The sequence below is a fragment of the Lemur catta genome, chromosome 1 (genome assembly GCF_020740605.2).
Source record: "Lemur catta isolate mLemCat1 chromosome 1, mLemCat1.pri, whole genome shotgun sequence".
NCBI lineage: Eukaryota > Metazoa > Chordata > Mammalia > Primates > Lemuridae > Lemur > Lemur catta.
The window spans coordinates 24,210,885-24,282,973 of record NC_059128.1 but is presented as its reverse complement, the minus strand read 5'-3'; the positions used below and the strand labels follow the sequence as shown (position 1 = coordinate 24,282,973).

The 72,089-nt window shown below is 39.4% G+C and overlaps 1 protein-coding gene across 2 annotated transcripts; it reads left to right on the top strand.

Annotated features, from left to right (window-relative positions):
• Positions 1–11,534: 11,534 nt before the first annotated feature.
• On the top strand, positions 11,535–66,789 carry GPATCH2L (G-patch domain containing 2 like). 2 transcript variants are annotated; one of them, XM_045563284.1, is made up of 10 exons: positions 11,535–11,641; positions 13,851–14,522; positions 29,352–29,416; positions 33,967–34,143; positions 35,995–36,074; positions 38,827–38,894; positions 40,262–40,316; positions 42,278–42,363; positions 56,406–56,500; positions 62,068–66,789. In XM_045563284.1, exons 2-10 carry the CDS (start codon positions 13,861–13,863, stop codon positions 62,226–62,228), a joined length of 1,449 nt encoding a protein of 482 aa, XP_045419240.1. In that variant the 5' UTR covers positions 11,535–11,641; positions 13,851–13,860; the 3' UTR covers positions 62,229–66,789. The 2 variants fall into 2 exon arrangements, with proteins under 2 accessions (XP_045419240.1, XP_045419250.1); XM_045563294.1 differs by lacking the exon at positions 40,262–40,316 and adding an exon at positions 40,166–40,205.
• Positions 66,790–72,089: the final 5,300 nt, after the last annotated feature.

Genomic DNA, 72,089 nt, shown 5'->3' with positions numbered 1-72,089 from the left:
GCAGGGGCATAAACAAGTAAGGCAGGATGGGGGCAATAATCAGGAACTGGTGGGGATTGATGAATCAGGGAGTACAGACAATCACATAATTAAAATGCACACACTGAGCTGTGGCTCACACCTATAGTCCCAGCTCCTTGGGAGGCTGAGGTGGGAGGATAGCTTAGCCCAGGAGTTCAAGGCCAGCCTGGGCAACATAGTGAGATCCTATCTCCAAAAGTAATAATAATAATAATATACGCTGTTAGACAAACATATTGGGGCTAGAAAATTCAATCTGCAGATTACCAGTTTAGCATCAGGATGGGGTCTTTGTAGGAGACACAACTTTTGAGAAGTTTTCTCTCACTTGTTTTGCATTCTTCCCAACTCTAGCTGCTGGCTTTGGGGACTGTTTGGAAGTGAGTCCTGGGGAGACGGGCTGAGGAGGGGCAGGAAAGCCCATCTCCAAGGCCAGTGGCTCTCCCCCAGCCTAGTCCTTCCCAAATTCCCTCGGCCTCCAGATCCCTGCAACCCTCCCTCCCGCTTAGCTCAATAGCTCTTGAAAGTTCTCTAATCACCTCTCTGCTTCCTGCATTAATGAGCCTCTCATCTCACTGATGGCAATCAGAATATTTGCTTATGAAAGGGACACGGTTAATAACACGATTGCTCCCCTCCGCCTCCTTCCTTCCTCTCCTCCCCCCTCCCCTTCCCTCACCCTCCACACAATTCTCTCAATTAACGATAGGCAGAAATTAATTTTTTCCCTAGATCGAAACAATTGCAGGGAAGCGGATTGCCAGCGTGGCTGCAGATAGGGACGGCTCCCAGCAGAGCAGAGAGAAAGGAGCGAGATGGAGGAGATAGGCAGGCTCTATCTGCAGGCACAGGACAGAGTAATACAAATGTTATCCTTAGAAATGTACTTAAAGAGGATATGTTTATAATTCGGAGGGGATTTTCAGGGGCTGTCCTGCCCTCCCTCCCTCTCCAGGGCACTCCACTCCACTCCCTTCTGTACAGCAGAACCCAGAGTTTGTTGGGAAATTTGCTCCTGCTGCCTCAAAACGAGTAGAGCGGGCCTGCAGCGGGAGGGGACATCAGGTTGGGGGAGGCAGTCACAGCCATGGCCCAGGGGCCCAGGGCTTAGGCCACTGTTAATAGGGCTCACTCTGTGGCTAAGTGCCAAACACCAGCTGTCGGGTCTGACTTTCCAGGTGAGGGCCTGGCTTATCTGCCACCTTTCCCACCCCTTCTGCACCTGCCTGTGCCCTCGGCCTTCCTCCCACCCCATTCCACCATCCAGGTAGAGACAGGAACCTGAGTGGAAGCCAAAATCATCACATCCTACTGGCAAAGTGGGTTTCAGAACACAGACTCTGAACCCTGACAGACTAGGCTTGAATCCCAGCTCTGCTGCTTAACAGCTCTGTGATCATAGGGAAGTCAATTACCCTCTCCGTGTCTTGGTTTCCTCATCTATAAAACAGGGATAGGCTTTTTCAGGAAGAGGGTCTGTGAAACCCCATGTAGGGTTGTTAGGATGATTAAAGGAGTGAATATTAGTAAGTGCTTAGATAGTACTGGCAAGTGCAAGTGCTATTTAAATGATTGGTAAAGCAGTTTTGTTTTTTTAAAAAAAGCTTGTACTCATGTGGTTCTGTGGCAGTCAGGAATTTGTTGATTCATTCATTCAACAAACATTCACTGTGCACCAGTCCTATGGAGGATATAGACATTTTAAAGATTTGGTGTAATCTGAGTAATAAACAGCCCTAATGGAGGCAGAATTCACTGCAATCGTGGTGTGTGAAATGTGCTGTGGGATTTCAGAGGGAGGAAGAGGACAAATTCAGCCAGGACAATCAGGGTTGGCTTCACGGAGGAGGTGGCATCTGAGCTGAACTTGGAAGACTATGTTGAATTTTTATAGGTTGGCAAAGGTTGCTACCAGGTAGAGGGGCAGGAAGAGCGAGTGTGTCTAGCGATAATGCCAACAGGTCAAGGGGAAAGTCAGAGAACCGGGTGGGGGAGGGAGGATTAGAGCAGCCCCCGCTGTCATCTCCACCCTTCTGTGGTCACCCCACCCCCACTCGGTCCCCACGCTCCCCTTTTTTCTCAATATCCAAGAAAGATTAACTTCTCTCAGTGCGAGAGAGAAAGTTATCATTAGCCGAGAATTAAAAGAGTGATTAATGATGCACCCTCCTCCTCCTCTCCTCCCCCCCCCCCACCCCAGGCCTTATCTGGTGGCGGGGAGCCGTACAATGCGGCGGGCTGGGAGGGGGAAAGAGAAGGAGAGGGAGAAAATGGGAAACAATAAATACTAAGTGCGAGAAAAAAGGGAGCGCAGCGCTGTTCCCACTTGTTAGATTGAAGGCGCCTCTCCAGAGGGGGCAAGGCTCCAAATTGCTAATTAGCGCCTCTGAAAAGGCCTGGCTCTGATATGCGCGCCGCTGAAAGGCCGCCGTTAATGAAGCCGCGGCGAGCGCGCTTCCCTTTGACTGGCCTCCATCCCTCCTCCGGGCCCCGGGCCGGCCGGAACAATGAGGCGGGGGGCGCCGGCTCCCCCAGGCCTCGCCGGGACGGCCCGGGCAGCGCGCGCGGGGGGCGGCGCGGCGCCCGCGCAATGTGGAGGGGGAGATAAGGCCGGGAGCGGGGAGAGGCTCACTCCCAGGGGCCCAGGGAAAATTTGCAGTTATTATGAAGGAGATGAGACAGATTAAAAGCCCTTGTGTTCGCCGCTTTGCCCCTTTATTTAGTGGCTTCATCTACGAGATGAAAGAAGTTGGAAATGACTTTCTCTGCTTTGCTGCTGCAAGAAGCTTCATGGCACATTTCTTGACTTTATTCCTTCTTTTGTTTCTCTCTTCCTTGCCTTTAACCCCTGAAAGGCTTTGCTGTGCGGCCGCCGGCACTTGAGGCCAGGAAATAGGGACTGGCAGGGCCCCCCGTGACCACTGGCAGGGGCCTCCCATGACCGCTGGCAGCCAGACCTTGGAGGTCTTTGGCTGTCAACTCGAGGGCAATGGCTGAGCTAGGGAGGTGATGAACTTGTCCTCCCTGGAGGGCTCCACGAGAAGGCTGATGGTGGAGAGTCCAAGAAAGCCCTGGGCCTTTCCCCAGAGGGCAGTAGCTGCTGAGCTTGAGCACAGTCTCCACAGCCAAACACCTGGGTTCGAAGCCAAACTCTGCCACACCTTAGCTGGGACCTAGGCGAGATACTTCTGTGTGCCGCAGTTTCCTATCTGTAAATGGGATGATGGGTAGACCGATTGCATTACTGTCCTTGTTTTTTCATGCCTCCCTGCATCTACACCCTTCATTAGTGCCTTTCCAGACTGACTCTGGGCTTGGCCACATGACTTGCTTTAGCCAATGTGTCAGTTACAAGCTTGATTCAAACAGAGGCTTGAAAAAGTGCTGTGTGTTTCTGCCTCCTTTCAGAATCCTACAATGGTTATGAGAACATGCTAGGGCCGGTCTCTGGGCATGAGAACATGACTATGCCAGCCTGCTGGAGGCATATGGAGATGTGGAGAAGAGGTCAAGTTGTCCTACACAAGGACATTCTAGAACATTCCTCCTCCAGCTGACTGCATTTGCAGTCAGCTGGCATCTCCACACTATAGGTGCCTGCCACCATGCCTAGCTAATTTTTCTATTTTTAGTAGAGATGGGGCCTTCTGCTTGCTCAAGCTGGTTTTAAACTCCTGGCCCCAAGCAATCCTCCTGCCTTGGGAGTGCTAGGATTATAGGCATGAGCCACCATGCCCAGCCCAATGTTGCTATTTTGACCCTCTTCCCATGCATTACAAATGTTCTTATTGGCATCTAGAATGGTGAATCCTTTCCAGAAGATCTTCAATTTACTTTGCCCAGATCCATCAGAAGAATCACTGTCTATGGCAATCATAGACTTATGAAATGTATTCGTTAAATAATAAAACTTGAAAGTTGAAATTATTCCTTGATCCATGGACTACAAAATGGATGTTATGTTAGCAGGCATGTAAACAACATTAATCTTCTTGTACATCTCCATCAAAGCCCTTGGGTGACCAGGTGCATCATCAATGAGCATTAATATTTTTAAAGGAATCTTTTTTTTCTGAGCAATAGGTCTCAACAGTGGGCTTAAAATATTCAGTACACAATGCTGTAAACAGATGTTGTCTCACCCAGGCTTTGTTGTTCCATTTATAGAGCATGGCAGAGTTGATTTAGCCACAATTAAGAACCCTTAATTTTTAAGGTTGTAGGATTTGGGGAATTGTAAATGAGCATTGGCTTCAACTTAAAGTCACCAGCTGCATTAGACCCTAACCAGTCTGCCTGTCTTTTGAGGCTTTGAAGCCAGGTATTGACTTGACTTCTCAAGCTATGAAAGTCCTCAATGGCATCTTCTTCCAATATAAGGCTGTCGTGTCTACACTGAAAATTTGTTGTTTAGTGTAGCCACCTTCATCAGTTATCCTAGCTAGATCTTCTGGATAACTGCAGCTTCTATAACAGCATTTGCTACTTCACCTTGTACTTCTGTGTTCTGGAGATGGCTTCTTTCCCTAAACCTCATAAACAAACCTTGCTAGCTTCCAGCTTTTCTCTTGCAGCTTCCTCACTTCTCTCAGATTTCATAGAGTTGAACAGAGTTAGATACTTGCTCAGGATTAGGCTTTGGCTTAAGGAAATGTTGGGACTGGTTTGATCTTCTATCTGGACCACTCAAACTTTCTCCATATCAGCAATCAGGCTGTTTTGCTTTCTTATCATTTATTAATACATGTTCATTGCAGGAGAACTTTTAATTTCTTTCAAGAACTTTTCCTTTTCATTCATAAGTTGGCCGACTGTTTGATGCAAGTGGCCTAGCTTTTAGCCTGTCTGGGCTTTTGTCATGTCTTTCTCACCAAGGTTAAATCATTTCTAGGTTTTTTATTTAAAGTGAGAGACATGTGACTCTTCCTTTCACTTGAACACTTACAAGCCATTGTAGGGTTATTAATTGGCCTAATTGCAATATTGTTGTGTCTCTGGGAACAGGGAGGCCTGAGGAGAGGGAGAGAGACAGGGGAAAGGCCAGTTGGTGGAGCAGTCAGAACACACACAACATTTAGAAATTAAGTTCACTACCTTATATGGGCACAGTTCATGGTGTCCCCAAAACAATTACAATGGTAACGTCAAAGATCAGTGATCACAGATTACCCTGACAGATATAATAATAATGAAAAATTTGCAACACTGTGAGAATTACCAAAATGTGACACAGAGACACAAAGTGAGCACATGCTGTTGGAAAATGGTGCCAGTAGACTTGCTCCATGCAGAGTTGACACAAACCTTCAATACATAAGAGATACAATATCTGTGAAGCACAATCAATGAAGTGCAATAAATCAAGGCATGCCTGTAGATGGGAAGTGAGAAAAATATTTTAAGAGATAATAGCCCAAAGTTTTCCAAATTCAATGAAAACTGTAAACCCACAGATTCAAAAAGCTCAATGATTCCCAAGGACAAGAAACATGAGGAAAATGACATCATAATCAAATTGCTTAAAGCTAGTGATAAAAAGGAAATCTTAACAGGAGCAAGAGCATAAAGACACGTTATACAGATATGAAAAAAGTTAAGTAGGACAATAGTCTTTGTAATAATGGGAGCCAGAAGTCAGTGGAGTGACATCTTAAAAATACAGTCATAAGTCGCTTAATGATGAGGATACATTCTGAGAAATCTGGCATTAGGTGATTTTCTTGTTGTGTGAACATCACAGAGTGTATAGTCTACTACATACCTAAGCTATACGGGACAGCCTCTTGCTCCTAGGCTACAAACCTGTATGGCATGTTACCATACTGAATGCTGACGCAATTGTAACACAACAGTAAGTATTTGTATATCTGTGTCTAAATGATAAATAGGAAAGGTACAATAAAAATACAGTATTATAATCTTATGGGACCACTATTGTATATACAGTCCTTTGTTGACTGAAACATCATTATGTGATTGGACATGTGACTGTACTGAAAGAAAAACGTTGTCAATCTAGAATTCTATACCCAGCAAAGACATCTTTTAAAAATGAAGATGGGTCAGGTGTGGTGGCTCACGCCTGTAATCCTAGCACTCTGGAAAGCTGAGGCAGGAGGATCATTTGAGGTCAGGAGTTTGAGACCAGCCTGAGCAAGAGTGAGACCCTGCCTCTACAAAAAATAGAAAAATTAGCCGGGCATGATGGCACATGCCTGTAGTCCCAGGTACTCAGGAGGCTGAGGCAGGAGGATCACTTGAACCCAGGAATTTGAAGTTGCTGTGAGCCATCATGATACCACTGCATTCTAGCCAGGGTGACAGAGTGAGACTCTGTCTCAAAAAAAAAAAAAAAAGTGAAGACAATATAAAGACTTTCAGGGGAACCAAAGCTGAAAGAATCATCACAAACACATAAGAACTACAAGAAATGTTAAAGAAAATATTTCAGGTGGGGAGAAAATTATACCACACGGAGATCTGGAGCTACACAACAGAATGAAAAATCCAAAAATGGATTTGTGAAACTATACAAAATCTTTTTCTTTTTTAAAAAAAATCTCTTAAAGTAATAATAGACTGTTTGAAAACAATAAAATGTATTATAGGATTTCTGTCATATATAAAAGTAAAGTGTGTGATAACTGATGGGACTTAGGACATGCAACCCCAAAATATAGCACCTTTGTCACAGAGGAAAGAGCAAAGGCAGACCACAGAAACTAGAAATTATTCCTCTCACCTTTTCTCCTCTAAAATGCGCCATAAAATTCAGCTGATCTTTCCTTGAAAATAGGTCATAAGGCTGGGCATGGTGGCTCACAACTGTAATCCCAGCACTTTGGGAGGTGGAGGCAGCATAATTGCTTGAGGCCAGGAGTTTGAGACCAGCCTGGGCAACATAACAAGACCCCATCTCTAACAAACAAAAAAAAGAAAAATTAGTTGGGTATTGTGGCATGTGCCTGTAGTCCCAGCTACTTGGGAGGCTGAGGTGGGAGGATCTTTTGAGCCCAGTTTGAGGCTACAGTGAGCTCTGATCACACCACCGCATTCCAGCTTGGACAACAGAACAAGTCCCTATCTCTTAAAAAACAAACAAACAAACAAAAAAACGGAATGAAAATGCGGCATAAGACCCTCAACAAAAAATCCTTGCTAAGTTCCCTCCAGTTTATTACCATTAGGTCATACACTTTTGCCCTCCCATCACACTTCTGCATTACTATCCATAAAAATACAGATATCCATGTGTTCTGGGATCTTCATTTATGAATGCTCCTGTGTTATGTAAAATTTATTTTAAATAAATTTGTATGCTTTTCTCTAGTTAATCTGTCTTCTATTATAGGTTCCTTAACCATGAACTTTGCAATGGGTGAGAAATCTTTTCTTCCCTACACAACAATAGTACAAAGGTTGGGAGAGAGGAAATGGTAGTATACTATGGGAAGCTTTTATACTAGGCATGAAGAGGTATGTTATTACTCAAAGGCAGACTAAGTTAAGTTAAAAATGTATATTATAAACCCTACAGAAACCACTAAAAATATAAAATAGAACCTAGTAAGCTAATAAAAGATATAAATAAAATCATAAAAATGATTAATCCATAAGAAGGAAAAAAGAGATGGAAAGGAACAAAGAACACATGGGACAAATAGAAAATAAATACCATCATGGTAGATTTAAACTGAACTATTATGGACTGAGTTGTATCCCATTAAAATTAATATATTGGAGTCCTAATACCCAGTATCTCAGAATGTGACTGTATTTGGAAATAGAGTCTTTGAAGAGGTCATTAAGTTAAAATGAAGTCATTAGGATGGGCCCTAATCCAACATGACTAGTCACAGGAAATTTAGACATAGATACCCACAGAGGGAAGATCATGTGAAGACACAAGCCAAGGAGACAGGCCTCAGAAGAAACCAAACTTGCTAACACCTTGATCTCAGACTTCTAGTCTGCAGAATGATGGGAAAATAAATTTCTGTTGTTTAAACTACCCAATCTGTGGTATGTTGTATGGTAACCTAAGCAAACTAATATATTCACCATATTCATACTGAATGTAAATATTTTAAACAACCCTGGTCCCCACCACCACTGCCACCAGCCCAGCCAGACCATAGGTGACTTGTCTCTTTTTTTTTTTTTTCCCTGAGACAGAGTCTTGCTCTGTCACTGTGGCTAGAATGCCCTGGTGTCAGCCTAGCTCACAGCAACCTCAAACACCTGGGCTCAAGCAATCCTCTTGCCTTAGCCTCCCACGTGTCTGGGACTATAGGGGAGTGCCAACACGTCCAGCTAATTTTTTGCTAGTTTTAAAAGAGGTGGGGTCTTGCTCTTGCTCAGGCTGGTCTCAAACTCCTGAGCTCAAGCAATCCTCCCACTTCCACCTCCCATAGTGCTAGGATTACAGGTGTGAGCCACCACACCCAGCCGAGACAAGTGCTTCTAATTTCCTGATCCAGCTTTTAGTAAACAAATATTTATTTAAGTTTTAATCAACAATAGCTATTGAGCACCTACTGTGTGCAAAGCACTGTGCTAGACATTGATTGGGATACAATGAACAGGACAAAGTCTTCAGGGCAAGGGAGCAGGCTTCGTTTTTGTTCACACATTTATATATATATTGTGTGTGTGTGTATATATACAAATTATGCAAGTATATACACACATAAAACAGTATTATATATGTATAACTGTGTATATTATATATATACAGATATATATGTGCATGCATGTGTGTGTATACTTGTAGGTGCTTGGTAAACGTTTTGTTGAATGAGTGATTTAGTTGGGGAGACTAACTCTCCCAGAATTGGCTCTAATTCAGGCTGAATGAAGAAAGAGCTGCAATAAAGATACTGGAAAGTGCTGAGAGAGCGCCAAAGGAGTAGGCAAACAAGGGGAAGTCTTTTCTGACTCCTTACTGAGGTCACATTGGCATTAAGCCTTTAAATCACCCCGAATCCCAGGGGTGTGTAACAACCAGCAAGTGGCATGGTGTGCTCAAGCATGATGCAGGAGGTAGTGGAAGATGGATGAAGTGACAGGATCCAAATTGTGTTTAGGAACGTCACTCTGGTGCCCATGTAGAGAATGACTTTTTTGGTTGGACAGACTGCGAGTGAAAAGACCAGTAAGGCAGCTGCTACCTCATCAGAAGAGTGGTTGCCTGTGCAGATGAGGCCAATGGCATAGTGAAAACAAAAGAGAGAGGATGGATGCAAGACTACTGCAGCAGTGCAATCCATGAGACTTAGTATTTAACTAGATAAGGGGGTATAAGGAAGAAGCAGGAACTAAAAATGGTTTTGAAGCTTCTTACCTGGGTGACTGCATGGTGGTGGTGACATTTCCCAATCATGGAACTGTAAAGGGGCAGAATTTGATAGAACTATGGAAGAAATTAAGCTTTATTTTGACATCTTAAATTGGAGATGCTGGTAGAATAAAGAAGTGGAGATATCTAGCAGAAAGCTGAAAATCTAAGCTGGATTTCAAGAAATTTGGGAGCTTTTAGTGCTAATGCAGGCAACTGACACCATGGGAACAGATATGATTTGTGGGAGAGAATTTTCACTTACGTAGAAAAGAGGGATGATGGTTGTGGATACCTGTTGAATATTTCCATATTTCTGTCCTGTGGGAATCACAAATTCAGCATGCCCAAAACGGAAGTAATCATCTTCCAACCAAACCTGTTTCTCTTCTTAACTTCTCTAGCTGTGCAGATGGCACTGACCATTTTCTCTTAGTCACACTGGCTCAAAACCTCAGCCACCTTTGTCTCCTCCCTTGACTCTTTACACAACAAGTTGTACCTATAGAAAATTCTGAAACTCCACAAAAACAACAGGTAAGAGATATAGTCATTTATAATGAAACTATTTTGGATGTCGTGTAGTCTATCATTTTGGTCACATTCCTATGCAAGCATTGACTTAATTTCCTTTATATATGAATCATCCTCTACATTTTTAGAGTAACCTTTTTATTGATGTATAGCAGTCATGCAGAAATATACACAATCATAAATCGATGACTTTTCGTGTCATTAAATATTCTTTCAAAACATCAGTTTAAAAAGGTTGCAAGGTATTCCATCCATAGACGTACCATAATTTAGTTAACTAGCCCTTGGAGGATTTCTGGCTTTTTTCCTAGTTTCATCTCTCTCTCAGAAATGCTGCAGAGATGCATTTACCTGTATTTAGCATTTTTGTGCCAATTTCCAATTTTTCCTTAGAATAAAATTCTTAGGGGCAGAATTTCTGGGTCAAAAGGTATGTGCATTTTAAATAAACTTTTAATTTTAGAATACTTTTAGGTTTAGAGACAAATTCTGAACATACTACAATTTCTGTTTAGTCCATACCCAGTGTCTTCTATTGCTCACATCTTATGCTAGTATAGCACACTTGGCACAATCAACCAATATTGATACATCATTAACTGAAGTTCATACTTTATCCAGATTTCTTTAGTTTTTATCTAAAGTCCTTTTTTTCTTCCAGTATCCCACCACATTACATATAGTTTTCACATCTCTTTAGGCTCCTCCTGGCTGTGACAGTTTTCTTAGACTTTCCTAGTCTGTGAAGACCTTAATTTTGAGAAATATTGGCACATATTCCGCAGAACGTCCCCCGATTGGGGTTTGTTTGATTTTTTTCTTACAGTTAGACTGGGGCTACCCATTTGAAAGGAAAGTACCATAAATGCCATTCGCATCATGTACCAAGTCCACATACCACCGACACGATTTATCACTGTTGATGTTAACCTTGATCACCTGGCTGAAGTAGTGTTTGCCAGGTTTCTCCACTATAAAGTTACTCATTTTTCTCCCCTTTTCACATTGTAGTCTTTGGAGGGAAGTCATTGTGCACGGCCTACACTTGGGAGTTATGCTCCAGGGTGGAGATTTTACGTAAATTATTTGGGATTCTTCTGTGGGAGATTTATTTCTTCTCCATTTATTAATTTATTCAATCACTTATTTATGAGTATGGGCTCACGAATATTTCTTTTATATTCTGAATTATATTCCAATACTACTTTACTTGTCTTATTGCTCAAGACATGTGTATTTTTAATGTTCTGAGTAACTCAATTTAAAACTGCCCCTCCCAAAGGTTGTACCAACTCGTGTGGTACAAGATGTCATTAAGATCCATTTCCTCTCAACTTCACACACCCTTTATAAAAGTAGGTCAGAAAGCAAGGGTGAAGCTGACGCCCCTCCCCAGGGCCCAATTTCTTGATGCCAACAAGGAAGAGGAGGTCGGCATGCGGGGTCTTCTCCCCCAGGGTCACCTCAGCCTCAGAGGGTCCCCTCACCCCGCCCACCCGCATTCGCTGAGCTTCCTAGCGCATTGCACCATCGCCAGGCTCCTCCGTGGCCCCGCCCATGGCGGGCGGAAGTGGGAGCGGCCGCGGGGCGGAAGCGATGGGGCGGGGGCGGGCCCTCTGCGCAGTCAGCCCCACCCCCTTCACCGCCCCACCCCTCCGGCCCAGACCGGAAATGAGGTCAGAGAGGGAAACCCTGGCGGGGAGCCTCAGCCCCAAAAGCGGCGGCCGTCGGAGGTGGCTGCGGCAGCTGGTGAGGGGGAGGAGTGGGTTGAGAGGGTTGGGTTCCAGGGGGCCAGTGCCAGAGGAGATTGGGGCTCCGGGCCGCGGATGAGCAGCTAAGGGTGTGTTGGGGCCGCGGCAGCCGACGGCAGCGGCGAGGGTGGTCGGGCCTTGTTTTTCAGGGCCCGTGTCCCCATCCCGGGGGATGAGGGCCGGGCAGTCTCTGGGGCGACAGCCCCCTCCTCTTCTTTCTGCTTCTCTTTGGCTAGAGGCAGCGTGAGGGCTTGTTGTCCTGAGCCATGATCACTTTAGCCCTGGGGGCCGCGCTGGGGAGTGGTGGAGAGTCCTTTGAAACATGGTTTTTCTCACGTATGTGGCCATGTTGTGACTGCTGATCACCGAGGGAGCTCAGTCGCCAAGACTTGCTTTTTGGCAGTTTCTGCCCTAGAAAGGCTGACCCCTGCCCCTGGTGAGCCCAGATGCGAAGTTGCCGCCTGCCTCCACCATCTCCTACTCCTTCCCCTCCTCAACCCTGAGCCTGCCTCTCGCTGCCCACCAGCTATCCGTTCCTTCCTGTGCGTGACTCGACAGCCTTACCCCTACCCGGGTGCGTGCCTGGACCCGGAGTCCTTCAGGAGTGCGCACCCGAAACTGGGGTTCTTCTGTCATCTACTGTTTGAGTTACAGCCTTTGAGGCAGGAAAGGATTCCGTACAGGCGTTCGATTACAAGTTGTTTGGTAACTTCATTCCACTTTAAAGTTTGTGCTGTTCTGCCTGAGTTTTTAAAGCAGTAGTTCTTTATTAAGGAAGTAGATTTAGACATGCTCTTCCCGCTTCTTTATCTGTTTTGGTCTTAAGGACAGTTGTCTTCTAGACCTCAGTCATGGTGTTTTAAATCACTTCTCATTGCTTAAAGGGAACTTATGTGCCTTTTGACACTTTGAGAAGTTTTGTTTAGGTGGCAGTTTTGGAAGTAGGTGTCACCGTTGCTTCCACAGATGTGGCAGATAAGCCAGAAGAATTTTCCTGCCTTTGAGTTCATTGGCATAGGCACAGCATGAAAATAGGTTTTAGAAAGCCCTCTGCAAAATGAAAACTGCATGAGCGGAAATGTGGTCTGAGAATGGCGCCACATAGAGTTTTAAACTCTAATTATGGTCTTGAAATACTTAGGGTTTAACAAGGGCAAGGGAAGAAGTGCTAATTTAATTAGGTGTTGCACAAATTATATTAGACATTTCCTTTTAAAGGAGAATTTTGAAAATTACTCCTACTACTCTCATCCCTTGGAAAATTGGCCTCTGAAGTGACCCCTGAAGTGTGATGGTTTGATGAACATGAGTAGAAAAATAGGAAATTTTGGAAAGCAGTTGGCTGGAAATCTTAGAGACTCTACCCCATCTCTGGCATTTCTGCTGCTGTGATATCCTATTTTTCTGTGATTTGTGGCGCTAAAGCACATAATTAGGATGATCACTTTAAGGATGGGAGAGGAGCTTAAAGGTTGTTAATTATTCACAAATGTATGCTATACTCTATAAGGCTCTATACCTGGTAGCTTCCAGTTAGTAGTTGGTACCAGAATGGGTGCAAACTTAGTCTTTTTTTTTCATTCTGAGTACAAACCTGGGTCATTATAAATTCCTGAATGGCTAAGCTTGTAAGCGGTCTTCCTTAAAGTGTGTCACTAAGTTCTGTTCTCTGCTGCAGGCATTGTCAGCAGTGTCCCCAGACCAAAGAACAGTTTTTCATCCATTCTCAATACCTTAGTGAGACTGAGTCCTACCCTGTGTTTCCCCAACTCTTCTGTGATTTTGAAGTTGTATGTTTTTTTGCTCCTGTCTGATGAGACGTTCTCTAATCTTTTTGAATCTCATCATTAGGGTAATTTAGTGACAAGGCTAATTGTGGAAAAGAGAGAAGGATCTAGTCCCCTGAGTTCGCTTGTTTTTGCTAATATCCCAGTTGTCATCTGCTGAGTGAGTTTTTGTGCTTAAGAACATGTTGACTCTAGACATTTAACAAAGGCCAAACACCTATTTTTAGTGGCTTAAGGGAGCATAGATGGTAGGAACAGAGTCTAAGTGTAGTCAAATGAAAGGTGACTTTATTTTCTATAGACAGGCAAGACTCTGGAGTACCATGATCTATTTAATAAAGTTATTCTAAAACCACAGATCCTATTCAGGCTTTCTTTTTCTTTTCTTTTCTTTTTTTTCCCCAAACTTCCTTTTGGCAGATGTGGCCTCATGGATGAGCTGGTACATGACTTAGCCTCAGCCTTGGAGCAGACATCTGAGCAGAATAAGCTTGGTGAGCTGTGGGAGGAGATGGCTCTGAGCCCTCGGCAACAGAGGCGGCAGCTTCGGAAACGCCGAGGCCGGAAGCGTCGTTCTGACTTCACTCACCTGGCAGAGCATACCTGCTGCTACAGTGAGGCCTCTGAATCAAGTCTGGATGAGGCCACTAAGGACTGTCGAGAAGTGGCTCTGGTCACCAATTTTAGTGACTCGGATGACACAATGGTAGCCAAACGGCACCCAGCTCTCAATGCTATTGTTAAGAGTAAGCAACATTCTTGGCATGAATCTGACTCCTTTACTGAAAATGCACCTTGTCGGCCACTTAGGCGCCGGAGGAAGGTGAAGCGAGTGACATCAGAGGTGGCTGCCAGCCTTCAGCAGAAGCTGAAGGTATCAGATTGGAGCTATGAGAGAGGCTGCAGGTTCAAGTCTGCTAAGAAGCAGCGTCTGTCCCGCTGGAAGGAGAATACTCCCTGGACCTCATCAGGCCATGGGTTGTGTGAATCAGCAGAAAATAGGACTTTCCTAAGCAAAACGGGAAGGAAAGAAAGGATGGAGTGTGAAGCAGATGAACAAAAACAGGGCTCTGATGAGAACATGTCAGAATGGTGAGATCTCCCTTACTAAGTCAAAGATTTTCATGGTTATTTTACCCAAAGTGCAAATGCAGTCTTCTGCTTTCTTTCATCAGCCACTCTAGTATTGACTCTGTAGCTTTTCTTTAATCAATCGTTAGTTTTTTAAATACTAGCTTTTTAAAATACTGTCATGAATCTATTCCCTCTTCAAGAAGGTTAGTTGTAATAGAAACACATTTGTTTTTAAAAGCAAGAGTTTGATTTTGAAAAACCGTTTGCTGCTGTTTATGCCATGTAGTTCATACATAGATATTGTTCTTTAGAATGAGGGTCTTAGCAGAGGCTGGTGTATATATATGTGGAGTTTGTAAATGTTACTGGTAAGTTGTCTGTCTCCATTAAGAATCATGGCTTTAGATATTTTTTGACGGTAATTCTGTTCTCTGCTATTTGCAGTTTGACTATATTGAGTTTGTTTTTTATGGCTGACATTTAAGTTGTCCGAACACATGTTGGGCTTTGAAACTAACATACTGAGTCCCATTAGTCTTATACCAAATGTGATTGACCAAGAAAATTTATCTCTAATAAGTACATGTTTAAAATGTCAGTGTTTTACCTCTTAGATAGTCCTAGGAACATTGATGACCCCCAGCTTGATACTTTAATGTTATTAATATTAATCTATGATACATGTTTCTTCATGAGGATGCTATTGGTGTTTTGGACGGGCTAATTCTTTGTGATGCATTGCAGGATATTTAGCATCTCTGCACTGTTCCACCCTCTTTTCCCTGTATCAACCCAAATGCCTCCAACGGTGCTTTCTAGGTGGGTTGAGTACTCCCTGTTGAAAATCATTGTATTCTATTATTGCTAATATTAGTTAGCATTTATTAAGTAAGCACTGTGTGCCAAGCCAAGCACTATACTACAAAGGCTTAACACATATTAATATATAATGTTCACAATTCCACTGTAGGTACCACTGTTTGTATTTGATAGAAGAGGAAACTGAGGTTATGAGAGGTTAGATAATTTGCCTAAGGTCACCCAGTGCCAACATTGGGAATCAAAGCTGATTCCAGAGCTCATTCTTAACCATCATGTTTTGCTGCCCTTTGAGTTTGCCTTTTCCATGACCCTTTTGTGGCTCAACTTAACTTTCACAACTGAAGAACATGTGACCTTTTTGAAGTTTGTCTTAAAAACAAAGGCATAAATCTAGGAACTCTGAAGTGAGGCTGTGTCAGTAACAGGAAAAGCTGTTTAGGTCTGTATGCCTGTACCTTTCATGGATAGTTTTTAATCCAGCTTTTCAGCTTTTTCTTATTAACTTTATATTTGCCATTGTGCTCAACAAGGTAGGCTCCTAATTTGGCTTTCCTGATTTTTCTTTAATACCTAATTTCTTCGAAGGCCTATTTACCCAATTTATCTGTTTATTTTTGGATTATAAAGGTATTTTTTCCTCATCATACTATTTTTAATCAAGAAATGTTTACTCAACCTGTAGGCTTTCACACTATTAAAACCCTCTGTTGAGGCATTCACGTTTGTTTTAATACTGAGCATAAATACCAAATAGAAATCTTACCATTGAGAGTGGTGATTTTAAAAATAGCTTTTTGGGATGATAGCTTGTATGTGTTTCTTCCCCAGAATTTCTTGTTAAACTATGACATAATTGTGTGTGTGGGAAATTGATAACACTATTCTAAGATAACAGCGTGAGTGTGGCTCCAAATGCAGAGCCTGTCATCTAGCAGTGATGTGCTTCAGTCTTTCCTGGTCTTTCTTACACCAAACACATCTATTGCACGTAGGGTCAGGTTGTGATAATATAAATTCTAGTTATCTGAGAGTCTGGTTAAATTGAAGTAGACAGGAATTCTTATGAAATTCTTACTTTTTTCAAATTGAGCAGACCTCATTCCCCCATTTGGGCTATTGCCCTGGCACATCCTTTCACAGTTCTTTCAGTAATGAGGATGCCCACAGGCCCTGCAGTTTAAAGGAATAATGGGTGGAGTAGTAGCACACATGGAATGAGAAAAATTCTTCCTTAAAATCTTCTAATTATTTAGGAGTCCAAAATTTGCCTTGACTTGTCTCGATACATCTATAGTTACAAACAAAAGTGCTTCGTACTTTTTCCCCCCAAATCCATTTTATGTGGAAAGAGGGTGATTCTTACTTAGTCTTTGACTGCATATTGTATTCAGCCTCTCCTCAACAATAAAGTGGAACAAAAATCTTTTAATTTTCAAGCTGCTCTTGATTATTAAGCATACTTTATACACAAGGTTAGCATTAGAGTATAAGTATATAGTAGTTTATGATTTGGATACTATGCTGTCTTGGTCAGTTATTCTGTTAATATTTTCCTACTTTTTTTCTGAATTAAGAGAAATACTTTCCAGAGTCCTCCGGGTTATTCTTTTATAAACCTGCTTGGATGTGCCATTATTTATTCATATACAGATCAAAGTGTAGAACTTCACTTTTTATCAGTGGTGTTGAGGGTTGGCAGAGTAATGATCTACCATGCACAATTTTTAAGATGAAGTTGATCATTAAGCTTAGCTTAGCCTAGTCAATGGATAGAGTTTTTTAAAAAACATGTATTAGATGTTTAAGATTTGAAAATGTATGTCTCAATCAGCGTTATTTCTAGTTTCCTTAAGTTCACTTTTGCTAACTAAACATGGAGTAGTTTTAAGCTTCACCAGTATTTGTTTGCTTTTCTCATTCTGATCTTTCTTCAGTGCTATACCAACCAATCCCTTACAAGTTTTGAGGAACTGAAAGTGGTTATGATATAATAGTTTTTTTATGCCTGCATAAAGATCAAACTATTATTCTAATATTTTTCTGTGTATGTGTGTTTGTGAATATTCTGATATAGAACAACTCTTGTAAAATTACTTTCTACTGATCTTTATTCAAATTGTTTATAGCATTGGCATGGTCTTAGCTCATTGCAGCCTCAAACTCCTGGGCTCAAGTGATCCTCCTACCTCAGTCTCCCAAGTGGCTGGGACTATAGGCACGTGCCACCACACCCAGCTAATTTATAGCAGCTCTAAATAGCTATTAGCTCTTATGTGATCATAGCTTAATTTTGCTCTGTCTTCACTAATATATCATTTGTTTGTTCCCCTTAAATATCGTTTAGCTTTTTTTTTCTTTTGTAAGTGAATTGGTTGATGATGGCCTGAAGTCACATTCAGGAGCCTTCCTAAGGTGATGTATTAGAGGCTGATCTCACAGGAAAGAAAATATTCCCTTCTCTTGGAAGGCAAGTGACAGAGATAGAGTGCTAAACCTCCCCCCTCCTTCTCTAGCCCAAGCTGACCTTCTGCGGCCCCTTGGTACCTCTTGTTTTCTTATTTTTATAGAAAATCAATATCCCTTCTGACACAAACAATAGCTCAGAAACAAGAATAAATGGGAGAAAGCTGAGATCTCTGTCCATCACCTCTCACTTTAACTCCCCCAAACTCTTTAATTATGAGCGTGCTTTGCTCCAGGTGTGTGTGACAGTGAAATTGCTAAATGAGGACCATTTTAACCAAAGATTGGGTGATCAATAACACTCTATAGCAGTAGCTTGTTGGATCAATAGCATTCATTATTTCATGGTTAAGGTAAGTAGCCTCCTTTGCAAGTGGAGGTCATTAATCAGAGGTTACTGAAGCTATGGAAAGGGATATATTTGGAAGAGTGGGAATGTTCTGTTTTCTATTTTGTACATGAGAATGCTGACCAGGAGTATACTTATTATTGTTGCAACTGGTAGTATTGCATTTGAGAGTATTGAATAGCTAGCTAGCATAGTATGCTTATATAGATTTATTTAAAGTTCTACTAGTATATCTTTCGGAACAATTAAAAAGGACAGCTTGGAAGTAGGATATGATGTTGTATTTGAAGTTCTATCTCTTGAAAGAAATATCTGTCTCTTAAAAGAGTCTACCTCTTGAAAGAAATGTTAGGATTATTCTGTGTAGCTCCAAAGAAGGAACTAGGACTCAGGGATAGAAAGTACAGAGCATTAAATGTTGCCTCAGTATAAAATACATTTTAAAAGTTAGAACTCCGTGAAAATGAAGTGAATTTTTTCACCAGGTAATGAGTTCTAGGTCACTGGAGGGTTTCAAGCTTGGGCTTCATGAGCACTTACTGAGTTACTGTGGAGTTGAGAAGGTCCCTTGCAACACTGAGATTCTCTGATTCTTTTTAGTCACAACCTGCCTCCCACCATTGTAACTTATTTTAAAAGACGTCTGACAAGCAGCCTCCACTGCGCACTGGAATAGTTATGCAAACATAAAACATTGCAGACTCATATCACCAGAAACTTACATTTGGCCTATTGCCAAGATTTCTTGACAGCATAAAGCTGATGGAACTGCATTGAAAAATGCAATTGCAGGTCCATAATAACAGTGCTGAGCCTGCCCGGGAGGTAGATGGCAAGACCCTGCATCCTTTCTCTGTAGTCAGTTCTTGGTTCAAAAGTGCATGATCTGATTCATTCAGAAAATTGAACAGCTGCAGTTTGAGGTAGATTGTTGTTTCATCCTTTGCTTCCCAATCAGTATCTTTCAGTTTCTATTTGGAGGCTGTAATTCCTGGAATATACTTGGATAGGGCAGCTTAGTATTTTCTCTGTGTGCATCTGTGTTTGGGGTAGGAGGCAGTCACAAGGTATTGAATCCTGGAAAGTGCAGTCTCTAAGAATAAAGATTTCTGTTGACATGGGCAGAAAAGAAAAAAGCCCTCTTTGTAGTATTTTATCCACCTCCATTTACTGCAGATTCCTGGAATGGGGCCAGAATCAGGCAGTGAGGGTTAGGAGAAATCTTAGTCCAGCATAGCTGTGTGAGTTAAAAGCCTACCAGTTACACTGAGAATTAGGCTAGGGGCCCTGCATAGCCTCTTGGCCAGTTATAGATCTGGGAAGAGCATGTTAACCATGACCACAGTAATAGAGAATGCGACCAGGGGAATCTATGCATCCTTTCTGTTGGCAAATACCAAAAAAAGGCCTTTGAACAAATTCTGCAGAATAAGGGAAAGGGAGCATCATTCTGAAAGTTCAGAGGAAGAACAAATCTTTGAAGATGATTGCCAGTGGGAGCCAGAACATTTTAGAAAATCTTCATCAGGCTACAAGAAGATATAATACTTTTGAAATAGGAGCAGTGTAAGTCACAAGAGAGAAAGGTGGCTATTTGAAAACCCAATAGTTTGGGAGGAAGAATTATAGGGAAATTTAAAATGTATTTGGAATATTAAAATGAAAGACCATTCACTCTGCAGGAAACTGCGTTGATGATGTGGAAAACTTTAGAAGTCCTCCTAAAATGCAGAGGGAGGAGAGAAAATCAGATTTGGAGGACAGAGGATAGAGGCCCAGTCTGTATATAAATATTTTCAAGGAAGAAACCAAAGCATTGGAGAAGAATAATTTAAAAGATACAGCTGCAGGGAAAAAAATGTTCCTGGGTTGAAAAAATTAAAGATTAAAGGGAAAAACTTATGAAAAGAGACCTACCTAGACATATCCTGGTAATGTTTTTGCATTCCTCCTTGATGATGGAGCTGGTATAAAGAAAAATCTTAAAAGGGATGAAAATAAGACTGACATTCATCCCTACAGTACTAAAGGTGAGGGGCTACATTCTCCTATGGAGTTTTGAGGGGAAAAAGGTTGCTGTCTCACCCTACCCTGAATTTTATATGTAGTAAAGACATATTTCATATGGAAAGGCAGCAGAAAGACATTCTCAGGTATGCAAGTCTTAGAATATGTGCTCTTTAAAAATTTACTTTGAAAAGACATTTTATCTACCTGAAGATGAATCACTATTAACACTAAGAACATGTAAGTCTTAAAAGAATGGGTGGACTTCTCTAAGGCATAGCCCTCAGCTCAATGGCAGAGTCCTGAAGAAAGTCATCCCTTTGCAAAGTATACCTGATTGTATTAGTCACGTTAATGAGCCTGTCAAACTGGAGAGATTGCTCTGCCTTCTTTCATGGCACCATCTGAATGAAACTGGAAAACAAACCCTTTCATTATATGTTCTCATTACTTATAGGAATAATTTCAGAATTGAGATATTTCTCTGAATAACCTCTCCCTCAGTCATGTTTACTACTGGATTGAGAAGTCTGACTACATATGGTTATAAATGTACCACCTCTACCCAGGAAAAAGATAGAAAAAAAATAGTAAGCGCTAAGGTGTCTTTGGGCAGTGGATCTAGGAGTAACTTTTTCCCTGTTTTTCTGAATTCTAAAACAATTTTTGATTTTTGTTATAATAAATAAATGCATTATTATTTAATGAAAAAATAAAGAACGCTTAGTTTTTAGAGTGATGACATAAGCCTTAAACTTTATCCTGTTTGTTTATTTAAAATATATATTAATTAGATGCAAAAGATGCCTCTTACTAAGTTACTTGGTTAATAAGATTTTAAATGGGGGAGAAGCAAACCTAGCTGGTAACTTATTAATACCAATTTTTGATTATAGGTGATAAACTAATTCTGTACCTCCTTATGGTAATTGAGACAGTTATAAACTGCTCTTTCAATTCTAAATTTACAGTCTTCTGTGGTTAGGAATATGAAAGAATTAGCAAACTCTCAGGTCAGAAGGCAAGCTATGCTTTTGTCCTCCCAATTGTGGGAATTCAGAGAGATTTGTCTTGTTAAAACTAGAAGCTACCATTTAGGATTCAGAAGAAGGAAATTATTTTCACAAAGGGTTAATAAAGATTCTGTATTATCTATTGCTGAAGAAAAAAATTGCCCTAAAACTTAGTAGCTGTGAACAACAAACATTTATTGTCTTATAGTCCCTGAGATTGGGAATCTGAGAGTGCCTTAGTTGGGTGGTTCTAGGTCAGTCTTCCCATGAGTTATATATAGTCAGACTGTTGGCAGGGGCTGCAGTTCTCACAAGGCTTGATGGGGGCTGAAGGATCTGCTTTCAAGCTCACTCATCTGGCTGTGGGCAGATCTCATTTCTTCATAAAGCTGTGGAACTGAGTTGCAGTTCCTTCTCGTGTGGGCCCCTCTGCAGGGCTGTCAACATCCTCAAGACATGGTAATTGGAAGCCCCTTCAGCGACTAATCTAAGAGAGGTGGGGAGAGAGAAAGAGAACCCAAGATGGAAGCTACAGTCTTTTATAACCTAATCTCAGAAGTGACATCCCATTACTTTTGCAGTATGCAGTTGGTTACACAGACCCAGGTATAGCGTGAGAAGGGCTATACCAGGTGTGAAATAAAAGGAGGCTGGGTCACTTGGGAGTCATCTTGGAGTCTGGTTACCACAGATGGCTACTGACCTGAAATATTTTCCTAACTTAGTGTGTTTGCTAAAGTCAGGAATAGTATTCTCAGACTATGGTATTTCCCAGAACTTACTAGGAGAATGTCTTTACTTTGATTTCAAAGGAAGGGCATTCAGAAACCATAAGGGCAAGTGAGGTGTGAGTTCCTGATAATAAATTTTGGTGTTTGTTTGTTTGTTTTTTTTGTTTTTTTTTAAAGACAGAGTCTTGCTCTGTTGCTCCGGCTAGAGTGTAGTGGTGTCATCATAGCTCACTGCAACCTCAAACTCCTGGGCTAGAGTGACCCTCCTGCCTCAGCCTCCCAAGTAGCTGGGACTACATGCACACACCATGATGCCCAGCTAATTTTTCTAGTTTTTGTACAGGCGGAGTCTCGCTGTTGCTCAGGCTGGTCTTGAGCTCTTGGCTACAAATGATCCTCCCGCCTCAGCCTCCCAAAGTGCTAGAATTACAGGCATGAGCCACCACGCCCAGTCAAATTTTGGTGTATCTTATGTAAGTATGCTGAAAATGGATGTTTTTTTAAATTTAAGATACATCATTAAGGGGGAAAGCTTCTTTCCAAATTGAGTTTATGAACACTTTTCTTAGGGTTCAGCATATATGATGTAGCTGATAAGGGGTAGTAGTCAAAGCACAGCTAGAGTTTCAACTGTGTCTGAAAGCTTGAAGTAGCAAAAAGCAAAGGAATACTCCTTCCCTAGTTCAATTAATCTGTTTGCATTTTCAGGAGAATGAAAATGAGAAGTCCTGAAATTCAGTTGTCTTATGAATGGAGAGACATGGGATTGACCTGTAGTAAATGAGATGACTCTATCTGCGCCATCCATGTTTTAGTGGCCATTCAGTGAGTGCATAGGCTTCAGACATAACACAGCACTGGCTCTGATGCTTACTTGCTGTGTGATGTTGTCTAATTGCTTAACCTCTCTCAGCCCCTTTCTCTCATCTATAACATGAGGTTGATGTATTTACCTTGTAGAGTTTGGGGGTAGAAGAAACATAATACTGAATATATAAAAGCGCTTCGTATATTACTGGGCCTATAGTAGAACTCAATAAATGATATTATTGGTATAATTACTAGTAGTCTTCTATATTAATTTTCCTAATAAACTCAGTTTAAGTACCAAACCCCTTCCTGAGACACTTGTAGATCTTGGCTGAGAGCAGTATCTCCCTCTCTCTTTTGGATGAAACCTACTGCAAGAAAAATACTAGATTTCATAGGCCACATTTTGTTTTTCCATTTAAAGTGAAAATAGGTTTGCATCCCATAGAGTTTAGATTGCTGTTTTAATGAGAAGAACGATGTCAGTGAAGAAATTAACTACTGTTAACCTCGAAAATAATATTTAGATAGATACGAGAATCAGCACCCTAGAAGTAGCTTTCTAATCTTTCATCCTTTGCATTTGTATGTTGCTTTAGAGTTCACAAAGGGTTCATGTGCCACGTACTATCACAACCTCAGAGCAATCTATCCACATTTTACGTGTAGAGAAGTAGGACTAGAGAGGTGAATGACATGCCGCAAAGGCCATATAAGGGCAAGCAACAGAGGTGAGTCTAGAACTAGTTCATTCCATATATGTAACATTTACTGAACGTCTGTTATTTGCCAGGCGCTATGCTAGGCATTGGGGACATTGAGATGAAGAGATATTTCCTTTCCCTGCCTGGATCATTCTCTTCCATGGTTGCAAGATTTTCTCTCTGGGTTAGGCAGGGAAGGGTGAACTGTAAAACTCTTGAGTAGTGTCAGTTCTGCCGGTTTCCCTGAAGGTGCCACTACCTTCTGATGGTTCCTGGATCTGGAGGCCTTAGACTGTTCGAGGCCCTGGTCCAGCCCTAGCGAGGAAGTGGTATTATTGCTTCTTTGGGCTGTTAACCTCTGCTTTCAAAGGTTGACTCTATCCAGCTAACGTACACAGGCTCCCCTCCTCCTCTGTAGTGGTTTCCTTAAACAGGATACCCTGCCTCTTCCAGCCCTCCACTTTGTTCATCACTCTAGATCACGGTTCTCAACGTAGGCACAACTGGCATTTTGGGCCATAAGATTCTCTGGTCTGGAGCTGTCCAGTGCATTGTAGGATGTTCAGCAACATTGCTGGCCTCTACTCACTGAATGCCAGTAGTTCACCAACTCCCCCTCCCACCCTTCAAGTCATGACTACCACAAATGTTTATGGATATTGCCAAAGGACCCCAGGGGGAGAGCGGTACAAAATTGCCTCCAATTGAGAACCACAGTTCTGGATTTTTGTGGTACTAAGATTGGGTTTTTACTTCATTGGCTTTGCTTTTCCCACTAGGTATGAGTTTCAAATTTAGAGAATTTAATGAAACCAAAACACTGATCTCTTCTATGGAATAAAAATACTATAGTTTTAAAACAAAGTTTTTCCTAATTTAGAAATGATACCCTTTAATTGCTCCATAAAAGGGCAGACAGTTCAATTTTAGAACTTAAGAAAGAAGAGCAGTCAAGATAAAAGCATTTTCAAGTTAGTACCAAAGTGTACAATGTTCAGCTAATGGTGCTTGTCCTGGAATTATTTCAGTGGACAAGTTATCAATAGTGTTTTATTAGGCTTGATTCCTATGACAATATACTTACTTGAAAGTGGATGCCATTTCCAATCATCTGGTCTACTGAGAATGCCTCTGATTACATAGACACCCTGGTGGGAAGGTTAGATGGGTAGATGTGTGATAAAACAAAGAAAGCAAAATGTTACTTGCAAAATCTAAGTGATAGGTGTGGGTGCTAACTGTAACTTCTTTCAGCTTTTTTGTGTGTTTGAAAATACAATAAATATTAAGAAAAGTCTTTGAAACTGCTGGTTAAGTTGACTTTCTTTACACTTCTATTGAATGTGGCTCAGTTGCTTTTCTAAGGATATTATAATAATTAGGTAATACAATTAGTGGTCCAAAATTCGACCTTTAATTTTATGTCTTATTTAAAATGGTAGTTTTGCTGCTAAATAAAGTGTGGGACCTTTTTTTAGCAAAAGGCAATGTAGAGAAGTGGGATGCATTGTTACTATTTTTACTCTCCTGTGAATATTTTTGAGATGTTTTCTGTCTTCTAAAATGGGTTGATGTCCTCAGTGTCATAAGGTTAAATTCTAGGCTTGTACCACCTCTTGTTAACTGCAGAAAGTTCTCCATTGAAAAATATTCTCTCTACCTCTTCACACCTGTCTCCCACAGTCTAGACTAATAGTTGTTTATAAAATGCTTGCATTTAAATTATGATTGACATGTTTGTTTTAGTGCTAGTTATAGCACAGTGTCTAGTATATGATTAATACTTAATAAATGTTTGCCAAATGAATGAATGAAGGTTTAGGAGAAATAGGGGGAAGAAATGCTCTGCTTCGTTTTTCTGTTAGAGACTTTTTATTCTCCCAATTTGGAATTGGATTTTTTTTTTTAATGATGTATAAGTTATTTGTAAGGTTAATGTATTTCTACTCTTCCAAAATATTTTAGAAAAATCCTAGTAAGATCTCATAAATCATATGAGAATAGGGAGTATAGAGCAACTCCTGAGGCAAAGACAGGAGACATTGATGTTTCTAGGAGTTCCAGCCATTTTAGGAAAAGACAAGATTTCATTACCTGCTGTCTTTCTGGGCTTTGTCTCGTTACTTTTGTCTGAAATTGATAAAGGCTGGGTTTCTGTCTTCCTGACTAAGCTTCAGAGGACCACAAGTGGAGTGGACACTATAGAAGTAGGATCACAATTTTTTCTTATAAAAATGAGGAGCAGAGCTTCCCCCCCCCCCCCCCCCCCCCGTTGCCTAGTAAAAAGGCTCATAGCAAAAAAGTTATAAACAAATCTGAAGGTTTTGGAATAAAAAAAATATATAGGAGCCTCTGATATCTTTTGACTTTCAGACTTGTTTGACTCTACAAAGATGCTAAACGAAAATTGTCTTTATTGAAAGATAGAAGTTTATTTTTAATAGAATATTAAATTGAATTAGCTAAATTAACATTTTATAGTTGATTAAATAATTATTAGAATCCGACTGATCTGATTTTTTAATTTTACATAATCTCTGAGTCAGAAGTGAGTGAGGGCTGTGGGACTCGAAGTTTGGCCTGTAACTTGGAAGGGAAAGTACTTGCTTCTACTTTATAGCTAAGTTAGCACTACATTTTTGCAAGCTGTGTCATAGTGTTTATGTGCAAGCATGCCATGATGCTCCCAGTTTTTTCATCCTCAGAAAATGTTGCTAACAATTTTTTACATATGGTTACATTTTCACAATGCAAGTTATTCTGAGAACATGAATAGAATTAGCAAATGCTATCAGTTGATACATTCCTTTCCAGGTATGGGTGGAATGATGATACTTTTATGTAATAAGTATTCTCTAGACATAATTTTTTTTTATGAAGAAAACACATATCTCCCTTTATCATAGTCTTAAAATCCTGGTGATATTTCTATGACATCTATTACCATTACTCCAATTAACTATATATAGGAAACTCTTTTAGACCAGTTTCATACAAGCCTTTTCAAGAACACTGATTCTCCTGAAATGCTGTTGGCAACAGCAGAAAACGTACAGTGCCAGATGCCAATGTGTTTCTTGATCCAGCAGGTATTTTCTGAGCTTGCCCCTTTTATTTAGAATATGAGGAGAAAATGATACAATAAGGGATCAAGGAAGCACTGTATCTCATAGAGCTTACAGGTAGCTGGAAAAGAATTGATAGCCTTTGTGATAAAGCAAATGTTTTAAATTTTAATTGGAACTATTCAAAGAGAGTGAATCGTAGACATTGCGGAGTAGACTTTGTAAGACCTGTAGAGTGGGAATCAACAAACTTTCTCTGTAAAGAGCCAAGTAGTAGATATTTAGGGCTTTGTATGCTATACATTCTCTATCGGAACTACTCAGCTTTGCAGTTGTGGTGCAGAAGGAGCCAGAGGAGATAGGTAAATGAATTATTGTGGGTGTGTTCTAATGAAATGTTACTGAAATTTAAATGTCATATTTCCATGTGTCACAAAATGTTTGTCTTTTTATCTTTTCCCCCAGTGATTTAAAACTATAAAAACTATTCCTAGTTCCTGGATCATACAAAAATAAGTGATGGGCCATCGCTTGCTGACCCTTAAATTTCAGTAGTGATTCTGCTAATCAATAAAGTGTATAACATGATGGTTGAATAGAATCTGTCCCATGGCCTACTGTGCTTTGTAGCTCTCCCTCATATCAAGAAAACTTTAAAAATATAAAATTTGCTTTATCCTTGAGGCTAGATGAGAAGAATAAAGTAGTGATATGAGAGACTGTGTAGTAGGCCTCAATGGAGTCAGACCACTAATGTTCTTCAGAAATGGCTAAAAATAGAAAAACAACACTGTTAGGTTTAGCAGGCACAGTTCCTTAAACTCAGGAAGAGTGAAGTACTCAGTGAGGATGTTTTCTGGATTTAACTGCAGAGCTCTTCAAAGATTCTAAATCTATCGGAATCTAGCAGTATAGTTTTGTGAGACATTTCTTACAGTGATCCCAGAGAAAGTTTTCACTTATAAGTACATAAAAAATAAAATGAAAGAACCTATAAAGAAATAGGTTATATTTTATTGGCTCTTTCTGAAACAGATCTCTTGCATCTGTTACTCGGAGACAAGCTTAAGTGAGGAAGACATTGCTACTTAATTTAACCAACATTTTTAGGATTTAGTGTTGGCAAGATATTTGGAAATGTTGCAAAATACAAAATATTTTCAGATTTTTGATCCAGGAGTGTAGACTGGGATTTTGCCAAGCCTATTTCTTCTGTAGCATGGTGAAAATGCTTCTTTCTTGCTTTAGTTTGTTTCATCTTCTAGAGCAGGTAAAAAAAGGAAATGACTACCTCGGAAGGAAATACTCCCAATCGAGGATATAGCTAATATTATAAAGGCTCGAGAAGTTTTTCTTAAACCAGGTAAATCAAATTTGGAAGAAAAGCAGCATCAGAAGAAGCAGAATCAATTATGAGCAATAGCTCAGAAAATGAAGCTAATTGGACAGAATTCCATGGGACAAAATTTTATTTCATGGAGTTTGTTTTTATATTTTTATTTTTAAGTTTAGTTCCTTTTTGTAAAATGAATTTGGTATATTTGCTTGATATGAAGGAAGACACATTTAGAAAATATAACTTTTGCCATATTGGTTATTGTTTTTTTATTCATGGATTTTTGTTTGTTGCAATTGTCACTGTTTGATGAAAACAACCTTGATGTTGATGTTGATGTTGGCAATTTCCAGAATATATTATAAATCATCAAACTTGCATGATATTAGTAAAATTGTTGGCTATTTAAGGTTGTTTCTGTTGCCCGTCTGAACTTGCTCTGAAAGGGATCAGAGTATGCCACCCCAAAATTATGTTACATTGGCATTAGGATTATTTTCAGCTAAAGGCAACTGATACTCAACAGATGTGAGAAGAGTTCTACCTTTTAGGCTTTATCTGCCTAAGGTAAGGCATGGGTTGAACTTTGCGAAAGGTTGTCGCCCTCAAACCAGGGAGAGAAGAGCTACTGTTCTTATTGAAGACAGCTACCACCAAGATGAGTATGTCTAAGTAGACTCATATCATTAACAAAAACTATTATAACCATTTAATTGGGCTTTTTCTAGAATTAAAGTTAATTTCCTTATAGTGATAACACAGAAAGGACTTATGGTAGCTCAGGCACCCCTTCTGATTGGTTGCAATGAATCTCCTGTTTTTTAGAAAGTGGCCCATTTTAAAGATAAATTATGTGAGGTGCAGCGGTACACCTGTAGTCTCAGCTTCTTAGGAGGCTGAGGTGGGAGGATCCTTTGAGTTCAGGCTGCAGTGAGCTATGAGTGTCTACTGGACTCCAGCCTGGGCAACATAGAGACCCCATCTGCAAAATATTACATGGCACCTAGCTCCAGAAAATCCATTCTGGTTTATTTCAAACAATGGCCTCCCATAAACATTGTTTAACATTAAAACTATTTTTTTCCTGTATTCAGAGGATAAATAAGCCCCTGAGGCTAACTTTAATTCTAACCAAACTATTTTTTTGTGCACCCCAATGTATGTGAATAATAAAAGTTATGTACTTCCCCCCTCCAAAAAAGCTTTGTTGGTAAATTTGTGTTGCTTAATATTCTAAACCAGGTTGAAATTACTTTGATGAGCCTTAATAAATACTTTTTTAATCCTAAACAAAGTGACTGTAGATGTTTTAAAAGTACTTTGAAATATAAGTAAAAATTTTAGAATTCTCCTCTTATATTTCTATTATTTTGGGGGAAAATAAATGTTATAGCTTCCCTATGAAATTTACATATCTGATTGGCTAACAGCTGGAGTAAAATTAGGGAAGCTTGGGATCTTTCCATTTGAAAACCAAAATAAGAATGTACAGTTCTTTGTTTTTGACTGGCGCTGACGAGTTCTCTTGTGTTTTCCTCTTTTTTCAGTGAAACCAGCAGTGTGTGTAGCAGCAGTGACACTGGGCTCTTTACCAATGATGAAGGACGACAAGGTAATCTTGATCCCAGCTTTGGGATATTGGTTCAGTGTTTATGGGAAGATGCTAATGATTATAGGCCTGGCTCATTGAGAATATGATGGTTGTCTATGGCAGTGGTTCTCAAACTTTAGGGCATATAGAGCCACCTGGGGAACTGTTAAAACTGCAAATCCCTGAGCTTCTAGAAATCAAACAGATCTAGAATTAGCCCCTGGAATCTGCATTTTTCACGAACACCTGAAGTGATTCCTATACAGGTATTTCGGACATTGAGAATCACTGGTCCAGGGGGTTAGACTGTTGAGCCTGGGACTTTGGGAAGTTCCTTTTTATTAGAACCAAGAAATATCCCCATGTGTTATTCTCTTTTTTTGGATGTTAGGACATTCTTATTTTCCCACTTAGAATCTAGTTATTTTTCTAACCTTATTTATAAGTGATTATAGTGTTCCAGGTGAATATATTATATAAAACATCTTTTTTCGCAAGTTAAAACTCCTGAAGTTTAATATAGAACTCTGTGAATAAGGCTGGTGTGTGTCAATTACCAGTTCTTTATTTTTATTACCTAAACACTAATTTAAAACTTTGCCTTGGTGTAAGGGCATTTTACAGAATTCTTGATCTAGACTTGTGTAGGGCCACACTACTTGTACACCAATAAGAAATTTCATGTAGCCTTTTGGGATTGTAGATTTCTTAATTTAAATAAGGCATTTGTAGATCTCTAAAATCCAATAATTTTTCTAGATCTAAAATCCAATAGTTTTTCTCCACGGCCAAGTGACTAAAGGACAGAGGCATAGTGGCTACATGTCTGATCCAGGTAGGCTCCCCAGTAACTGAAGGTATCCTGGGACTGTGAGACCCAGCATCCAAGTCCTGATTTTGGAGAAGGACTATGGGCCAGGTGTCTCTCTCGTCCATGCCTCAGAGTTGTAGGCATGGAGGCAGTTTTAGCCCCATGGAGTTGTTGAGCTTCCTATCATAATGGCGGTTGTTGTGAGTACATTTCTATCTTTAAGACTCTGAGGGACTTAGGTGTCATTAGAGACTATGTGTGTGTACAGGTAGGCTCTAGCTAGGGTCTTGATTTTATCATCTCATACCGGGAAAGTCTAGTTGCCTTTCCAGGAGTGAGTTGGTATAATATACTGTTCAGAATTAGTAATATTTGCTCTTTTTCTTTGTTTTTACTACAGTGCTAGGAAGTATCAGAATGCACCTCTTAAATTTAGGTTATAACGCATAATCATATAGAGGTGTGAAGAAGTGTGGACCTATTACAACAGATTAAGTTTTTGGGTCTTTGGAAAGCTTTCTCACTAATAAGGATTCCTCGGTTTATCATGAAAGCTTATAGAATATTCTGTAGCCCCAGCTCTCCTTTCTTTCTCTGTCTCAACTTCACACATTCTGGTGACATTTAGAGGCGTAGAGTTCTCAACACAAAGCTGTGTTATTTCCTGCTTGTTTGCTTTGTTCATGCTGGTCTCTCTCCCTGAAATCTCCTCCTCCTTTTTCCTTGAATGACTGGTCATCCACCAAGACACAGTTCTCCTTTTGCCCTTCCAGGGCATATTTATGGACTATATCAGTGGGTTTTCTTGCCCTCAATTTCTTGTTGGTGTTGGCTAATAGGAATCATCAGTAGATGATTGGAGGGAGAGAGGTGTGGGGGATTGGATATATTACTCAAGTTTTTATTGTGATAATGCTGTTTAACATCAGCCAAATTTCAGTGGTTTACCACATTTATTTCTTGCCATGGGCCTGTGGGTTGCCTGTGGTTCATCTGATCTTGCCTGGACTCAGCCGATCTCCAGGTTTCGAGTTAGGTTTACATCTACTCAGTGTACCTTATTTTGGGACCTAGGCTAAGGGAACAGCAGCTGTATGTAGCATAGACATCTCATGGCAAAGGACATAAATTCCAAGTGACCAAGCCAGATCATGTGTGCGTATTTAAAGCCTTTGTTTGAATTATATCTGCTAATGGTCTGCTACCTTAAGCAAGTCATATGACCAACTCCACTGTCAATAGGATGGGGAAGTGTGCCCTGCCTAAAGAGGAAGGCACTGTGGAATCCAATGGCAAAGGGTGTTCATGAATCACTTTATTGTAGAGTGGTAGTGAGGACTTGGAAACGATTATAGCTTTCCCTAGCTTCCTTTCTGTTGGATTGCTGGTTGGCAGTGGTTGGGTTCCTCTGCAGAAGGCCACTACTCCTGTTTGGCAATAACCATGATTCTTTCTCTGGGCTCTGATAACTTTCCCTTGTCAATCTTTTACCAACCCTGGACCAATTCAGGTCTAGGGTTGGTAAAGACCTCCTGCTATGCTGGCTTCTGGGTACTTGACCATTCCTTATCAATTTCCTTGTTGGTACTTTCTACACCTTTATAAATAGTCACTTCATTAATGTCTCCTCAGTGATCCCCTTTAAATGTGCCTTGTCTTTCCCAAACATATTCTGACTGGCAGCCCTTCCTCTTTCTTTGTGCTTTAGAGCTCCTTGTACTTACTGCTTTTTACTGCTTACCCTGTTATGTTATCATTTGTAGGTGTGTGTCTTTTTCATTGAAGTTTTTCAAAGGCAGGAATTGTTTTATTATTTGCAACCACAGTACCTAACACATTGTTGGCTTATAGTGAACTCCTAATAAATAGTTATTGAGAACCCCAGTTAAGGGGAAACACTTTCCTTTTTCTCTCCCAAACAAAATCGTACATAGAATCTCAAATTATAAAACAACTAAGCCTATTTTGGTTAAAGCAAGATTCTAGAGGAGCTGGAGGTCAAGAGCCTGGTGCATTCAGCCTCTTCCTTATTCTCTGGCAGCACTCTTTTAAGGAGCTCCTGCATCAGGCATCCTAGTGAATCCAGGTTGAAGACTACTGGTCTAGATGATCTCACAAGGTTCCTTCCGGTTCAGTGAGTCCCTTTTTGTATTATTAAAAATCTTGAGTGAATGCTTGAGAACCAAAAGATTTCCATTATATTCTGTCATTTGTCATCAGAAAACATGATCCAACTTAATATACTATTTTTATAAATGGCCCAAGGAATGCTTATGGATAAGAAAAGAATTAACATATTGAAAGTGCAGAGAAAGTAATCATTGTACACTGACGCCTGTCTTTAATTCATCTGTGTACTTGGTTTGGTGAGATGCTTTTAGAATAGTGGTTCTCAAAATGTGGTCCCCAGACCAGCTTAACATCGCTAGGGAACTTGTTAGAAATACAAATTTTTGATCTTATCCAGACTAGAATCAGAAACTTTGGGAGTAGAGCTCAGCAGTCTATGTCTTAACAAGCCCTCCTGGTGCTTCTGATGCATGCTAAAGGTTGAGAACCACTGTTTTAGAAAGACATCTGTTTGTGATGTGTTTTTGTAAGGGAACACTTTGAGTAATTTCTTTAGTGGTAATATCTGCTGCTGTTCACCAGAATGCAGGTTTCATTGCCCCTCTTGGAGATTTCCACAGTGATTTAAGAGTTACAATTCTGGGTGTTAGTGGTCCATTAATCTGATACTTCATATGTGATGGGCATGTTCTGAGCAGCTTTGCTGGGATCCAGTGTACATTAAGAATGAATGCCTTGTGAACTCTTTAGATGTTCTTGTAATAATTTCCTTTATCTTTGCTATTTCAAAAGGGTGATGGGATGGCAGACATGGATTTATCTATCTTATTCTTTGTTGTCAGGGTAAAACTCTAGTGGAAACTGAGATGCTATCGTAGCCAATAGAAGTTTGAACTAAGAGTCTGAGTATGTGGGTCTAGTTGCCATTAATGAACAATATGGCCTTGGGCAAATGGTGTAACTTCTTGAAAAGCCTTAGAGAAGTAAATTATTTATTTCTGTGGTTAGTTTTTTCCTGGTAGCTTGGATTGCTAATAACAAGATGATTTTCTGTCCCATTAATGAGATACCAAGGAAAAAAAGAAGTATGGGCATGCATTCTTTATTCACCTATTATGAGAAATGCAGATGTATTAGTAGCAAAAAATCACTCAGGACAGTCAGTTTTGAATTGAAAAACATTTATGGGCTTTGAACCCCCAAGTTTATTTGTACCACTGAGGATGGGCCTGTGGGGAGAAAGTTTATTCTTGTAGTAAAGATCTCAGGCTTGGAGTTAGTCAGGCTTTGGGTTCAAATCCTGGCTTCATCATTTACTAAATTGAACTTGACTTCTCTGGGCTTTCGTTGCCTCATTTGTAAGTTGGAGTTAGTGTAGGGATTGGAAGAGATAACATTTACAGATTTTTAGCATGGATCCTGGTAGGTTTAAGGGCTTAGTAAGTGGTAGCTTTATTAGTTTTTACTATTAGAGCAGTTCGGTCTAACACAGTATGACATATTTGTAAAACTAGGTTGCTATCCTAGTTTTCGTCATAATTTGGATTAAGAAGAAGGACCGGAATAATTTTTTTGTACTTTGATTTATTTAAAAGTATAATGGAAACTATAGTCCTGGGAGTCATCCTCCCATTTGACTTATCTTAGGTGTGTTAAAATCCCAGCTTATGATACGATCTCTTTACTTTAGGAGATGATGAGCAGAGTGACTGGTTCTATGAAGGAGAATGTGTCCCAGGATTCACTGTCCCTAATCTTCTGCCCAAGTGGGCTCCTGATCATTGCTCTGAGGTAGAAAGAATGGATTCTGGACTGGATAAACTCTCAGATTCCACATTCCTTTTACCATCTCGGCCAGCTCAAAGAGGTGAGTTCTGAGAAGACGAAGAACTTCATGCTTTTTTGGTTCTCTTAGGGTAGAAGAATCATCCGATAGCAAACATATTCATGCTTCTAAGCATATATTAATTATCTGAATTTTGGAGCTAGTCCAGGAATTTTCTAGAAGATTAAAGAATGAGTCTTAAGGCTTGAGGTTTTTTCCATTCCTACCTGAATCAGTCCATGGAGACTCTGGGGACATATATTTAGCAGGACATTCAGCTTGCCATTGCCATTTGTGCCAGACTGGGAAGCCTAGCATCATGTCACAGCTGTTTATCCTGATGTGAAACTGATAGATTATTGAGTGCTCCATGGAAATCTGAAGTATTGGATCTTGGAAAAGAACAGATTTCAGTAAGAACATTCACATACAAGGTATAATGGCATTTTAAAAATCGATGATTTAAAAATAATTTCTTTAAATAATTTTTATTTATTTATTTATTTGAGAGAGAGAGAGTGTGTGTGAGAGAGATTCACTCTGTGACCCCAGGTAGAGTGCAGTGGCATCATCATAGTTCACTGCAACCTGAAACTCCTAAGTTCAAGTGATCATCCTGCCTCAGCCTCCTGAGTAGCTGGGACAGTTGGTGCACGCCACCAGGCCAGGCTGATTTTTTCTATTTTTGGTAGAGATGGAGTCTCGCTCTTGCTCAGTCTGATCTTAAACTCCTGACCTCAAGCGACCCTCCCACCTCTGCCTCCCAGAGTGCTAGGATTACAGGCATGAGCCACCACGCTGGCCTAAATGATTTTATTTTAATGACCGTATTATTACAGACAAATATTTGTCCTTTCCCTTTGCTTTTCCTTCAATTATGATGTAGCAAAGTGGGTAGAAAGAGCCTCGGACAGGGAGAAGGAAATAGGATGCTAATACTCCCTGACACTGACAACCTAGCTCTGTGGCTGTGACGAAGTCACTTCATTTCCTTGGGATGTCAGGGTCATCACTTAAGATACATGACATTGAACAAAATTGCTTCAGAGGTTTCTTTTAGCTCTATAAATTTATGATTCTAGAATTCCCAGTAACTAATAATCAACCATTTAATCAGTTATTAAGTATTGTCAAGCATCTCTTGGTGATCAGAATTACACTAGGAGCTGAAACTCTTATGTAAGGTTTTGTTACGGTGAATTTGAGTGGTTGAAAGGCCTTCTCAAAGCAGTTGGTTCTCAGTAAAGACTACTGGCTGGCTGAGGCACATTGTTTCATCGACCATTTCAATGAATATTTCTAAAAGTTCTTTATGGACCCCTTAAAATATACACAAGTAAGAATAGCAAGAGTAAACTTAAAATGACCTATAATCCCACATCCAGAGATGATATCATTAATAATATTTTGGTGTGGATTCTTCCATTTGTTCTTTCTATGTGTAGAACATACACAGTAGTTAGAAAAATGGGATTATATTAATATTATGCATGCTATTTTTCCCATTATTTCGTGGATTAGAATGTTTGTGAGATAAACTAGCATTTAATTTAAAGTTAGAAATTGTTAATACTACTTTACATTTATGTGGTATTTTCAGTGTATAAAGTTCCTTCCACATGTATTTCATTGTGTCTTCAAAACAGCCCTGTCAGGTAGGACTGAGTGAGTATTCCTCCTTTATAGATGAGAATGCCTAGGTCAAAGGTAAATGGCATGCCTAAGATCATGCTATTAGTAACAAAGATGTGGGAATAATAAATCCTTGGCAAACAGTCTTGTGATACTAGTTTAAAGTTAGTAAGATCGTGGGAGTAAGGCCTTCAGTGTACCAGAAACATGGTTGCTTGTGTATTTTCTGCATTCAGTAACTGAGGCTTTTATTCTATCTAGGGTACCATGCTCGCTTGAATCGTCTGCCTGGAGCGGCAGCTCGATGCCTCAGAAAGGGGCGAAGAAGGCTGGTTGGGAAGGTGATAGCTCTCATGGTTTACTAGGCTCAGCAGGAAGATAATATCCCTGTGGAATCTGTGTGTGCTATTAACAATCAAAGGTGCTATAGAACTCCCTGGAGTTAATGAAGCCAACTGGGATGTTTTGGGAGTTTACAAGAATGAACATTATGTAGGATATGAGTGGATGCACACATAAAAAATGAAACTTAATTCATTCAGAAGTTCTGACAAAGCAAACACTGTCATAACAGTGACTATAAACCTACAGGCCTGATCTCTGTCTCTTCTGCAACTTTTGATTAATTCTGTATTATTATCGTATAAGTTAAAATATTCTTGGCTTCTCTATGACTCCTCCTGAATTCATGAATGCATCTTTGTTCTTTCCTAACTTTGGTCTTTCATCCTAGAAATCATTTAAAAAAAAACAAAACCCAAAACTGGAAAAAAGAATCTGTTATCGAATTTCAGCAGCCCCTCTCTCACCATGAGGGAGGACTGTCCACTGCCTACTGTTTATTTAGTTCTTCCTTTGCCAGGGACTGTGCTAGACACTCAACTCATTTAATCCTTCAACCTTGTAAAAAAGTTATATTCCCCTTCAGCAGATGAGGAAAACTTAGTTTCAAAGAAGTTAAGTAATGTCTGATGTTACCCAGATGGGAGTGGCAGAATAGAGATTTGAACCCTTTTTAAATTTTTATGTATTTTGTTATTTTGTTTTATTTTTTACTCTATCTTTAAGATTGAGAACTAGGGTAATACAGGGGCTCATACCTGACCAGAGAAGATGGTGGTGGGCAAAGAGTAAGGAAGGGAGAGACATTGAGAGTATTAACTCAACAAGCATTTAGAATGCCTACTATGTGGCAGGCTCTATGCCAAGCCAGGTATATAGTGGTCAGAGCCATGGTCTGGCTACCCTTAAGGAGCTGCTATTTCATAGTCTAATCAGGGAACTGTTTTCTGAAGTTTTAGGCATGCAAAAGAAAAAAGGCTGTTTATTTCCAGATGAACTCAGATTCTTAGTTCTTTTTAAATTCAAATTCAGATCTCTAATTAGAAAAACATTTGGTCATTGGAAGACTAATATCTTGTTCCTTTTAAATCACTCATTTTACAGACAATAGAGTGCTTGCTTTTGCTGTTCTGGGAGCCTGTTCTTAACAGAACAACGATCAGGATAGGAGTACATGGGTAGAGGGAGGCAGGGGGTTGGGAGTGGGGAACAGAGAGATGGTTTTCTTTTTTTCTCTTTATTGGTTAGGCTTGACAGATAATGTTCTCCCTGCCACCTACCTTACATTCTTTCAGTTCTTATAAAATAAGAAGTACTCCTTGTAAGTCAGTTCATCTTGAAGGCTCCCTTTAGCTTGCCTAGAAGGGAACTGGGGCCTATTGGACATGCAGCTAATGATTTCAAATGAGTGGGATAATATTTACTTGTTTAATTCATCTTCATCACCTTAAAGGGATATTTATCATTTCTAGCAGAGGTCACTGCTCTGCCCCCCAGCTTCCCCCTCCCCCATCTCTCTTCTCTTTTTCTAAATTGTAATCATAAATAATGAGTTTCATTCACAGCTCCCTGCCAGCGAGCTGCTAATTACGCAAAGTACTGCTTGTAATTTACACAGTAATAAACTGTAAATTTAAACATTACGGCACTTTAAGTTAATAATTTTTCTGCTGTAACAAATAGCTCATTTTTCACCCATCTTTTCCCTTGGCCCCCCTACCATGTCTGTGTCTGTGACCAGAAGCCATAGCTGTAAGGGAGGCAGAATATGAAGAATGCAGCATGTGAAACCTTTTCATTTAGCTCCACTCCCACCCAGAATCTGACCTCAAATTAATTTTCCTATAGCCAGTTGTTCTGCTAAAACATGTAGCCTAATGTTTAGGCTAATCCATACACATAGGCAAATACAGGTAACACCATTTGTCTATACACAAATGTGTTTGAGGAACAGCCTTAGCGTTCTTAACCTTCATGCCCATGACTTGTGTTCTCTCATTTTAACACTGTAACTCTTAGCTGTATACATGTTGGTGTGCCTTCCCAGGTACTGTGATAGATATGCATTGTAAATATACTCGAGCTAAGTGAAGGGTTGAGTGCCTTCTGCTCTTGTCCAATTTTTTGGAGATGGTGGGTTTCTGAATTGCTTGTGGTGTTATGGGTAAGCTTTCACATTGCAATCTCAAGAACCCTAAATTTAAGAGTCAGTATATACAAACTTCTATTTTTACTTCAAGAGATGACATTTAAGGGACAAAATACAGAGCGACAACTTTTGAAGTCACAAAAGTCCTTTGACTTGTATATATTTAGTCAGCAGATACTTAGGTTTTATCAGAGAGGACTCGAGAAATGTCCCAGGATGAAGATTGTTTGGGCTATAATCACATAACTGTAGGGAGCTGGGTATGCTGACTTGTTAAAAATTGGCCACTGTTGGATTTTTTTTTTAAAACTATTTTTACTCTTATATACTTCAATAACTCCAGGAGGTAACAAACAAACAGCGTTTATAATTTTTTAGATCACTAGAGAAAAATAAGTGTAGGATAACATGAAATACTTTTAAGATAGATTCCTGTAAAAAGAAATACAATTGTTATTGCATTTTAAGATTCCCATTTGCCATGTGCCTTTGAGGTTGCCTTGGCTGGCATAGTTAGGGGAAGTGTGAGCTTGAGGACAGAATGTACTTTATATACTTGTTTCTGTGGTTGGCTGATACTCTTGTCTTTCTTGTATTTTTAGGAGACCAGCATAAGTGCTTTAGGTACTGAGAGGATAAGCCATATCATCAGCGACCCTCGGCAGAAAGAGTAAGTGCTTATATATTTACTGGCTGTCCTAGCTTGTTCCTTGGAGAAGGAGGCAGAGGGGAGTTTTATGAAGCAACCTAGAAATCAGGCTTCAGAGCTGAAAAAGGAGACCTTAAAGATTTGTGCTTTGTAACAATTAACATGGCCAACCCCCTAAGCCCATGACAGTGATTTTCTTTTCCTTTCTAGACTGGTTTTATTTTTTTGCTTTTTATATCTGTAGGTACTGTATTAGTAGCCTCCACTAAGGATGTTTTATATATATATATATATTTTTTTTTTTTTTTTTTTCCCGAGACAGAGTCTTGCTCTGTTGCCCGGGCTAGAGTGAGTGCCATGGCGTCAGCCTAGCTCACAGCAACCTCAAACTCCTGGGCTTAAGCGATTTCTCCTGCCTCAGCCTCCCGAGTAGCTGGGACTACAGGCATGCACCACCCATGCCCAGCTAATTTTTTTTTTCTATATATATTTTTAGCTGTCCATATAATTTCTTTCTATTTTTAGTAGAGATGGGGTCTCGCTTTTGCTCAGGCTGGTCTCGAACTCCTGACCTCGAGCAATCCTCCCGCCTCCGCCTCCCAGAGTGCTAGGATTACAGGCATGAGCCACCGTGCCCGGCCAGGGTGTTATATTTTAAATTCATTTTTTCTGTCTCTTGTTTTTGTTCAAAATGGGTGATTGCCTCTATTCTCCTGTATTCTCTTGTAATTTTTAGACCTCTTTATAGAGAAGTATCTTTTTGTCCTAATTACCGTGGTAAATGCAATGGAAAGCCTGTGTATGGCTACAGAGAATCATTCTGCCCCTTTTTGTGGCAGCCTCGTCCCCTAACGTGGTTGGTCTTTCATGTATCCTGTACACTTCATGGTCAGTACCCACTTACCATCCTATACGTATTCAGCCTGGTCGAATTTCTAATTTACAAAATAGGCGAGATGTGCGTGTGGTTTATTGCCTTCATTGAGTTGGGGGTCCTGTTGTCACTGTACAGCTGAAAGTGCATTGGTGTCACACTGGTTTATTTGGGTTTATTTCCAGCCTGTCCAGTCTTTTACATTCTGTTATGCGGTTTTTTCCTTTGAAGAGTTATTTCTCAGCAAAATAGTTCACATTTAATATCTTTCTCCATTTCTTTTCCCTTCGCATCTTTTTCCCATTTCCTTCTTTGTCTTCACTTCATTATTCCAACATCTTTTTATCTTCTCCTTCCATCTGTAATTTTCCTACCACTTCTTTTATTTTCTTTCCTGTTGTTCTCTCCCTCTCTTTAGTTTCTGGTTACCATCAGCTGGGAAAAGAGAACGGAATCAGGTAAGATCGCTTTTCTTTGTCATCTTTATTTTATCATTTGATTTCCTTTTCTTTAGAAAGAATAAAGCGTTGGCTTCTGATTTTCCTCACATTTCTGCTTGTGCGCATGAGGTAAGGTTCCCTCTTCCCTGTGTTATTCTGATTTCCTTCAAGAACTGTTTTCCAAGAATATTCGATACTCGTTCTTTTTTTAGGTTCTCCTGTGATCATCAATTTCTTACAACACATATCTATAGAATTATGTTTTCATTTTAGTTTTGAACTGTGCTGTAAGAAAGCAGCATGAATCTCATCTGCTTATGCTTTAGTTCACCATCAGAATTCTGTGCTGAGAAGTACTGCACTGAAGCCTAAACATCTGAAGCAGAGGAAGATAGAGCTACTTTTGGTGACGTGGGGTCAAGGCCTCTGAGCCTTGCCCTCTTAGTCTTTTTTCAGCTACCCCCTGAGGGGGCCCTTGGCATATTTAGGCCTTTGGGTAGGAGTCACAGTTTAAAAATACAGTGGCTACTGATATGTTCCTTTACGTTTGAAGCTTTTTGATTTTTTTTTTTTTGAGAATTGCTTTATTTTGGTGATTAGTTGTATAGTAGATGAAGATGATAGGTAAAAATTCTCAGGCTTCCTGTTGCTCAGTGTTTTGGTTTGTTTTTTGACTACTTGTTAGCTTATTGAGTTGATACACATTTGGACTTGAAACCTTCATTGTAATTTTGTCATTTCAAAATGAACTACAGCAGTGGAAGACATAAGTCATATATGTGTATGAGATGATTTTAGGTGGCATGTAGACACACAGTCTTTAAGTTGTGCATTATAATGTGTATTAGAAAATGTAGTCATTATGTAAAACTTGTTATTTCATGGAAACGTAGGACAAGGCTGAGTAAAAATAATTGATATAAAGAAAAATACTAAGTAAACAGTAGTGCAGATGATAAGGAAAGATAAGGAAAGGAAAGGATGATAAGGAAAAAGTCATGCAGGTGATATGTGAGAGACTGCAGTTTGGGGAATTCTAACCTAGGATACTAATCATGTTTGCATCACAGGATCTAAAGGCAGAAGGGGACTTGTGGTGATCACCTGGTCCAGATCTGTTCTTTTACAGATGATGAACTAGAAGTCCGTAAGATTCATACCCAAAATCCTGCAGCTGGTAGGTAGGACTGAGACTAGAACCTCTATAGATAGTTGCTTAACTTATGTTCTTTTTAAGTACTTTTGAAGTTACCATTCAAAGTTCTTCCAGTGTTTGTCTTCCAGTCTTCGTATATCAGAATGTATTACATTCTAAATTTTTGAGAGAGGACTATTTATTGTGGAAAAAGTCCAAAGAAAGCTAGCAAACTTGAAGTGAGATGCTTTTATATATAGTATTTCATTTGATCTTCACAACCATGCTTTGAAGTTCATAGATGTTTTATAGATGAGAAACTGAAATTAATTTATAACCTGAAAGCAATATTTCATTTAGCCCTCACAATAACCCTTTTAAATAGGTAAAACACTTAGTGATATATCCATTTTACAGATGAGGATAGTAGAGCTCAGAGATTATGACATTTTTTACACATAGCAACTCAGTGGTAGATTGGGACTAAAAGTTAAGATATTCTAATTCTTAGTCTAGTTCTTTTCCACTATACTGTGCTGCGGGTTTGTGCTTAACCCATTGTTCTTGGAAACATTTGCCAGGATAAGGAAATGAACAGGTAATTTCATGCTAATCTTCTTGGGAACAAGGACTGATCCACAGTTGATAATCAGTAGGTGTACATTCCTGTTGTGTCACTTGGAAAGTATTGTCTTTTGCCCTGTAAGCGATTATTGTGTATCTGAAGTTTTTGAAACATTGCTGTTTAATAAGGACCTGTCTTTTTGAGCTGTGCTAGGCCAGGTGTGGCTCATTCACAGGCACACTGTTAAACACATGCAACTTTATTGAATGGTGTCTGTTTTGTATGGCAAAGGAATTGGGCAATCAAGGGGGAAAAGTAAAATAGATTACCCTCTAGGATTAAGTCCGTTTCATACAAGCCGTACTGAAATAATCTTATTTATTCCTGCAGTTTAATCCCCTCTCTCCTCTCTACTCCCTGGATGTTCTTGCGGATGCTTCTCACCGGAGATGCTCACCAGCACACTGCTCTGCCAGGTAATTACCTTCTATGGCTGCTATGGACAGTGCCATATTCCTTTTTATATCACTTCACATTATAAAGTACGTTTGTGTGTAGTGTCCAGTTTGATCCTTATAACAATCTTTTGAGGTAAATAGACATTTTACAGATGTAGAAACTGAGGCAGAGTGGTGACATATCTTTCCTGTGATCACATGGCTTGTATGTGATTAAATCTCAACTTTGACCTAAGTCTTCTGGCTCATATTTCGTATTATTTCTGCTGCTAAAAGCCCCATCTTCAAAGAACATTGTCAATGTTCCTTGCCATGACATGCAAAAAACCCTGCACAATCTCATTTCTCCCTACATGTCCAGCTTCTTTTCGTATCGTTTTCCCCCTCTCTGAGGGAGAGATCCAGCTGTACCAGGGAGCTCCCTTTTGTTCTTCAAAAATAGCAGTTCTTTCCTGCCTTGGATGCTGTGCACTTGTTCCTGTTGCCTGGAAAACTGTCTTTGAGCTGCTGCTTGTCTCAACTCAGGTGCCACCTCCTTAGAGAGGAACACTCAGACCATCCTATCCAAAGGGGCCACCTCCAGCACTTTATGCTCATTATCTGTTTCCTTTATGAGGACTCTTGTCACAGTCTTATTAGCTTATTTTGGGTGGATTGTAGGGTTTTTTTTCTTCCCACTTTTTTCATAGTCTCTCTTACTAGAATGTAAGCATCAGACTACAAGGACCTTGTCTTGTTGCCTGATAAATCCCCGTCACCTGCCAATGGTTGGCACTTGCTAGGTATTCAGTATATATTTGTCAAATGAATGACTCCTATGCCTCTCAATATAAATTCTCTTAAGTTAGGTGACATGGGAAATAAATATAGTTTTAATGATAATATCCCCTAGCAAGGATGTTGTCACAAAGCAGCTGGTAGGCTGGACCAAAAAACTTTTATTATTTCTGATAGCACAAAGAATTTCTCTCCAAGGTTCTAAGGATTTTTTTTGTTACTCATAAGCTTTTAAGTGCATATGTTCCTAGATTTTGAGGCATAGGCTGCACAAAGAAGTTACTCTTTCATGAATACAGTTAGAACTTCTACTATGGACTTTGATATTAATAATAAACTCAGTACCATAACCTACTGCCAGATCTTTCTACTGGAAAAGAAGTGCTTCTGTGGGGAAAGTCTTTTGAAAAGAGAGACCATCATAGATGGTGTTCTTGAGAATGTGGAAAATTATGGAATGATATAAACTACTGCTGTAAAGCCTTTTCTTCAGTAGCATGCTATTTATTTGTCATTCATTCATTCATTCATTCAACATTTGCTGACTCCCTACTGGGTGCCAGGCTCTTTGTTTAGGTACTGCCCTCAAAGAGCGTACATTCTCATGAGTATGAAAATTGACAATTACAATAAAAGTTTGCATGTGAATGATACGAAGCACAGAGGAGGGGCTCCTAACCTAGGGGCTCGGGGAGCTTTTCTTAGAGGTGGTGACGCTCAAGCCATCTTGGAAGTCACAAGATTTTAATCCATAAGAAAGCAGTCCTCAGCTTTTTATCTTAATACCAAATAGAATGATGGCCGTGTATACCTCTGGGAAGACTGCATGAGTATCACCATATCATGCCAGATGCTAAAAGTGGACTACTTTGCCCTCTTCCCTTTACCTCTGCTACCTAGAGCTGTGCTATGCTGAGATCAGTATCTGTGCTTTTGTCAGGTTTTCTTTCCTTGAAAAGCTTCATCCTGTGGCTGGACTGGGTGTCAGCTTCTTGTTTCTTTGTGTATCTCATTATCCACATCATTATCTTCACTCACTTGCCTGACAGTGTTTGTACCTGGACTTGGAAATATAAGGAAGTCTCAACTGTGCTTCTGGTGCACTCAGCTCTAGGGAAATATTGGTTGTTGCTTGAGATCATTGCTAAAAGCAAAAGAGAGAGAGTGTGGACAATTATACATCATCCTTGTCCTTACGTTTAGACAACCCTCCCAGGGCAGTAGATACTAAGTGGGTTGCATGCATGAAGGTTCTTCGGGGTCAGTAGGGGCAGAAAAATTTTAAACTTACATTTATTTATTATCTTGTGCTTGAAATTTTCTTTTGGTTTTAAATTGTACATACATTAGTCTAGTAGCACATATTTCTATTTTATGTGTATGTATTATCATATAAATATATAGTGTTTCCTTGAGTTTTTTTACTCACACGGGTGCACAGTCAATAGAGTTTGGCAACCACTGCTCTGTGGGAAATGATCAGTGCAAGTGACCTCTATGCAGTGTTTGAAAATGGGAAGGGTGAAACACTGAGCTGTCAGGGCTACCTCTCCCTCCTCTGAAATCGTGGGTGCCCCTGTCCAGCAAGTGGTCAGTGGAGAAGGAGCCGTCTAGCTCCAGTGTGGTGGACTGATGAGATTGGATTCTTTTTGCAGCGGGCTTTGCCAAGAATGGACTATTTAGCAAAAGCCTGGCACCAAGGAGGGAATGTCAAGTAGTGGAGATAGGGAAGAAGCAGGTGAATGACTGAACTAAAAATTGTTTCGAATGGAAATTTTATCTCTTTCTTGTCCCATTTTATTTGTAGTAGGCAAAGATTTCTTTCAAAGCATCTGGGCAGCATTGGGAATTTCACACCCATCATTAGAACGATTTGTGTGTGTGTGTGGTGACTGTGTTATCATTAGTGGTATAATTTTATTTTGCAAAGAGAGAAGTGTTTCCTGTTTTATCACAGCTTTCCCCGAGGAGGGCTGGTGTATTAATTTGCTGTATTGCCTCCTGGCTGTTCCCAGGCTGTTTTTCCTCTTCATCATGGAATTTTTAATGGCCCTGCTGCCTCTTGGGAAGCATGTGAGGAAGAGTTCCTCAGGGAGCGCTTCCCTTTTTTCACATGCCTATAATTACTCTCCTTTAAGAGCACAAAGAGTTTGATAATCATGCCTGAACTATGAAGGCTCCCTCCTGTCAGGTTACTGAGCTGAGGCTGCTGCCTGCCTGGACATTGCCGATTCTGCTCTCCCAAGCACTCAACTACTGCACGAGAGCCAGGGCTTTTCACCCGTTTCCTCACTGCTACAGCCATATATAGCTCTGGTTCTCAGAATAGCCTGAGGGCCCTGGGGGTGACGAGTGACCTCTAGGTACTCTCTTGTTTAGTTTTTCACTGCTATAACCAAATAAATAATTGGACCATAATTTTAAAATAACATTTTATTGATGTATCATTTTAAGACAGCCCAGATGGCAGGTGCAATGGACGAGAGGAAGAGTTTTGTGATCTTTGTACTATCTAATAGACTTGTGGATTTCAGAAATACCACTCTAGAAATACTTAACTTTGCTGGTTTTCAATCCTGGCTGCACTCTGGAATCACCTGAGAACCTTTAAAAAATAGATCCATGTTGGGCCCCACTTCCAGAGATTCTGTTTTAATTGGTCTGGGATGAGGCCCAGGCATTGGCATTATTTTAAAGCTCCCCAGGTGATCAATATGCAGCCGGGGTTAGGAACTGTTGCCCTGAATGAGTATGGGTTTATGACTGTTGCTTTGTAATTTGCTTAATAGGGACTTGATTTTGTAATTGCATGAGCTCTGTGCTTTGGTATTGTGTGCACCCCTCTGTAAGGCCTCTGGACTTTGGAGAGCCTGCTGCAGTGAAGAAGAGCGTTAGTATCTAGCACAGCACCCGTCACATGGTTATTAATAAACGGGGGGAGCAGAGTTTTGTTGGGTGGATGTAGGGGTAGTTAGCTGTGTGTGGGGATGAAATCATAAACCAACTGTTTTGGTTTTGTTGTTTTGGTTGCTAGTATTGGGATTTGCTATTAAAATAGCAATACTTGGTGTTAAGGATTGCTGCTGCTCAAATAGCAGATGGTGTGAGTGGTGTTCTTGTAGACGCAGAGATATTGTTGTCAAGGGCACAGTCACAAATTTGTAATAAGGAGACTAGTGCTGCAGGCAGCTTTCCCCAAAATGAGAGATTTATTGCTTGTGAAGGATAGTGTTTTTTACCATCATTACCTATAGGAAGTGGTAACTAGAACTTAGCAACTGCTATACACAGGTCAATTGCATCTGTATGATGCACAAGTCACCAGTTGTAGTTTTTGAGTGTTTCATGGCAGTTTTGGGTTTTCTCCAACTCAAAGGAAAGGTCATCTTTTAGTGACCTTTCTTCTGTTTGGGGTAATAATTTGGTAATGTATTACCACTTCCATTTATTCTTTCTTATCTTTAATTCTGAAATAGCAAAGCACTGTTTGATATCTTCTCTTCATAGAGGTCAGCTTCCTTGGTAAATAAACTGTTTTTCCTTTGAGAAATCTTATTTTCAGTTCTAGTAAGGATGACAGATACAGCCTGGTATGTAAATATTATACATGTTCCTTAATGAGTGAATGAAAAGTCTCATTCTACCATTTTCTTCATAGTCCATTGGCATAGGCAGTGTGAGACGCAGAGTGTGGATATTAGTGTTAGGTAGATCTGGGTGAATGACTTAACCTCCTCATACCTCAATTTCCTCATCTTTAAAATGAAAATATCAATACTTTTTTATTGAATGGGTGGGGATCAAAATGAAATGATATAGGTAAATATTTAACATCTTGGTAGCTGATATTATTTTTGTTGTATAGTTACTACCCTACCCTGTCCTTAGGATAATTGCAATTTTAAAAACTTTTAAGTTGGCTTCCAGAGTCATTTGCTAACAAGATGTAATAAGGATTCTTGAGGTGCTTAAATGGCCTCAAATGGACTGTAAGATATAAGAGGAGGCATTTGGACAGTGTTTGGGTATAAAAGAGAGAGACCTTCCTGCCCATCAGAGAGTTGAAATATGATAGGCTGAGCTCATTTGTAATTCATTTTATCTGTTCACAAACGTTATGATCTGCATATCAGAGTTGTGTGCCCAGCTGGCTGTGCCACTTGACAAGGAGTTTCAAAGAGCAAGAAGAAGACTCAATTCATACTATTAATTTTGACCTTTGGAGCCATAATAAACAGCCTCAGGTTTTACCCCAGGGCTTGGGGGAAAGAACCTTTTATTAGTCCTATGCTGTTGAGGATGATGTGATGTACAGCAGCTCTTGCTCACCTCTTTAGTGCCTTAGTTTCAGCCTGTGCGAGGCTATGTTTCTGCTATAGTATTGTCTATAAAGCTGCCCAAGCCTATTGGAACTGCCCTTTATACAGTACACAATTCTTGAATCTTTTGTCCTCTGTTGGAGAGTCTTGTTTACAGCAGTTCTCAGCTGGCTGGTATCTTACTGTGTAAGTGGATTGATGAAAGCAAATTCTCTGTTTTTCCATTGTAATACACCCATCTTTCCAACTGATATGAAACAATTCTGCTCCTATGGGTGGCATGAAACAGCTTCAGGATATGCCTACCTTATCCTGGCTGAGGGAAGTAGATTAGACAGAAGCACTTTCAGGTGCTAGTTTGTCACAGATCGCTAAGGGTCACATTTGAGTGAAAACCATTAGTGGGATTGCCAGGCTCTCTTCCTATTAGAAAAACCTTTTCTGTTTCCTGTGATAATTGTTAAGTGTTTTTCTCTCCTTAGCTTCCCCTAATGTCAGATGCCTAGATCATTTTCCACGTGCAAGTCTGTGAAAATATTTCCCTTCCTGGGTGTTTAATAAATGTCAGTTAATCCTAAAAGTAAAATCGCATGGGAGGAAGGGGTCTTTCTACTTCCCTAGATTTAATCCTTTCCCTCATTTTATGCTGGCACCTTACTTGTTCCCTGATTACAGCTCATTTTCTTGGATTATTAATTCTTGGTTTGTGAGTTGGTCTTCCTACTATGCTATGAGCTCCTGGGATGGGACGTCAGCTCAGTCCTCTTATATCTAACCTCTCCACATCCAGCGTGGTATTTTACACAGGGTAGGCTTCCATGAATAGTTGAATAGATTAGTAATTAAGACGAATAATTGGAATATATGGTGTAGATGACCTTTGGTCCCTAGATACATCGTATTATTTTCCTGATGTTACTTATTTGTGTGAAGGTACAGAAAACAAATTTTACCCTAGATTTTTATTTTTATTTCATACAAAAAATGAACTTTTCAGCAGCTTTTAAAAATGACTGATTTTTGAAGGTGAACTATTCCTTAAATTAGCTTGCCACTGGCAGATAAAGACAGTTTTCTCTCCTTAGGAGTGACTCTAGACACCTTTGTTCCAAATCTAAAGCAGTCACTTCAGTAATTTTTTTGCCAACATTGGTTCTATTAAACATGCATGTATTTCTCAAAGTAATTTTTTTTTTCCCTAAAAGTACATTCCTGCCCCAAGGACATAGTGATCTGCCCAGTTTCCTAAGTAACACTGCAGTTTTAACAACTCACCTGATCTTTCAGTTACCTGCAGTAAAAAATAAAACAGAAATGTATTTATGCGTGGATATAAAGAATACTCTTTCAATTAATTGTTAATCTTCAGCATTCACCTTCACACTTACGATAAGAATGTAGTGACTTTTTCTGAAGTGAGAATTTTTTTAAAAAGAGCGTATTTATTGCTTTTACTGCTTCTCCTCCCCTCTCCTCCCCACCATCTTTCTCCCCTCCCTTAAATTCTTTTTAGCAAATGCCACCACAGTGGGAGAATGTGACACTCTTAGGGGAAGTACTGATCCCAGCACATGTGCTGCAAAGGAACGTGCCCCAGGTATTTGCTGGCCTGAGTGAAGATTGTCCCTGAGGCCCTGATCAGACGAAACAGAACAAGCATAGCCTGTCTTTTCTCTAAGTTAATTGCTTGTATACTGGGAAACAATGTTTTTATCTAAATTAATATTCACTTAATCATTTTATTGTTCTTTACATTAAATATTTATATCTCTATTATTGACTAGGTGGGCTTTGGGAGTTTGGTAGATTTTTTTAACTCAGCAGTTTTTGCAGTAGGTAGGTGCTTATCAGAATTACCTGGGGAAAAACTTCAAAATAAGCAGAGTGATTATGTTTTCACTCCAGCCCAACCTACTAAATTAGGATCTTGGTGGGGACATGTGTATTTTGTAAAAGCTCCTTATGTAATTCTGATAACCATTTGCTACTCTAATTGAGAATGAAGTTTTAATTTGGTAAAGACTGGGTTAACTTATACTTAGCCTTTTTTGTACTCTGAGTAATTGAAAGATCTCTTCCCCAGACATATAGTACATGGTTTGCAACCCAAGAATAACCATATACTACTCTTGAAAAAGAGTTTTAAAATGTTTGGTTAAATCTTCCACCGTTTCTACCTACAGTGAGGGACTCTGTGTGTTGGTGAGAAAGAGAAGCCCATACTCTTTTCCCTTGCCCTTTCTGTTACCACATTTGTGCATTGTCTCTTTTCAATTTCTTTTTTTTAATTTCAGCATATTATAGGGGTATAAAAGTTTAGGTTACATATATTGCCCTTGCCCCCTCCTCCTACCCCGAATCAGAGCTTCAAGCATATCTATCCCCTGGACAGTGCTCATTGCACTCATTATGTATGTATACACCCATCCCCTCCCCCCCACATCTGCCCGACTCCTGATTAATGTTATTCCTAAATGTGCTCTTAGGTGATGATCAGTGAAACCAGTTTGATGGTGAGTACATGTGGTGTTTATTTTTCCATTCTTGGGATACTTCACTTAGTAGAAGGGGTTCCAGCTCTATCCAGGAAAATACAAGAGGTGCTATATCACCATTGTTTCTTATAGCTGAGTAGTACTCCATGGTATACATATACCACATTTTATTAATCCACTCATGTATTGATGGCCACTTGGGTTGTTTTCACATCTTTGCAATTGTGAATTGTGCTGCTATAAACATTCAGGTGCAGATGTCTTTTTTTTTTTGAGACAGAGTCTCACTCTGTTGCCTGGGCTAGAGTGCTGTGGTGTCAGCCTAGCTCACAGCAACCTCAAACTTCTGGGCTCAAGCAATCCTACTGCCTCAGCCTCCCGAGTAGCTGGGAATACAGGCAGGCACCACCATACCCGGCTAATTTTTTCTATATGTTTTTAGTTGTCCTGCTAATTTGTTTCTATTTTTTTAGTAGAGGTGAGGTCTCACTCTTGCTCAGGCAGGTCTCGAACTCCTGAGCTCAAACGATCCGCCTGCCTTGGGCTGTTTGCTCTCATGACAGTTTGTTTGGCTGTGCAGAAGCTTTTTAATTTAATCAGGTCCCATTTATTTTTGTTGTTGCTGTGATTGCCTTTGGGGTATTCTTCATAAATTCTTTGCCTAGGCCAATGTCTATAAGAGTTTTTCCCACATTTTCTTCTAGAATTCTAATAGTTTCACACCTTAGGTTTAAGTCTGTTATCCACTGTGATTTGATTTTTGTGAGAGGTGAAAGGTGCGGATCTTGTTTCAGTCTTCTATCCAGTTTTCCCAGCACCATTTATTGAATAAGGAATCTTTTCCCCAGTGTATGTTTTTGTCTGCTTTGTCAAAGATTAGATGGCTATATGAGGATGGTTTTATATCTGGATTCTCAGTTTTGTTCCACTGGTCTATGTCTCTGTTCTTATCCCAATACCAAGCTGATTTAATAACCACAGCCTTGTAGTATAGTTTGAAGTCTGGTAAATTAATACCTCCCATTTTGTTCTTATTGCCTAAAATTGCTTTTGCTAAACGGGGCCTTCTCTGGTTCCACATGAAGCGTAAAATTATTTTTTGTGTATCTGTGAAAAATGATGTTGGTAATTTAATAGGGATTGCATTGAATGTGTAGATCACTTTGGGTAGTATAGACATTTTAACAATGTTGATTCTTCCGATCCACGAGCATGGTATGGTTTTCCACCTGTTTACATGCTCTGCTATCTCTTTCCTCAGTGTTTCATAGTTCTCCCTGTAGAGGTCTTTTACTTCCTTAGTCAAATATATTCCTAGGTACTTTATTTTTTTTGTTGTTGCTATTGTGAAGGGTATTATCGAAACAGCAATAAAAAACCTTCCCCAAAAGAAAATCCCCAGACCAGATGGTTTTCACCTGAATTTTACCACACCTACAAAGAAGAACTGGTGCCTATCCTACAAAAGTTAATCCACAACATCGAGAAGGGCGGAATCCTCCCCAACCCATTTTATGAGGCCAACATAACCCTGATACCAAAACCAGAAAAGGACACAACAAAAAAGGAAAGCTACAGACCAATATCCCTTGTGAATATAGATGCAAAAATTCTCAATAAAATCCTAGCAAATTGAATCTAGGTGCTTATCAAGAAAATAATCCATGACAACCAAGTGGGCTTCATCCCAGAGATGCAGGGATGGTTCAACATACGCAAATCTATTAATGTAATTCACCACATAAATAGAAGCAAAAACAAAGACCATATGATCCTCTCAATAGACGCAGAAAAAGCATTTGACAAGATTCAACACCCTTTTATGATAAGAATGCTTAACAAAATAGGCATAGATGGGGTCTACCTAAAAATGTTATAAGCCATATATGACAAAGTCACAGCTAACATCATACTCAATGGGGAAAAATTGAAAGCATTCCCACTTAGAATTGGAACCAGACAAGGTTGCCCACTGTCCCCACTGCTATTCAACATAGTGCTGGAAGTCCTTGCGAGAGCAATCAGGCAAGAGAGCAGAATCAAGGGTGTTCAAATGGGCACAGAAGAGATCAAACTCTCACTCTTTGCTGATGATGTGATATTATATCTATAAAACCCCAAGGATTCAACCAAGAGACTCCTGGAATTGATAAATGAATTCAGTAAAGTCTCAGGATACAAAATCAATACACACAAATCAGAGGCTTTCATATATGCCAATGACAGTCAAACCTTTTCAGTTTCTTTTTGTACAAGTAAACAGTGATACCATCAAAGTTAAATAATACATGTTAAATAAATAACACATGTAAAAAAAATACCCCTAAATGAAAATTGGAGTGAGAAGGAGGTCAACCTTTTTATTTTTCTTTCCCTGCCTTAATTTTTTATGTCTACTGCTGATGATATGGAATTACTTTGGGCTAAACAAAAAACTGGAACTCCCTCTTGAATAAGAAGCAGAGGCTGCAGCAGTTGCCTGCCCACATGCTAAGGTCCCCAGAATTACACAAGAGGCCTTTCCAGCCCACATATACTATTCTTTACTCTTGAACGGGGCTATCCTAATGTTCTGACTGTGCTGTACAGCATGGCAGCTTCCATTTCCTGTCTCCTTTAAATCCTCTTGCTTTAAGTACCCAACTTTCTTCTTACTAGCCCAGGCTTATTTTGGATCCTTTTCCTTCTTTGTCCTCTAAGGTTCTTTCCAAGCAGATGGAGCCCTCACTTGGAAAAATAGATTTTCCTAAACTGTAAACTCGACTAGTACTAGTGTTCACTTAAAACCAAAAAGGAAAATGTCTTACTGTCTTTTTATAACAGTTTGGCTGTTTCTCTTCCGTCCCCAAATATTGACTAGGAAGGGATACATATAGAGAAAAATATCCCTTGTGTACTCAGTCTTAAGATATGATGTTACTCTTCCTTCTGCGAAATAGGTCTCCAACCTCGAAATGGGTCTTAAGAGAAATATTTTAAGAGGGAAAGAGCATTTAAACTGATTTTTAAAAATGAGCATGGCTTCTCTTTATCACTGCCTTAGTTTCTCTGTTCATATTCTGTAGCCTAAAAAGCTGTGCAGCTACAAATAGGGCTAGGTTACAAGATCTGTAGGTTGCAAGGCAGATGGTGTCTGTTTTGTTTATCACTACATCCCTAGCGTCTAGTATAATGCACACTTTTAAGGAATGATAGACATATTTTGGAGTAAAAAGATGAAACCATTTATGCACCAAAATGTTTAAATTTTAGCCATTTTAATGGAAATGTGGTGGTTTTTAAAATGCTTATTTTAGTAAAATAAAAGTAAGTATACTTACCTATTATGCACATACGTTATTATATGGCACTATATTCTGCAACGTGTCTAGTACAATGCTTGGCACAGAGTAGGTGCTCAGTAAAAACTTTGTGACCAGTGAAAGAAGCAGAAACACTGATGAGTAGAAATGAAATAGTCCATACACAAGCACACACTTTTACAACAAAATAGCAAGCTTATTACTTGGTTAACAAGCCTTGTTACTTGGTTTCATTAGAAAGCTTTTAGTTCTTTCCTAAGTTTTAACCAGAGGAATTTATAAAATTTGAAGGATTTAGAATGTTCAGGACAACAATTAGAAGTGGGAATGGAGTGGTAGGAGTAGACGGTTTACTGCAGAGAGAAGTACCAGGCCAGAGGCTTAGCAATTGGGAGTCTGCTCATAACATTACTGAGCAGAGAAGGGACAGGGATCCAAGGACCATTGCCTAGAGGGCCAGGATGGTTTAAGGACCACTTGAGCCACTGAGTCCTCAGTAGCCTCCTGAGGACATTGCAGGATATAGTGCCATATAATAACCTACGTGCATAACAATAGATAAGTATACTTACTTTTATTTTACTAAAATAAGCATTTTAAAAACCACCATATTTCCAGTAAAATGGTTAAAAATTTAAACATTTTGGTGCATAAATGGTTTCATCTTTTTACTCCAAAATATGTCTATCATTCCTTAAAAGTGTGCAATAATAATTGTTACTGACTAGATCCATAAAGGAGCTGACAATATGGGCCCTTAACCTTGTTGCTGACATATATCAAACGTGCAAAGCTGTGAAAATGGTGGATGAGGTGTAAATACAAGGCAATATTTATGTAGTTCAGCCCAAGTTGGTACTCCAAGAATTAATATCATAAAACTCAGCATATTGTAAACATTGATCTTGAGGAAGCAGTGTTTTTAATTAAACTTTTTGTCAAAGGATGATATACAGAGTAGTGTACAAAGAAGTATACATTTGATGGATTGTCACAAAGTCACAGCCAAGTGCCCAGCATCCAGATCTAGAAAAAGAACGTTACCAGAAAGACCCCCAGAAGCTCTCTGCACCTGTTCTAGTTTCTGTCTGTCCTGCCCAACATCCCCACTGCTCCAGGGTGTCACTGCTCTGATGTCCAGTAGCATAGTTTAGTTTGAAGCAGTGGTGTTAACATTTATTCTGCAAGGTTTTGGAGATTCCTTTAATGAGCTTAAGGTAAAGAGGAAAGAAGCATGACTATAAACTGTTATCGTTTGTTTGAATTTGTTTCTCTTTCTGAATCATGCTTGAGGATAAGATCAAAATGCTTGGGCGGTTTGAGTTTGGGTCTATCTATACTCAAGTTCCATGTTTGTGGAAAAGATGGGTGCTCTATACTCTACATTTCTCTGTTTTGATGAGGAACAAATTTTGTAGTGTCACTTTCTTTTCTGCCTGTGTCTTGGCTTCAAAGGGAATTACTACCTGTCCATTCAGAGTGAAGTCCTATCTACCTTTGATGTTGTCTTCAATGTTGATTTATTACTAAATCAGCATGCTACTAGGCTTATTCACATAAGGTATGAAATATGAACTGTTTTCCTCTATTTTACACATTTATTCAGAATTAACTATTTGGGTTTTCAGAATTAACTGTTCATGGGGTATTAACTTAATTTTCTATGCAGGAGAGAGTGACCAATAAAAGGTGATTTGGATGGAATTTTCCAAACCAATGGCTTTGTATTATAAATCTTGGCTTATAGCACTCTGCATTCTAAAAAAATCTCTTAGGATTCTAGTCAAATTCTTATATTTTCCTGTTTATGAATTGAATTGACTCTTAAGCTTTTGCTAGTTAGAGAAATGAGTATGTGTGTGTGTTTTAAACTGTGGAAGTTGCCAGATTGGGGGGCCCTCTGAATAGGAAAATTGTCGATTCAACAGTTGTCTTGTTGCCTTGCTACCTAGATTCTGTTAGATTTGTTGGAGGTTCCAGTTTTAAGACTGTCAAGAAATAGTCTTGATCTCTAGCTGGGATTACCAATTAGGAGTTTATCTGATGTGATTTTATTGGATTCCTTTTAATATGTTATGTACATTGACTATTTAAAATTTTTTTGGTAAAATATACATAATATAAAATTTACCATTTTAAACCAGTACCATTTAACTTTTAAGTGTTCAATTGGCCATTTGATTAGACCTTTTATTCATTCATGTCAGTTCTAATCAGCAGCTAATGAGGATCAGCTATGTGTCTTGTGCTGCGCTTGGTAGACCACTGGAAATTATGAAAGTGTAAATATGGCTCCTGTTCTCAGGATCCCCGTTCTTAATCTCAAGGAGATTAAGCTTTTTTGTTCCATTAGGGAAACAAGACGTATGTGTACCAGTTTAATATTGATTCATGGTAGATAAAGCCTCAAATGTTTAAGGAAAGCTTTGTATAAAGGTGGGACTCAACTTGGCCCTTAATTGGGGCAGGATCTGTCTAGTTTGTGAGAAATAAGGAGTGGGGAGCAGCATCAATTATTAATAAAATGGCATACCAGCCATATCAGTGTTAAGCCATTGTCTTTCAGAGAATCTTTTGTTTTTCTAGTTTTGAAGCTCTCAGTGTTTTGTTTTTAAGATAAGCTGAATATTCAGATGAGGAAACATTGCTGACATATAATTAATACTTTTAAAAGTCACAGAAACCAAACTTATTTAACTTGTGACATAGACAGTATTGAAAATTCAGATTTATAGTGGCAAAAGGGTTAAATTTCCTATTAAAATTCTATGCAAATATCTGTGTTCATGCAGCATTAAACTTTTCAATATATTACCACTTGGGAGTAGGTATTTCATTAGTGGGTTTAGAACAATTGCAGTTACAGTTTTTATGAAAAATAATTGTGCAAAAATATGCATGTAATGAAACGCATATTTATTGAAATTAATCTTGAATATCTGCTACACTGAAATCAGGTAAAAAGTTTAGAAGGGGTGTGTATTATGGGTAAAGAGTGAGTTATGATTAATTCTGAATAATCTTGTGCCAACACTTAATGGCAAAAGATTGTGCCTGTTTGGTTTTGTCTGTAATGGATCAAGGATTTCATCTGGGCTGAACATAATGTCTCATATACAATATGAATTACAAAGTTAAAACCATTTTTTCACTTCTCATATCTGCAGACAGGCGAATGTACACTGGGGACCACCATGTTCACGTGACATCAAGAGGAAACGGAAACCTATGGCCACAGCATCTCTGTCTAGCCCCAGTGCAGGTGATTATATGCAGTTATCATTTACTGAGCACCTACGGTGTGTTGGGCACTAAATTATGTGTTTTGTATACCTTTTCATCTAATCTTTGTGATAAGATAGGTCAATTATTCCCATTTTACATGGACAGACTGAAACTGTGAGAAGTGATTGTCCAGTTCTCCCTGACCCTGAAGTCTACATTTTTCACTATCTCATGGCTTTCTAGTGTTTGAAACTCTATGTTCCTCTATCAGCAATCTCTAGTCATCTGTGCTATTGTTCTAGCACAGACAGGAAATTGGGTCCATATTAATGAAAATCCAGTTGAGGTGGCAGTTCAGTCAGTAGTCAGGGAGTCCCATGGGTTAATTTGCTTCTTATTTGGTATACAGTACGATACATTCTTACTGCTTTTATGAATAATACAGTGTAGTATTTTACTAGTCAAAAAATTTTTAATTAAAAAAAAATTTTCAGTTTAAAACTTTTCAGTTTTCTTTGTAAAGTAATCACTGATTGGTAGGTAGAAGCCAAAATAGTGGTTCTCATTTGTGGGGGGTAGTGACTGAGAGAGCACAAAGAAACCTGGGGTGCTGGAAATGCTCCAGTATATGAGCTGTGCATTTAAGATTTATGTGCTTTACTTCATGTATGTTATCCTTAAAGGAAAACAAGGGATAGTTATGTATTCATATCAGCGAGAAAATTGGATATTGAGTATATGTCATAGATTATTTTCCTTAGAAAATACTATATATTATATAGATCAGAGCACCTGATAGCTGAGTAAAGGGTAAACTCCAGACAGATACGGAACTGTATCCCCAAGTTTGGGCAAACTCTGAAATTGTCCTTTTTGAGCTTGTGTTTGGGATGTCTGCTTGAAGGTAACTCATACTGGACAGTGTTAATCACAGGTCTGATGATCATAGTAAAATTTTTTAGTGCCTTTCACATGACAAGGCCCTGAACCAAACACTTTGCAAGCATTATTTCACTTAATATTTGCAACAGTTTTATAAGGTGGATGCTGTTTTTATTTCCAGTTTACACCTGAGCAAACTGAGGGTTAAATCACTTCCCCCAGGTCACATGGTTGATCAGTTGCAGAGCCAGGATCAAACCAGTTTCTTTGTGACTCTAGAGCTGCCTTCTTAAACACTGCAGATGTTGTGTCTTTTTATATGGTAGGATTGATTCCAAACTGTGACCCCACATCAAAACTCAGATCCTCATCCAGTCTATGGTATTTGAAGCACTAAAACAAAACCTCCCCTCTTTTATCTCTTTGTCCTTTTTTTTCCTCCTTAATATCTAGCTTCTATTTTTAGTTTTTAATTCTTTATAGGAGAAGAACCATTGAGAAGAGTTTTAAATCCTTATTCCATATTCAAATTGGAAAATGTATGGGATGTGGGGGTAATTAAACAAGACTTTGAGGATTAAATGTTTCCTTACTGAGCGTAACTCCTCTCCTCTCACTTGTTGACTAAGCCCTGCTTCGCTGAGCATTTTCTTTTTTTTTTTCTACCCACAACCTGAGTGCCCCATGGAGGTGAAGGACATAGCCTGAGCCTGTGCCATCAGTCAGTAGAACAAATGGGCTTGCTCTGCCTAACATCGGGCCATCTCGGATTCCACCTCTTTTATAGGAATGAGTGATGAAGAGAGGTGCGTTCTGCTTTGCCGCTGTATTAATACACATCAGGGGCCAGCTCCTGGCACTAAATCACGCTACTGCATACATCTGTTATCGGATTCTTCAGCAGTGTGATGAACAAGACTGCAGATAGAGGCTTCCTTGTGTCATTCTTTATAGGATTTTCCTAAAAGAATAAATAGCTCAGATCTCTGCCAACACTCTCCCCTGTCACTGTGATGAATTCAGCTTCTTTCTTAAACATGCAGCCACAAATCTTTTCCCTTTTTCCCCTCCCCCACTGGTAGAAAGTTTTGAGTTGAAATTGACTGAATTTAAAGATATTAGTAAGGCTAGAGAGGTGAAGAGCAGGAAGAAACAGTGTGTCTTCCTTGTCTTTTTGTACTAATAGTAACAAAAGGCCAGAGAAAAGACCTGTAAACGACCATAGGGTCGTTAAGTAGACATCTTGCGAGTGTAGCACTTTTATTTTCTTCTTTTTATCTTCACTCCCCTCTCCTTTACGGCTTTCTAGCATGCAGGTGTCTGGCGCACAGAGCCACACCCGGGATCCTAGTGAGTAAGCACGCATACCTGCTTCCACGACTAATACACCAGAACAGGGATTCCCCGCAAATCTTGACCTCATGCTGAAGTGAACTATGTATATGCTCTTAAAGAATGTACTTGGACAAGAAAAAATGGACTATTTTCTCCAAAATTTGAGACCAAGTACTGTACTAAACATAAGGAACCCAGATGGAAACCAGACTTGTTTTTCTTGAAATGATTTTCTTCATCAGAATGGTAGATCAGAGCCCTTAGCATGCAAATTCCCGTCCTTCAAAAAGTAAATACATGGCTTTTGGGAAAGGGAAATTGAGGTGATCAGAAATTCTATTCAGAGCCTGGACTATTTTGGCTATTCCCTTTTCTGTCCTTCCTCTCCTTGGGATGGGATATACATCCTTAGAGCATCATTCAAAAAGAAGGGTACTTAATAGTTAATCTGTTAATTAGTCACATCAGGTTTCCAGTACCAGGCCAGTGATGCTAGAGATGCATTCGCAAGGGCAGGAATTTTTACTCTGTTTGCTCACTCCTGTACCCCTAGCATCTACAAGAATACCTAGCCCATGGAATAAACTCACTAGATATTTGTTGCATGAATAAATTAATAGACTCTTAAGGTCAAAAGAGTTATTTTCACTATTATTCTAACCCCATAGTTGGATTCAATAGGTCCATTTTACAATGTCCCTTGTTTCAGGAGTCATAGGACAAATTTCTTATTGCCCACTATGTCTTTTTGAAGTTTAAATGTTTTTTAAAGTTAAAAATATGTTTCAATATTTTTGAATGTAGTCATTATTGAATGACTACACGAGAACATTTATAGTAGATGCATAAAGAAAAACAATACAGTAAATATCAATGTACCTACCATCCACTTTATGATAAAGAACATTACCTTTAAAATCTTCCTCCTACTTTCCACGGAGGTAAAAGTTATCCTGATAGTTTTTTGTTTATTGTTTAGAATTCTTTTTTTTCAAGTATTTTTAACAGATATACATATCTTTCAGCAATATATTATCTAGTTTTGCATGTTTTTGAACCTCGTATAAATGGAATCAAACTGTATGTCATGTTTTATAAGTTCCAGTTTTCACACCGTTCTGTTCTTGAGATGCATTCATATTTTGTCCTGCCAGAATCTATTCATTTTTAACTGCCATATATATAATATTCCATTGTATGAGTATGTTGAATGGACTACAATTAAACATTCTTGATGGAGATGTGGATTGTATCTTGTTTTATGCTATTGTGAAAACTACTGCATTGTTCTCTGAGAGAACAAGTGCAAATGTTCTTCAACTCCACACCCATTAGGATGGTGAATCAAAAAACAGAGAACATCGGATATTAGCAAGCATGTGGAGAAACTGGAACCCTGTGTGTGCATTGCTGGTGGGAATGTGAAATGGTGCATCACTGTGGAAAACAGAATGGCAGTTCCTCAAAAAATTAAACATAAAACTACCATATGATCTAGTAATTTCACTTCTGGATATATACACAAAAGAATGAAAAGCAGAGACTAAAATAGATTTTTGCACACCTATGTTCACAGCAGCATTATTCGTAATAGCCAGAAGGTAGAAACAATCCAGATGTTCATTGCCAGATGAATGGATAAACAACATGTCACACACACATGCAATGGACTATTATTCAGCCTGAAAGTCTTTGTTATTCACAGTGAGATTCTGGCACATGCTACAACATGGATGAAGACATGCTAAGTGAAATAAGCCAGACACAAAAGGACAAACAAATATTGTATGATTCCACTATTTTGAGCTACCTAGAATATTCAAATTGATAGAAACAGAAAGTAGAATGGTAGTTGCCTGGGGCTGGGGGAAGAGGGAATAGGGAGTTGTCATTTAATGGGTATAGTGTTTCCATTTGACATGATGAAAAGTTCTGGTGATAGATAATGGTGATGGTTGTACAATAGTATGAATGAACTTAATGCTCCTGGATTGTACATTTAAAAATGGTTAAAATAGTAAATTTTATATATATTTTACCATAATAAAAAATAGCAAAAAAAGTTTTTCTAAGGTAGGGTTTTTTTCACTGTGTTTTGGTGACCATGTAAGGATAGGTATAGTTTCGGGAAATTTATTATCAGTTAAATATGAATAATTATGTGTGTATGAGTTTGTTGTGAGTGTGTGTATGTGAGAGAAAGAGAAATTTGAGTTGTCAGATATATTTCTTGCTGCTGTAGTTGAAGTTCCAAAACCTTTGAAAGCCATTGCCCTTAAGAACTCTTGTATATGTGCTATGGAGTAAAAGCTTTCAAGATATTTTTACATTAACCCACAGTAAGAAATTCATGTTTGGATATATGTGTATATGTACATGTAAATCTGAAATAAATCCTGGGTATACTCTCATATTTTCTATTTCTTCCCATAGAGGAAAAAAGTGGTAATGATCATAACCCACTGAATTGATTTTGTGACCCACAATTTGAAAATTACTGTTCTAGGTTACATTCCTGGGACTGGAATTATTGGGTAACAGGGTAAAATCTAAATTTTCCTAGATGTTACCATATTTTAGTGCATAATTGTGCTCAACAGAATGAGTAGTGATGATGGTGGTTTGTACTGCTCTACTCAGGCATTTGGAAATGTGAAGAAAATGTTTGGTTGTCACAGTGACTGGGGAATGTTAATGGCATTCAATAGACAGGATCCAGGATTATAATGGTTCCAATATGCAGGACAGCCCTGCACAAAGCAATGATTATCCTGTCTAGAATGTCTTTAGTGACCTTATTGAAAAATACTGGGCCTATGTTCTCTTTCTACCATTTTCCTTGTATGCATTTATTGGTGGCACTGCCCTAGTAGAGCCATAGGGGGTGACAGAAAGAGGATAGGGCTTCAAGTCCGGTATCTGAGTTTGAATCTTGCTTCTTAACCAGCTTGTTGCATCCCTGAACAATTTATCTGACCTCTCTATACCTCAGTTTCCTGATATGGAAAATGGAGGTGACAATATCTACTAATAAGTGTTTGGATTAGGAAATAAGATCATGATAGTGCAGTGCTTATGCAGTGTATGCCTGTCACATAAGTGCTTAATAAGTGGTTTTTATTACATTATGAATTTGTATTACTGAATGTATTCATTTATTCAGTTAAACCCATTTTCTCAGATAGAGAAATTTATCTCACTTAAATCTTGCCTTTAATTTTTTGTAGGAAAAAAAGAAACTTTATGTGGCCACTTGGGTTGATAGGACATAAAATATAAGGATTTAGAAAATTTTGTTTCTAAGTGTCTCTCATTCTAATTTGTCTTATTCTAATGTATTTTCCTTTGATGTTTTTTTCCTCCTTACTTTTGTAACCACCTTATTAGTTCCCACGGATGCACTGGAGCCAACCACACCAGCATCACAGGCCCCGAAGTCTCCAAACTCTGAGTGGTTGATCAGGACCTCGGCAGCAGAGAAAGCCACAGACTCAACTACAGCTACGTTTTTTAAAATGCCACAAGAAAAGAGCCCTGGATACAGCTAGAGAACACATTTTACCCTCCAGGAGTTGACTGGGTGTTGTTGAAACAAATGTTAGACTTTGTATTATATATTCGTACATATCTTAATGGATATTCCCAGTCCTGTTTGCCAGAACCGACTCCTCTCCAATCACAGCAGCGAACTCTTTCTCTTAGGAAATCATGTTGTGGGAATTTTTTTTTTTTTTTTAATAGTAAAGCATTGAGGCAGCAATTTTTTTTTAACAAAAAGGACATCTGCTCTGTTACATGATTTTTGCTGTCCCAACATTTACCTACAGCTCCATTCACAGAGCTGTTGCTTTTTTGCAGTTCTGTCTTTGTTCTTAAAAAACTAGTTAACTGCTTTTGCATACCTTTTGTGTAGAGCTTTTAATATCATTTGAGGAAGTCCCAAATTTGTAGCCAATTCCAGAATTTAAATACTGAGTTAAGGCCTGTAAGAATCGTGTTTACAGGAGATAAGGCTTGCCTTTGAGCCTAGTCTTGATTCACTCAGAGTGCCAATAAGATAAAACAACCAAGTTCTCTCAACTGGGGGCCTCAAAAGAGAAACCAGCAACTTGGGCCTTGGGAACTTCTTCCATTTTTCTGCAGATGGTCTAATGGGATCAGCCCCAGCTGCATTGTATTTTACCTCATCTCCAAAGTTTGTGTTCTACCAAATAGGACACACACACACACACACACACACACACACACACACACACACAGATTGGTGTAGTGAAGAAAGTGGTTTAGGTATACAGCAAACTTAAAATAGTCAGTGGATTGTGTTTTATAACTTCATGTCCCAGTGTAAGCCTTTATGTCCTAAGTAGGACTTTATTATTAGTATTATAGGTCAATAACGTGTAGCAGAAATTCATACTCTATTATAATAATGGCTTCTTGGGGCCATGTTCTGGGAAGGAAAAATGTCTCTGACATGCCTTTATACTTGGCGTGTTTATGACGGCTCAGCTGCATGTAGAGTTATATGTACAGTCGTGCCTGAAGTTGGATGCTACCTTGTCAAAATGAGGAATAAGTGACTGCCCGGAGCTGCTGGAGAAAAGCCACACTTTCTAAAAAGTATTATCAAGAGTGTCTGTCATTCAGGGGCCTGGTTGATAGAAGGGCTCTTTTGTACGAATTGAGTGCTTTTACTTTGAAATGCACAGAAGCTGTTTGTGAAGTGCTCACTGCTCAGACACATTGTAGAGGAACTCCCACTCCTGCACTTGGTTATTTTCTGTCTTAAATAGGTGCTGAGTGGGGCAGGGCCTCCTTTCCCCAAAGTGCGATTGTCCTTTTTTCCCCACACAGAATGTAATGGTGGGCTACTTTATCATGTTCCCTTTAAAAATTATAGTCCTTAGCAGTGGAAACTCTAGAATTTCTTTACAGATGAGGTGGGGAGGTGGGTGGATGTGAATCTAGTTGGAAAGGGGAACTTGAAGCTAAGTTTACATAGCACTTTATGTAAGATGGAAAACATGTCGGTTCATAGCAAGGAATGTGCTGGAGGGAGGGGCAGTTAGGGACTGTGGAATGGGAGAGGAGTAGTGCTGAAGCCAACCCAGCATCCCTCAGAATCACTCGTGGTTCTCATGCAGTAGTGAATGTACTTACAGGGAGTTTCAAGGCTACACTTCCCTTCCTTATGGGCTGCACCCATAGAAGTATAGAAAATGTAACATCTGTTGAATATGAAATAGCACCACTGATTGACTTCAGTGATAAAGGTATGTTTTATTGTCATGTGCTTTCTTACCTAGTCCCCACAGTGACCTGTGGCACATATTTCTAACATACTTGGTTGGGTTTAAGGGAGAAATCTATGGACATAATTTTTTTCTTTGTGCCAAGCTCTGTGGCTCATGTAGCGATTGGTCCTATGGTCACGGACTATTAATTAAAACCTCTGCAGGTCAGGGGGCCAAGGTGTTGCCTAATAGTCTTCCTTTCTACCTATGATTAAAAATAATTTACACGTACAACTTAATTGACAGTTCAAACATCTCTACAAAGTGATGCCATTTTAGAGAGATGAAAACAGTCACAGAATTGAGTGATTTGCTCAAAAATCACATACCTAAGCCAGGACTAAAATCCCAGACTTTGAGATTTTCTCTGGTCTGGGTTTTAATCTGTTGTTTTTCAGTGATAGACCTGAGTCAGTCCAAGACTCATATTCAGAAAACAATATGCCATGAATGTTTATCATCTTTGTTGGGCATGCTTTTCTAACATTTTGAATACTTTCAACAGGGATCACCCAAGAATGCAACATCTACCTATACTAAATCGGAAGAAAATTAGTTGCCCGAGAGAATAGAATATTAAGCACACAAATACTTTCCAACACAGGGTTGTAAATTGTGCTCCTCATTTTAAGGTGCCATGTATGCATGCTTAAGGAATTATTAATCACTTACTCTGCTTGCTTTCTGTATTAACCAGTTCCACAGGATAACCTTAGGATTGAGTGTATTTTGAATCTTAAAATTTAAATTTTCCTTTTATATAGTACAGTGTATATGTTATAAATTAAGAAAAATCTATTACCGTTTAAGGAAAGATAAAGTTTAAAAAATCAGATTTTGTAATCAGTGTTGAAAAAAATCGGATAGCATGACTTAATTTTGAGGATGGTCCTTGAGCTCATGTATTTGATCTGCCCAAAAGTAATAACTAAATCTGAGTTCCACAGTTTTTATTTATTTCAGGGTTCTGATTTATCCTAGCTGGCTACACAAGTTGCTTGTCTGAATCTTAATCTTGTGTTTTCCACAGTGGGCAAAAGTCATTATCGACTTGTATGAGAATCTTTCACAAAAAGTCAGTTTTACTTATGAGTTTAAGGGAATTTGAAATTATTTTTCAGATGTAGTATTTTAAAGGAACAACTTCATTTGTATCAAAACTCTTGTGTTGCTTTTTGGTAAGAACTGATGAGAAGAGGAAATTATTAGCTGCTTACTTGGTACCAAATTTGGAAGGGGCAGAGTATAATTTTTACTAAGTGGTATGCAGTTGGAAACTAGGCCTCATTTTCTTCTTTGGATTCTTTAAAAGTCAAATGCAATTAAAAATTTCAGAGGACATCACTTTACTGGGCTATGAAATAGGCTGAAAACAAGGCCATTTTTGCAGCAAAATGACCAAAAGCTAAAATAAATCATCTTAATCTGTGATGCTTATGGCATCCTTTGTTAAATGTAACACCTAGGACAAGTAATTAAACTAGTTATGAATCCCAAATAAGTTAATCTGATAGAGCTTTGCATTTTGGAATCTGGGACACTTATACCTGTATCTGTACATCTGTCCCACAGACTGGGAAGTTCTGATGCAGAGTACAGGGGCAGAGTTACTACCTAAGTCACTTGGAATTGAAAAAGTTAGTGTTGTGACAAAGGAACTAGGCTGGCGCAGTCATTGCTGATATGATGGATTCTCCACTTTGGCTCCAGGTAAAGGCTCCTGGTGATGCATGATTCATTTCAAGTCTTTGTTTTATTTTGGCTTCATAACTGTGGTTCTGAGCCACATACTTTTGTTTTCCTGGGGAGAAGGCTATGTAAAAATCTCAGTGTTAGAGGCTGTTTTCAGTGTTCTGTATGTCTTGAGAACTTTATCTGAGCTGGGATGAGAGCAAAGTGGCTTACTCTAGCAGCTGTGGATGCCATCTAGTTGAAGGCACAGCTTCAAGGATGTGTCATGGTTCATAGGATGGTGGGAGGGATGGTAAAAGGAGTTAGTGCTTATTGTTGGCTGCTTCCTTTGGTAATGCTCGAGCTGCCAGTTTTACTTGTCAGTATTTCCTTATCACCCACTCCTGTCACAACAGTTAGCGGAGTTACTGTCACTGGCAACAATCAGGATGGGTTCCTACCTCATCAGAAAACTGGTTCAGAGGGAAAAGTTGAGGAAAATGATGGGTTCCACCACCAAGCACTAAATGCAAGTGGCACAGAGATGCTTTCTCCTGTGTTAAGATCACAAAAAGATGAATGTCAAATGCTTGGAAATAGCAACATCAAAAAGAAATAAAGAAGATGAACAGTATTGCTGAAAGCATGGATTACAAAGTTTTTAACAAGCCCAGCAAAACAAACTTACAGCCAAAAAAGAAATTTTCCTGCCACTGTAAATAGACATCATCAACACTTGGTAAAACTACCAGATTTGGAAAATAAAAAATTTTCAAGTACAGCATTGGAGGGTGGAGCAGATCCTGAGGACGGTCAGTAAGGAGAGCCATGTTGGCAGGGTGGAGAGTGGAAAGCAAGGGGAGGGGTGGGGAGGCGCTTAGAGCAGGACTTCTCAAAGTGTGGTCCCTGGGCCAGCAGCATCAGCACATTTTCACCCCGACCAGACCTGCTGGATCAGAAACTCCAAGGATGAGGCCCAGCAAGCTTTTAACAAGCCCTCCAGTGGGCTCTGGTACATGTTAAGGGTTGAGAACCATAGGCTTTGCCACTGTTAAAAAGAAATGTTTTAATGTACTATATCCTTCTAAGCTTGGAGGGGCTCTTGTATTCCCTCCATAAGTAAAGAGAAGTTTTGTGTATCATCCTTTGCAGAAACTTAGTGTCTTTATTTCCCATATTTCTTTTTACCCCACAAGCTCCTGAAAGATCCCCTGGAAATATTGAGGAAGGATGATGTGGAGGAAAGTACCATCAAGACCATGTTTTGATGAATGGAAATAACCTTTTAAAAATGGATAAAAATATAACAGTGAATTTTTAGTATATGAATGATAGTCATTTTTCACAATAGACAGTAAAATTACTATTTGTGCAAGGCATTGCCACCTCTGAGTTTACCGTATTTGTTCATTAGATCTTAGTTTCAAGGGAAAGTACTGTGTATTTTCCAACATGATAATGATGAATCATTTACAGTATGGCTTATAAAATGAAAACATAATTGGGAGAAAAACCACTTTGGGTACATAGGTGTGTCATAAAACTGTTCAGTTATTAATAATCTTTTGCTAGGACTTAATCTCATTACTTAATTTCCCATGATTTTTCCATGATCCCACGTAGTTACCTCCTATTGTCTTTGTTTTCCGTTTCAGCTAGTGATTCTTCAGGGGTTGGGGACCAATAGCATTACCATGCTATTTTTTGTAGTCTGACTCATGGGTTCAGCGTTTCAGAATATGGTATCTAATCTTAAAGCTCAAAGCTTTAAGACCATTTTTTCTTTATATTTTATTTGTATTAATATTATCTGGGCTGGGCCCTAACTTGTTGCTGAAGCCTAGGCACCCAAGTTGTGACTTACAGAGTTCATTGGGTTTGCAAAGGTATACTAGTTCTCTAGTATGATTTCCTTGCATGCTCATGTATGTAGGCTGTTTAGCTGTCATGTCACTTTTTACAGTGTTTAACTGTACAATTTTTCTTTCCCATCTCGAAGACCAGTTAAAACAACCTCTGGCCAAAATTTTTAGTGTTACTAGATATATCAAGTGTGGGAATAGAGTTAGAAGCCTTTTAAGATGTAAATTACGCTAAATTAATGTTTTATTTCTCTAAATGTTAGTCTGACCCTGGCAGACTCCTCATTCAAAAGTTTTTAATTGGAAAAGGAAAGAAAATATCAGAGAACTTGAAAACAGCTGTAAGTGGCTTTGACTTAAAACCAGCCCATTTCACTACGTATATATTCTATATCTTGCTCCTCCCTGTAGACCCTGAAAAAAGTCTCATGACCATGCAAACTGATGGCACCCCAAAATCGTGGCACTGATTTGAACTGCTGTCAATATTGATTGATCTCAGTCAGCCCCTCCCCTGTTGTCAGCAGCTATTGCAAACCGGCCGTTCTATTAGGTTATTAAGTATGAAATGTCCGATTTCCTTAAGTACTAAGTTTGACAGTTGATATCTCTGACATTTCACTTTGATACTTGTGTTATGTTTATTGTGAAGGAAAATCCTCAGTCTTTCAAATGCATGTTTTGGCTTGTGATTATCTTTCAAATTTTTTTTAGAGCAATTTTTGTGAAATCATGGGTAAGTCAAAAACTCGTGTTATTTTCGAATATGAGTTCCATTGTGGAACCAATGCAGCGCAGACAGCTTGAAATATCAATGAAGTATTTGGGAAGGATGTGGCTAATGAATGCAGAGTACATCGATGGTTTGAGAAGTTCCATTCTGGTGATTTTAACCTTGAAAATGAGCCACATGGGCTACCTGAGACCGAGGTAGGATAATAATGACCTGAAAGTTGTAATGGACGCAAATCCATCTCAACCTACACATGAATTAGCAGCAAGGTTTGGCATTACTATTCCAATAATATTTGACCATTTGAAACAAATCGGCAAGGTAAAGAGGTAAAGAAGGTGGGTAGGTGGGTTCCATATGAATTAAAAGAACATCAGAAGTGAAGTTGTCTGGAAGTTTGCCTTTCTTTGCTGTCACGACATAAAAGCAAACCATTTTTACACCGTATTGTTACATGTGATAAAATATGGATTCTTTTTGATAATTGCAAGCATTTGGCACAATGGTTGGATAAAGATGAAGTGCCAAAACACAGTCCAAAACCAAATATTCATCAAAAAAAGCTAATGGTGTCTGTGTGATGGTCCAGCGCTGGTGTTATCCACTACAGCTTCATGAAACTTGGTCAGTTCATTGTAGTGATGTCTCCTGTAACCAGTTGAATGAAATGATGAGGATTCTTGCAAGAAAGCAGCGGAGATTGGTCAATAGAGACAGGCCAATCCTCTTGTAAGGTCGACCAAACAACGCTGCTCAAACTACAGAAGCTGGACTTGGAAACTCTCTGTCATCTACCATATTCACCAGACCTTGCACCAATGGACTTCTCCCAGGCTTTGGACCACTTCTTGCAAGGAAAAATATTCAATTCTCAATAAGCTATGCACAATGCCTTTCACGATTTCATCGCCACTCACTCTCTAGGCTTTTTCTCAGAATGCTGGCATAAACAAACTACCGTTAAGATGGCAAAACTGTGTCAATAGGTTAGGCACATACTTTGATCAATTGTACGGCTTCTTGTTTGAGATATAATAAACTACACTTTTGATTTGAAATCGGACATTTCATATTTAATGACCTAATAAACCCTTTCTACCTCCACCTTCTCTCAACTTCAGCAGCTAATCTCAGCCCTCTCCCACCAGATAACAGCCTCAGGCAGAACTTCCCACTTACACACACCCTTCTCTTTTCCTTCTTGCTAGTGCCTGCCCTGCCCAGGATGAATCCCTTCTGTGCCCTCGGCCCTCTCCCTTGATCAGATGCCTTGCTCAATCTAGCTACAGCCTCTCACATAAAAGCACATACAGCTTTGCATTTAAACATGTTCAAAGGTTCCTCCTTCAAACAAAAATACCCTTCCGCAACCCTTCAAACCCCTGACTACCGCTAAAGTATACTGCCCTCACCCTGCACTCCTTTAATTCTGCAGTCCACTGAAGCAGTGGTTTCTAACCCTGGCTGCACATTAGGGTCACCTGGGGAGCTTTTAAAAATCCTAATTCCCTGACTGGACTACAGACCAATTATATCAGAATGGGGAGGTGGGGACAGGCTTCAGTCTTTCAAAAAATGTGCAGCTGGGGCTGAGACCCACTGTGCTAAAACCTGGCTGCTACATTTGCCACCATTAAAATTGTTCTTGCTGGGTTCACCAGTGACTCATAGCTGCCAAAATTTAGCCCTTAGGTTGATCTTTATGGTACTGATGCTGTATAACCGCTTTCTTTTTTGAAATTTTTGCTTTCCTGATTTTTCTTCTACTGCTTTGCTCTTTCTCAGTTTCCACAAGCAGGCAGATTGGTTGGTAGATCAGGCCAGCACAGACTGTGGGTGTCTGTCTCTGCCACTGCCTCCATTACTTTAATGAACACCTATATGCTAATGAGTTTCTCTGCCATACCACCTTAATTCACTAACTTAAAGCGCAGACTTAGAGTGAAGCATTTACATTAATTACCTTAAGGTTCTAGGAAAGGATACTGAAGGTCTCTGCTCCTTCTCTCGCCTCCTTTGTTCCTCCTCGAAGCCCTCTGAGGTAGGAGGATTTGCTCATTCAATTAGTTAGATGCTAAGATGGATCACCCCTGTTTACTACTGGGTGGAGCTGCTGGTCATGAAAAGTTAAGGCCAGGACTAAAGTCCCTATTCTGCTTTCTCCTTTCCAGGGTCTTGGACTGGTAAGGAGGCCTGTGCCCAAAAGAGCCTCTTCCATCCAATGCTCTCTTCAGTCTTTGACTTTCTGCTGCTATTAAGATTTTAGTTGGTTTAGGTGGTGAGACAGACCCCACTTCCTCACCCTTTTTTGACCTTGGGCTCCATGTTGGATCTTTATCAGAGAACTTATTGTCGGGGTTTCAGGCACTAGCTCTACTGCTAGTGAAGTGGAGCTTGATTTCCCACATCACTATCATCAGTGCATGCTGCCCGTGGAACTGGATGTAGGGGTCCACTCTTATCAGAATGGACCCTGTGTGTTGCTGGCTTCCTTGAATCAGTAGTTCTGATTCCAAATCTTAGGTAGGTGGATCTGACTAGTAGTCATATGCCTGTGTCCTAACTGTAGGAAGTGAGCATGAGTTTATCTGGAATTTTTGGCTTCCATTGGGAATGGATGAATTCCTCAAACACAGGAAGGAACTTTAGATGCCAGACAGCCAATAAGAATAGCAAAGGTCCACTAGGGCCATTGCCCTCACCAGTGATTAACACACACTTACTGAACACTAAGCTAGCCTTCCTCACGGACCTCTTAGGGAAGAGGACAGCTGCCCTAAAGCAGGGTATTTCTGAGTCCCTTAGATACAATATTCTTGAAACCATTAGGACTCCATCCAGAGTCCCCAGTAATAATAATGGTGAATCAAGTGACTGAGTGACTATTATATGCCATTTGTAAACAGCATCTCATTTATTCCTCAAAAACTCTAAGGCAGGTACTTTTATATCCATTTTAAAGCAATGAAATATGCTTACAGTTACAGGTTGACTTGCTCAAGTCACATAGCTATTAAGTGTCACAGGATTCAAACTCAAGTCGATTTGATGTTAGAGCATCTATTCTCAGCCAGTACCTCTGCTGCCTCTTCTCACAGTAGGAATGAACTGTGTGCCACTGGACCAGAGCCACGTGTCTGATGAGACCCCTTTATTCCACTGGCCTGTTGCTCCTGGCAGGCTGTTTCTCTATCCAGGCAACTGTGAATGGGCTCATCCCTTCCCTGTGCCTACATCATTCAAAGGAAATAGCCAATTTCTCTGACATCCTCTTATTTCAACCTATTTTTGTTTTTGAAAGTGATCAGAGCAAAAGAAAAGTCAATAAAATCTTCCAGACCTATAGCAATAAAAAGGTATTGTCCTTTGTGTACCAGGGCACAACTGATGCCTAAGCCAGGAGGACGTGTGCTTTGAGTTACGGATAGTAATGGACTGGTTTCAACATCTTGTTAAACATTAGGTACAAAACAGACATCTTTGACTGCTAGCAAAGGCTGTCTTAACACTGTTGGCTTTTAGAAACGTCCCTTAATTCAGGAGATGTGTATAGAACACATTTCATGCCAAGCACTCTGCTAGGAGCTGAGTATACAGAGAAGAAGGGCATTCCTGCTCTCATGAAGTTCATGGTCTTCTGAGGAAGAGAGAAGAAAAGCAAGTCTCACAATTTAGAGTGATGAATTCTGAGATAAGAATATCAGGGTATGTTGGCAGCAAGATGGATGACACTTAAACTGAGCAGTGAAAGGAGTAAAAAAAAAAAAACCAAACAAAAACAAAAAGACAAAAACAAAACTCTAAGCCAAATCCTGCAGGACGAGCAGGAGTTCATGAAGAAGAAAAGAT

Bases quoted from the DNA above. Each gene is read 5' to 3' on its own strand.
- GPATCH2L (XM_045563284.1), top strand. From the start codon at position 13,861: ATGGATGAGCTGGTACATGACTTAGCCTCAGCCTTGGAGCAGACATCT. The intron at 40,317-42,277 runs GTAAGGTTCCCT...TTATTCCTGCAG, and splicing joins TTTCTGCTTGTGCGCATGAG to TTTAATCCCCTCTCTCCTCT. The intron at 42,364-56,405 runs GTAATTACCTTC...TCATATCTGCAG, and splicing joins CCAGCACACTGCTCTGCCAG to ACAGGCGAATGTACACTGGG.